The 60,948-nt window shown below is 38.1% G+C and overlaps 2 protein-coding genes across 5 annotated transcripts; one reads left to right on the top strand and one right to left on the bottom strand.

Moving 5' to 3' along the window:
* The first annotated feature begins 1,196 nt into the window (after nt 1–1,196).
* On the top strand, nt 1,197–35,247 carry LOC106089986 (probable cytochrome P450 28d1). Of its 3 annotated transcripts, none has more exons than XM_013256009.2 (8): nt 1,197–1,615; nt 25,432–25,570; nt 25,654–25,761; nt 25,819–25,923; nt 25,983–26,390; nt 34,500–34,617; nt 34,679–34,882; nt 35,006–35,247. In XM_013256009.2, exons 1-8 carry the CDS (start codon nt 1,413–1,415, stop codon nt 35,167–35,169), a joined length of 1,449 nt encoding a protein of 482 aa, XP_013111463.2. In that variant the 5' UTR covers nt 1,197–1,412; the 3' UTR covers nt 35,170–35,247. The 3 variants fall into 3 exon arrangements, with proteins under 3 accessions (XP_013111463.2, XP_013111462.2, XP_013111460.2); XM_013256008.2 differs by having other exon boundaries at nt 1,198–1,615; nt 34,679–34,942; XM_013256006.2 differs by having other exon boundaries at nt 1,199–1,615; nt 34,679–34,948.
* A 4,582-nt stretch (nt 35,248–39,829) lies between these two features.
* Nucleotides 39,830–56,567, bottom strand: LOC106089985 (probable cytochrome P450 28d2). 2 transcript variants are annotated; one of them, XM_059367834.1, is made up of 8 exons: nt 56,201–56,567; nt 55,994–56,132; nt 52,239–52,346; nt 52,077–52,181; nt 51,590–52,006; nt 51,407–51,524; nt 40,089–40,352; nt 39,830–40,022 (listed from the first exon to the last, which is right to left on the bottom strand). In XM_059367834.1, the coding sequence occupies exons 1-8, from the start codon at nt 56,386–56,388 to the stop codon at nt 39,856–39,858; spliced, it is 1,506 nt and encodes a 501-aa protein (XP_059223817.1). In that variant the 5' UTR covers nt 56,389–56,567; the 3' UTR covers nt 39,830–39,855. The 2 variants fall into 2 exon arrangements, with proteins under 2 accessions (XP_059223817.1, XP_059223818.1); XM_059367835.1 differs by having other exon boundaries at nt 56,197–56,286.
* Nucleotides 56,568–60,948: the final 4,381 nt, after the last annotated feature.

Below are 60,948 nucleotides of genomic sequence, written 5' to 3'. Positions count from 1 at the left end.
AGGGTATAAAATTGGGTCATTCATGTGGTCAATGGTAATATATCGATTTAGACCCCATTTGGCGTCGATGTTTGGAGTCTAATACCACTCTATATACCAAATTTTTGCAAATAAAAGGATAAGTACATGTCAAATGAACTCAAGAAATCTAAAGATCGATTTTCATGGCAGCTAAGTCCAAATACTTCACAATTGGACTATATGTAGGGAGTATATATAGGCTCAAATAGGCTTTAAAAGAGAAGAGGACATTTCATCAGGAGACCTGAATTTATGGAAAATACTTACAAATGGTCCCTTATAATTCTTTGTACCAAATTTTAGTCGAATCTTGTAAAAAAAGCCTTTTTAGAAATAACGAATTTAAATCTGAAGGTCAGTTCATATCAAGATATGGTCTATCTTCGAACTTTATCCGCACAAAACAAAAATACCACATCAAAAAATTCATTTTTCATATTTTTTAAAAAATCCCCAATTTGCTATTATTGAAGCTAAAAATTGGCAAAATGCCGAAAAATCAGCAAATCTGGCATTCCTGGTCTAGGGTAGTTTATCATATAGGCTACACCAGGGATGGAAAAGTCTCATATAACCCGCGTAGCCTATCTAAGAATATACCAAAGAGTGACCAGATGCGAGATTCCGAAGTGTACGAATAACTTGCAAAATGTCTGTAGTATACGGAGAGGTTTTTTTTATTTAAAGGGAATTTTTCTTAAAACTTACACCGGGACATTTTTAAAATTGTTGTCCCTTTGAAACTTTGTATTTTCCGTGCCTAGGCGAAACTGGCATGCTTTTACCTTTTCTAACATTTAATGTATTTAATATTGTGGTGGAATTATTTCTCTCAAATTGTAAAATGATATTTTAAATCAAAATAAATTTCTTTATACATATGTATATATCCGCAAGAGTGTGTTTGCTATTTCGCTTTTACATTTTCTCATTCATTCACAACCAAAAGGGCTGTTGTAAAAAATACGTTTGTAAATCAGACAAGATAAGAGCGTGTCAGATCGTACCAAATTTAGTACAGATGCACTTTAAAGCTTACATCAAAATTGTGCATTCGATTCGGGCGTTTGCTATACTGCTTTGGGCATGAACTTACATAACTATTGATATGTGGACTTCAAGCATTTACAAATATCTGAACGTTAAGTAGCAATCTGAAACACAATGACAAAACAAAGCTAGACAAACATCCGGGTGAAAGATATTTTCATGCGCAAGAGTAATATTACCATCTCTACTACAATACGATATGGTTGCAATGGAATCATATCATTTTAATCATCAACCGACTATCAACGCGTAAACACACAACAACAGAGTGCAGAGAGAGATAACATACTTTAATAAAATCGACTAATAAAGAAACAGTGTTCCCTTATTGAAATTATAACATGTCTCCGGAAACGGTAGTCTTAATAAGCCTCTGGCTCATTGCAACATTATTTGGTTTGATTTATTTGTTTTTGCGATGGAATTTCAACTATTGGTCGTATTTTAAAGTAAATGGACCTAAGCCAGATATCTATTTTGGAAATTTGCCCAGTGCTGTAACCAAGAAACGTCATGTTATCTACGATATATGGAATATTTATGAGTACGTATGTATATTGGTCTTAATTGTCTTTGTTTGCTGTTGATTGAATGGTTGAGGTTCTCAATTGGTTGTACGAGGGCTGCTATGTAAATTTCAAAATGCAAATGTTTATCATTAAATGCGCTCAAATCAATTGTCGAAGCACTTTTTCCACTTCGATTGAGACACCTTCAAAACATGGTTATCGAAAGCATTTTCTGGCGACAAAAATCATTGACCACGCATTTTTATCTCCATGTGCTGTAATAAACAAAAGTTATTGGGTGCCAAGTCAGGGCTGTACCGCGGATGACCGATCAATTCCATGTTTTGTTAGGTCAAAAAGGAGATGGTTTGAAACGATGTGTGAGAGTTCGCATTGTGATGATGAACAATGATTAGTCTTCTCTTCTTCGTTTTCTGAATTTCTCCCAAGACTTTAGGCAATAACATTGTGGTTTACCCCTCAGAATTAACATTTCTTCGCGCCTTTTTTGAACGATTGTCAAATAGTGCGGAATCCAACGAGAACAAACCTTTTTTACGATTTTACGACGAGGCGTTCATGCAATATCAAATATATGCTGGTGGAAGAAACTCTTAAGGATGCATCTATCTCATTCATTCACCAGCTTTTCACAGTGCTATGGGGTTGTGCGTTATGCAACGCACAAAGATGAAAAATCGAAAAAAAGTAAAAATAGGCCGTGTGAATTTCTTTGAAATTTGGAAAGGTGAAATTTTAGCGAGATCGTGTGCAAAATTTCAAGGCCATATGTTGTCCGGACGCCTTTCGGTATGATCCTTAAGTCGGTTAATCCATGGGAATTGAAAGTTGGTGACCTCGAGCATGTAAAATTTTGAATTCCTTGCCAAACAGCCATTTATGATTATTTTTTAAAAGATCTTAAAGAGCTCTTAAAAACACTACAATCAAGCCGATCGGCCCATAAATGACTGTTTGGTAAGGAATTGTAAATTTAACATGCTCGAGTTGACCAATTTTCAAGCCCCATGGAATAGGCTCTGGACCCACTGGAGTCCCCATATTTTACGTACTCATTGGAAGACATATCAATAGCGACCATGCTATGCTTCCAGTAAAGATCTCTATCCGATCTATTTCAAAGATTTTTCAATTTGGCAACATTGTGCATCGGCCAAAATTGAATTCATTCAGCTTTTCACAATGCTATGGGGTTGTGCTTCATCGCCATATAAAGATTAAAGTTCATCAAAGCGGTAGCAGGTACCAGTATCATAAAAATGGAAGCAGGAAAATGTTCACGAGTTAATTCAATTCTTTGGTCAAGTTACTTTTTTCATGTCACTGTAAACCAGTTAATTGTTTTCCATGCCACGCCCCTAACTTGGTCCATGTCTGGCCCCACCTAAGTGCCGGTATCTGTTAGCCGCGAAAGCGGGTGTGACTGAAAATATACAAAGCGACTAAAATTTTTAAAAAGTAAATATAATAATAAGTAAATTAAATAACTTTTCCCTTCTTGTCTAGCGTTAAATTGGAATAAAACATAATTTTTTGATTGAAATTTGAAAAATAATGTGAACATCCACTCGTTGCTGTTTTAACAACGACTGAAAAAGAAAATAAGAGTACGTGTGAATTGAGTATCAACGCTTGCGAAAAGAAAATGGGTGCACATGGTTGAATTAAGAAAATTAAGTCACTTGCCCATCAACAACGAAATCAATAATACAATACTGTGGGGATTTTTCAAATAAAATGACACCAGTCATAGAAAAACACCACCTCCAAAATTTCAGGCAAATAGAGTAATAAATGTGCCATCCAGAGGCTCAAAAAGTCAAACTGGGAGATCGTTTTATTTGGCAGCTATATCAGGTTATATACCAATTTAGACCATACTTGGAATAGTTATTGAAAGTCATACCAAAACGACATATGCAAAATTTCAACCATATTGAATAAGTTATGGATATCAGGTTATGGATTGATTTAAACTATACTTAGCACAGTTATTGGGAGTCACACCAAAACAATTCATGCAAAATTTCAGCCAAATCGAATTGCGCCCTCTAGAAGCTCAAGAATTCAAAACCCAAGGTCTGTTTATATGGCAGCTATATCAAAACATGGACCGATTGGACGCATATTTCGAGATGTTACAAACGGAGTGACGAATATAGTACACCTCCAATATTATGGTGGAGAGTATAAACAAAGTTTAAAAATTTAAATAATGTAGTTTTCGTTAACACACTATATATTAGGTTGCCCAAAAAGTAATTGTCGGTAATATAGTAGTAATATAGTCGGCGTTGACAAATTTTTTCAACGGCTTGTGACTCTGTAATTGCATTCTTTCTTCTGTCAGTTATCAGCTGTTACTTTTAGCTTGCTTTAGAAAAAAAGTGCGCAAAATTTTGTTTACATTTGTTTGTTTGATGTCAATTTTAATATGGGTACCACATGTATTGAAAGAAATTCATTTAACAAACCGAATCAACGCTTGTGCACCTTATGCACCTATATGCACCTTAAACGCAATGAATTCGATCCGTTTTTAAAACGAATCATAACTGGAGATAAAAAATGGATTGTTTACAACAACGTTAGTCGAAAACGATCATGGTCCAAGCATGATGAACCAGCTCAAACCACTTCAAAGGCTGATATCCACCAAAAGAAGGTTATGCTGTCTGTTTGGTGGGATTGGAAGGGTGTGGTATATTTTGAGCTGCTTCCAAGGAACCAAACTATTAATTCTGATGTTTACTGTCAACAATTGGACAAATTGAATACAGCCATAAAGGAGAAGCGACCAGAATTGGTCAATCGTAAAGGTGTCATATTCCACCAGGACAACGCTAGACCCCACACATCTTTGGTCACTCGCCAAAAACTGAGTGAGCTTGGCTGGGAACTTTTGATGCATCCACCATATAGCCCTGACCTTGCACCATCAGACTACCATTTATTTCGATCTTTGCAGAACTCCTTAAATGGTAAAACTTTCGGCAATGATGAGGCTATAAAATCGCACTTGGTTCAGTTTTTTGCAGATAAAGGCCAGAAGTTCTATGAGCGTGGAATACTAAATTTGCCAGGAAGATGGCAAAAGGTTATCGAACAAAATGGAAATTATATATTTGATTAAAGTTCATTCTAAGTTTTATTAAAAATGGATTTACTTTCTTTTAAAAAATCCGCAATTACTTTTTAGGCAACCCAATAAATTTACTTGTGGTAATTCTCATTTTGTAGGAGAGAGGCAAGTGGATAAGAAGAGGAGCAATTTCCCTTAAGTAGTAGAGTGGAACGACGTTTTGTTATTTCGAATTTTCTGTAACTCATAAAAAAAATTTCTAGACTCTTGGTTCGAGCTTTACGGACAAGACCGAACCTGCTCCATCTCGCATGCCTATAACTTGCCTAGGCCATCGGCCGAAATAATACACGCTTAGATTCGGAAACGGCATTGCAGTCCGCCAAAAATCTGCGGTCAATTGGAGGGCATCCCATGCCTAAAAGAACTAAGGCGAACAATTGTAAGATGGATCCAAGATGCTAATATCGCTAGGGACAGTTTGGTGTTGGCAGTTGACGACAAGGGAGAAGAACAGGGCTGCATACGTAGGCACTATTGGAGTGGGATAGTCAATGGACCGTCTTCTGCGTACTCCGATGTCCTCCGGAATTTCCTAGGTCTCCTCCAGTTTGAGACGATGCAGGCTTGTATCGCTGCCCATACAAACTAATTGCTTTCGTTCAATTGAAATGTATCGTTGCGACCTAAAAACATTGTGGAGATCTGGCCAGGCGTAGCACTGGATTTAGTCAAGAAAAAACATATTTCTTCTCGACCAATGGTGCGTGTATACCAAGGATTCCCTCACATCTTGAATCCATACTTGAAAGACTAAGGAAATGTAATCCCAATCTTTCAACCACCTACTGGAAGATTGGATGAGGCTGATGGCGACCGGAGATATGCAGTATTCGCATTAAACTCCGGTCTGTCTCTCTGACCTCAAGAAGACTGATGGAGTTGTGTGCTACAAGTGGAAACTAAAGGTCTATAGAAGCGGCTTGGGTTGGGGAATCAGAAGACGACTCAGAAGTTGTTGTTGAACGCTGTCTGAGGATCTATCGACAACATCGCTAATGTCTGGGGAATTCCAGGAGACTAAAAATCCACCTGCAATGATCGAAACAGGAGGGGAAGGGATAGAAACGGGACCCGACAAGCCCTGTGTGGGTGAGTCATCTAGTTAGACTGGGCCCAAGGTGTGCTCCAGCGGCGAAGGACGGAACTCAGAAAGTATTACGACCGCAGCAGCTAGTGAAGCAATTAAGGAGGAATCGTCCACATCGCAAGTGCCCATTATCCTGAGATGGAGTGGTTCCACAGCTTTCTCTCCTGTCTCTATGTGCGTACGGAAGCTCATCATGACAAGACCTAAAGAATCTTGTGAGGATAAACACCTGGCGGAATCACAAAACGAGGTTAACGCAACAGTGGTGGAAGTTCTGAATCCTGACTATGGTCCGGTTTCTGTAGATAAATCTCCACCATTGTAAGGCCGCTTTGGCGGCACTAAAGGTCTTCCTGAAGGGAGGAGAATTTGAAGTGGTTCTTGTCCAGGAACCATGGATCTGCGGGTGAATGGTTCGTGGACTAAGAACTCCTAAGAACACAGAGCCTGTGTTCTTACAAAGAGAAGTCTTAATGTTTTTCTTCTACCGTCGCTATGCACTGTACATTCAGCAGATATGCACATTACCAGCTATGGGAATGTTCGTATGTCAACGAAAGGAGTGAGCTGCTTACAGAATATATTATAAAGTTGCTATCTGGCGATTTTTTATAAATGCAATAAATCGACTTGTATTACCAGGAACAGGCAGTAGGCACTACATATAAACTTTGTATCGGAAGATATAAGCGCAATAATAAACGACTGGGAAGTGTTGTATGACCACAGCTTCTCTTATCATCGTTATATTAGTTTCAGACTTAGCGAGAATAATGCAGAAGTGGTCCTTCGACTAAACAGAAGAAATCCGGATTGGGATAAATTTCGGCACACATTCCGCACGACTATCCCTTCTAGACCAGAAAAGAAAGGGAAAATTACGGAGGAGACAATGGCCAGGCGGATAACGAAGGCCCTGAATGACACGCTTGTCTCAGCATGTACTAATGCCAAGCAAAGGGGGAAACTGCGAATGCCATGGTTGACCTTAGAACTGATTGGGCAAAGGCACCGCACGATTGGAAAGTCTATAATGCTGAGCTAAGAAAATATATGGGTGAGATGGGAAAGGCTCAGAATAAATCCTGGGTGGAATTCTGCTGCTCCGCGGAAGATACATCTGAATCCTGTCCTCGATGCCTATTACTGTGGCATACATTCAAAAGTCAGAGCCCATCGATGGCGATGGATTTTCGTCCTATTAGTCGGTCATCTTTAATGCTGAAGACTCTTGGCTTGACTCTTGGTTGATAGAAACATATCTTAGGCAAAGTTTCAGGAGATCGCTTGTCTCGGTAACAGCATGCATATAGTAAGGACAAGTCCACTGAAACTGCGCTTCACAACCTTATAGCCTACATAAAGGGTTCTCTCGCTGTCAAGGAATGCACAATGGTAGCATTTCTTGACATTGAAGGTGCTTTTAATAATGTAACACCGACGTCAATCATGAGGAAGCTGAAGTTTCTAGGCATCCACACTGCCGTAAGAAAGCTTATTAATAACTTAGTTACTAAAAGATGCATTGCGGCAGGCTTGGGATCTGTACATATAAAAATATGGGTCAGCAGAGCCAATCCCTGCAAGACAGAAGTAGTTCTTTTCAGCAGGAGATACAAGTTACCTTCAGTGGCACCTGTCTCCTTGATAGGAGAGAATGTTTCATTTACTAATAGCGCAAATTACCTGGACGTTTTGCTAGACAGGAAATTGAACTTCAAATCCAATCCAAATCCATTTTGAAAAGGGCAAGTCTTACCCTATTCACCTGCAAAAGAGCCACTGGCAAAAGTTTGGAGTTAAAACCACATCTCATGCACAGGATTAATACTGCAGTTGTCAGACCTATAATGCTATATGGTATTCCGGTCTGGTAGACGGCGCTACTGTTCAACACCCAACCCGATCTAAAGGTTGGCTTCGCCGCACTGAGGATGACACCACCTGATGCACTGAATTCTGTGTTCTACTTAATGCCTCTAGACATTGTGGCTAGACAAATTGCTGCGACCACTACCATGCGGCTATGTGAACTTTCTCTTTGGTCATGTGGTGGCTACGACCACTGTGTTATCCTTGAAATAATGTCCGATCTTCCAGGCGGTGTGGATTACAAATTGCCTGAATCGTCTTTTGATAAAAAGTAATGTCCACTATTCCTGATGGAACCGATTGGAAGTACGATATTCCTTATAATAGAAGTTACGTAGACTTCTATGCGGACGGTTCCAAACTAGACAACCAGGTGGGCTTTGCGGTGTTAGGTTAGGTTAGGTTGAAAAGAGGGTGCAGATATTAATCCGCCCCATGCCACTATGGACATACACCTAAGCCAGTAATCGGCTTGTTGTGCGCTCTAAAAACTATAAAGTAACCTCTAAAAAGAAAATTTTAAGTTAGGAATTCCGTGCTACTTACAATATCCTTAATTGTTTTCAATGCCACTCCCCTAAATTGGTTCATCTCTGATATTGTGTCTCCACCTAAGTACCGGGAAATGCTCTAACGCCCATCATCTTTCCCGCATGCCCTACACATGCTATTACTTGCCGCACCGATTTTACATTAGAGAGCTCGTAGTCCTATGTGTCCCGTTATGATACCAATAGCTATACCAATTGCATGCGCATTCGTCGCCCACTCCCTTAATTCGGACTGCGTCGAACCGAAAGGCTTCGGGTTAACCCAGTTTATTGACGGCAGTCCTCTGGCCTTCACCGCCAAATCGTTTGCCCTCTCATTTCCCCTTACTCGTTTTTAGGGCCCGGCACCCTAACGATGCGGATTTTCCCATCCTCAGAGAAGGCGTTAATCTCCTTCTTACACTGCAAGACTGTTCGTGAACTTACCATCCTGGTTGTTATGGCCTTTATGGCAATTACTGTCGGTAAAGATGTTCAGACTCGACGTCCTCGCGTTAGCATCACACCACTTTACACATTCCGTGATCGCCCGGATCTCTGCCTGCAGGACCGTATTATGGTCAGGCTGTCTAAAACAGATGTCAGTCCCTCTCCACTTCCTTCCAGGTTTCCTATCGTCACCTCGATTATACCGCGATGGTATGAGCTGCTCCCATCCTCAACCCATTCTCCCATCGCCTTAAGTTTCATAGCTGTAGTGGCTGCCTCACACTTAATCTGTATGTCAATGGGTCGGATTTCTAGAATAGTCTCCAGTGCCCTAGTAGGCGTGGTCTTCATTGCTCCGCCTATGCCAAGACAACATGTTCTTTGACCTGTTGTATGGTCCTTATGTAGCACTTTTTCTCCATAGCAGTCCACCAAACTACTGAGGCGTACGTATTGGTCTAATCACGCTTCTGTAGAGCCAGTGGACTATCCTAGGATTCAGGCCCCATTTCGAGCCTACGGCCCGTCTACATAGTGCCCAATATCTATGAGCCTTCTCAGAACGCTCCTGAATGTGACACTTCCAATTCAGTTTCCTGTCCAAGATCACACCTAAGTATTTGACCTTATCAGATATCAAAATTGTCTTATTGAGGAAACGTGGTGCGTTAAATTGGCCCACCATCGTCTTCCTCGTGAAAAGGCATATTTCAGTCTTCTCTGGGTTAACATTGAGACCCCTGTGTCTAGCCCAGTCATACGTCATATGCAAGACCCTTTCGGCCCTTCTGCATAGCTCCTTCGGATCTTACCTCTTAGAAGTATTATAACATCGCCTGCGTAGCAGACGAGTTCAAATCCCTGCTCAGTCAGCATCCGTAATAGGTCATTTATGGTGGTCACCCATAGGAGTGGCGGTTTGGCATCGAACGATTCTTCTATTTTATGCACAACCTCATGCAGGGCAGTCTGCACAGACCATCCCTTTACATAGGCATGCTGTTTGTATTTGAACAGTTCACTGGATGTCATACTCTTTATCATGGTGTCCACAATACGTTCCTTGATTTTGAGTAGAAAGGACCTAAGGCTTATAGGTCTGTAAGCCTTTAAAGTGGCATAACTTGCATTGCCGGGCTTGGGTATAAATACCACCCTTGCCTCCTGCCAGGCTTTTGGAGTATATGAAAGTCCTAGGCACGCTGTGAAAATTTTGGTTAGACGAGGCGCCAGATGTAGTAACGCCGGCAATATCCCATCAGGTCCGGGTGACTTAAATGGTTTGAAGCTCCTCAAGGATTCCTTCAACATAAATTCCGTTATTATAAACCTTCGATCAACGTCATTATTCCACGATTCCGGTGTCTCTGTGAGTCCCGTCGTATCCTGTAGAAAATGGGTTTTCATCAAAAGCCTCAACATGTCCTCCGTTGTCTCTGCTCTCACTCCCATATCGTCTACTAAAGTTTCAGTTTGCACATGGGTTTTTGAGAGAAACTTATTTATCTTGGCGGCGTCATTAACGCTATCGACCTGTTCGCAGAAAAGCTTCCAAGAGGCACGTTTTGCCGCTCTGGTAATCTTATTGTATTCCTTGAGCCGTGTGTGATACACATCCCAATAAACTTCCGCTTTTTTACGACGTGCTCTGTTAAAAAGTCTGCGAACCTCTTTTCCAATATTGCGAATCTCCCCGGTCATCCAGGGTTTTTCTTGGGCTGATTTCCTTTCCCGAAGAGGACAACCATCTTCGATGGATCCCACCAGTGCAGTCCTGTTGACATTTTCGTCAATCTCTTCTATGCTTGGACAATCTAAATTATCTTACCCTAGTCTTCTTCTCAGTAGCCTTCCGAATTTTGTCCAGTTGGTCTTTAACTTATTCCGGAAGCTTATCGGATTCGGCGCTGGCCGTGCTATTCTAAATCTAATGTAGCGATGGTCAGAGAAAGAGTGTTCTACAGAGACCCTCCAATCCTGAACCTCATCGCTCAGATTTTCGGAACATATCGTCACACCTAATACCTCCTCCCTAATTCTACTACCAAAGGTAGCGGTGTTACCAATATTAAGTGGTATTAGGTCGTAAACTCTGCCAGAGCTTGGCCCCGCTTACTAGTGTTGGTGCTACCCCACGAAATGTGGTGAGAGTTCGCATCGCACCCTATGAGCACCTCGTTTCCTGTCTGTTTTGCTTTCCTCACCAGCTGTTGCAGCTCCGACGTTGGTGGCGGTGTCGGAGAGTCGAAAGGCAGTAAAGGTCCTCGGCCGAGTACCAGTGATAGCATAGAATAATTGGTAGTTGATATGGTTCAGCCCAGAAACTTTGTTCCGGGTCGTCCATGGGTCTTGAATTAAGGCAATAAGAATCTTGCCCTTGCTGATTTTCTCCATGTTTATCTGGATTACCTCAATCATTGGTCCTCCAGTAAATGGGCATCTTGGGAGTAGGTGATGATCTCATTGTCTGTTCCCTATTCTTTAGATTGCATTGACTTTCCTGTCACTGCACTGCCTGATGTCATCGTTTTAAGTTCATTGCCTAGTCTAGTCTTCTGACTTTTTATAAAGTCGGCAATAGTTCCATAGTCTGGTCCCTGTTCGTTCGTTACTGGGTTTCCATTCCTTGTTCTGCCTGGCGTTTCAATACTAGATCTTTGCCTATATAAGCCTTCATCGGCTCCCTGTTCGTTGGGTTGTATTGAGTCTCCTGTAGCTGCGCTGCCTAATGTTTCAATATTAGGATCTTTCCTATCCCAGTATTCCGAATCTTTAAGTCGGTGATAGGTCTGTCGTCGGGTTTCTTTTTGTTAGGCTATGTTGGGTCTCTCGCCACTGCACTGCCTGATATTTTAGTATTAGGATCATTGCTTCTCCTAGTCTTTCCAATATTGAGAGATGCCGTGATTGTCTCGTTCTCGGCCCCCAGTTTGTTGGGCGGTGTTGAGTCACCTGCCACTACACGGCCTGGTGTCGCAGAATGAAAATTTCTGCCTATCCTAATCTTCCCAATCTTGAAAAAGACAGCTTTGCTCCTCGTAGTGCGCCATGCCTTTAGTCATAGCCAAACTCGTCACGGAGACTTCATCAATGCCAACCACAAAGAGAGTTCCTTTCTCCTTCTCCTCCCTGTGGAAGACCTCCCACTTCTCTGTGACCAAACCTTGGTTTTGCTTGCCCAAGAATCCCAACATGCGTTCCGTCGTGAATTTACTGCCCCATCCCTTGATGTAGACCATAGCCTTTGTGAGCTGGGGGATATCCACCTTTCTCACAAGGTCGAGCTTTGCGCCCTCCCAGGGAGCGTGAATACCTCTGACGAGCTGTTGTACGGTATCAATACATTCCGCCGATGAAAAACGCAGCGTAAAGATGTCCGATCTAAACTCGCAGCTCATCAATTGTATGGGACCCTGGACCCTCTACAGAGTTCCACACATGTTCCAAAATCCGATCGTTAACCAGATCCTCCACTTGGGACCGATGATCTGGTGGAATCCTATCGGATGCACAGCTTTGGGGTGTATTCTGAAGAATTAAGACTGACCATATCGAGAAGGTAACTCGACCACTGTAGTGTTTATCAAGCGGAGAACTTTGCAATTCAAAAAGTGGTGGAATGGTAAAGATATAATGTCATAACGAGCATTGGCATAAATATCTTCTCAGACAGCCAGGCAGATCCCAAAATAATGTCACTAGAAGAGGTCTACTGCTTTGCTGTCACTGGCTAGAAAAGACGTCCCAGTCATTGTGTCCATCATGATAGGTCAGTGTCTGATTGGACAACATGGTGACGGAGTGAAGGTTGCTAATAATGACTTTTGACTAAGCTGTGAGGACGTCGAATAAGTGGAAGCTATAGAACATCTGCTGTGTGTGTGTCGCGCTTTGGCAGTCAGTCCCCTTTAGCGGATGTGATTTTTTCAAGTTGGTGACCTTTTAAAAGCGATCCGGATGGTTCAACGGTAGGAACTAGTAAGGCTGCCACTTTAACCTAACCTAAGTCTTCCTTATACAAGCTGAGAAGTAGATTTGTTTGGTGTGATTCGAGAATTAAATAATAGTCGCATTTTTTAATTAAAAGATTTACCTCACTCACATAATTGGTCCTGTCTCTTCGACCGTTTTTATACCCACCACCATTTGATGGGGGTATACTAATCTAGTCATTCCGTTTGTAACATCTCGAAATATTGATCAGCGACGCCATAAAGTATATATATTCTGGATCCTCCCGACATTCTGATTCGATCTAACCATGCCCGTTCGTCCGTCTGTCGAAATCACGATAGCGGTCGAACGCGTAAAGCTTGCCGCTTGAAATTTTGCACAGATACTTAATATTTATGTATGTCGTTGGGGATTGCAAATGGGCTTTATCGGTTCAGATTTGGATATAGCTCCCATATAAACCGATCTCCCGATTTGACTTCTTAAGCCCCTGAAAGCCGTAATTCCATCCGATTTGGCTGAAATTTCGCACGTGGTGTTCTCCGATGACCTCCAACATCTGTGTCAAGTACGGTCCAAATCGGTCTATAACCTGGTAAAGATCCCATGTCGCTAATTTATTCTTCGAACTTAATTAAAATTGATTAAAAATCCGTTTTTGACTGAAAAGATGTCCGGTAAAAATTGCATCCAACTATTGTCGTATATGCTTATAATTTCCATCATGTCATTATAAAACCTAAAGTTTTCCTCATTTATTGTAGATATTGGGTTGCCCAAAAAGTAATTGCTGATTTTTCATATAGTCGGCGTTGACAAATTTTAAGCAAATTTTAAGCATTAATCGAATTGGATCGTCATGTAACTGAGTGTGAGATAGGAGAGAAGTTAAATATACCAAAATCAACCGTTCATTATCACATAAAAAGTCTTGGACTGGTGAAAAAGCTTGATATTTGGTTACCATATGTATTGAAAGAAATTCATTTAACAAACCGAATCAACGCTTGTGCACCTTATGCACCTATATGCACCTTAAACGCAATGAATTCGACCCGTTTTTAAAACGAATCATAACTAGAGATGAAAAATGGATTGTTTACAACAACGTTAGTCGAAAACGATCATGGTCCAAGCATGATGAACCAGCTCAAACCACTTCAAAGGCTGATATCCACCAAAAGAAGGTTATGCTGTCTGTTTGGTGGGATTGGAAGGGTGTGGTATATTTTGAGCTGCTTCCAAGGAACCAAACGATTAATTCGGATGTTTACTGTCAACAATTGGACAAATTGAATACAGCCATCAAGGAGAAGCGACCAGAATTGGTCAATCGTAAAGGTGTCATATTCCACCAGGACAACGCTAGACCCCACACATTTTTGGTCACTCGCCAAAAACTGAGTGAGCTTGGCTGGGAACTTTTGATGCATCCACCATATAGCCCTGACCTTGCACCATCAGACTACCATTTATTTCGATCTTTGCAGAACTCCTTAAATGGTAAAACTTTCGGCAATGATGAGGCTATAAAATCGCACTTGGTTCAGTTTTTTGCAGATAAAGGCCAGAAGTTCTATGAGCGTGGAATACTAAATTTGCCAGGAAGATGGCAAAAGGTTATCGAACAAAATGGCAATTATATATTTGATTAAAGTTCATTCTAAGTTTTATTAAAAATGGATTTACTTTCTTTTAAAAAATCCGCAATTACTTTTTAGGCAACCCAATAAAATAAGAAAGGATGGTAGAACTAAAAATCAAAAACACGAAGACCCCTCTACGTTATTGTAGTTGAAAACTTTTTTCTTCTTTTTCCACTAATTAATATCAAATGACCTAGCGGAAAACGTAGGTGTAATATAAAACTTGATCTCATAGATAAAAATGGGATGACTATGTTATTTTTACGTATTTTCTCACTTAAAGTGGGTATTAAGACCGTAGTTTACAGCGAAAATTAATATATTTTTGATTCCTTATTGTAGATAATAGATTTTCAAGCAAAATCACTTTCTGATATATAATGGGCATTCCCATTATTTATGATAAAATTTTAATAAAAGTGTTATGTTATCAGTGATATTTTTGTAGTTTTTCAGTTCAAAAGTTATCGTGATAAACATGGGTATATCACTGTAAAACACGAACTAAATACCCACCTTTTGGTAAATATGCAATTATGCGCAAAATCATTTCATTGTAAAAAAATTTTCTTGGAAAAATCAAATATTCAAAGAGAAAAATTTTTAAATAATATTTCACTGGGCTCAAATCTATTGTGTTTCCAATAAACTTTTCGTTTAAAACAAACACAAAAATGTTATTTATATCAAAAACAAATTGCAATGCTATTCGGTCTTTAAAAAATCTGCATTAATCAATTAACGACGAAAACTACCCAGGAGCTGCCTTAGAAAATTCTAACTTGAACTAGAAAATAGGTATCGTAATAAATTTGGGTTGGCGTAAAGTGGACGACTGAAACCAGTTACAACAAATTTTCCCCTAATGTTTTGGTGGAAAATTGGCTTATCAAAAGTAGGAAATTTTTTATATCCCAATAATCAATCGAAAAAAAATTCTCAAAATTCTTTGCAGTGAGATTCTTTCCGTTTTAATGTCTTGTTGAATTTGATGGTTTCTATATTGAAAAAAATAAATTTATGGCAAAAATCCTACTTCTTTTGAAGGCTGGTGCGATTTTATGCCAAAATCATTAAATCCAGCTTTCTTCACTAAATGGTCAAAAAGTATTAAGAAAATAATTTTTTTGTTGTAGGGTCTTAGGAAATAAAAGACGTTGTTTTTTCAAAAATTTTTGAAATTCAAACTTTTAAAAAAAATGCTACATCGCTATAAATTATCTAAATAATGAATGTAAAAAATTTCATCAAAATTGGGAAACGGAGTCGAGGGTCATGTGTAATGGGTAAAAATCTTGTCTTTAAAAATATTTATTGAAATTTGTCTTAGAAAAAATTGTATGAAAATTTACCCCTCACTCGTCGGCGTTTGACTTCGAACTTGTTAACATCGAGCATTGATTAAAAGCATAAGGGTGCTATTTTCATAAAGCTCTAAATAACATTGGGGTGCAAAGCCTATGAGTCACTACTAATCTTCAGTGTTTTAAACCATAGACTTACAGTTTGAGAAACATTTGTTTTCATCTGTTGAAATGTGACGAATTAAGAGCAAATATATACAAAGATGGCAATAAAGTGTAAACAGCAATTTAAGAATGTTGTCTAAAAATTCTGGAATGATATTTTAAATAAATTATGTAGTTACTTTCAGACACAAATTGAAGAATTGAATCCAGCCGATACCGGTAGAGGCGACATTGAAGAATTATTTGTCGGTGCGAAATCAGCAATATTAAAGAGGCTAAAACTAACTCGTTGTTCAAGCGAAATTTACCTAAGCTTTTTGAACACAACTTCGTAAACCAGTTTCCACCACAATTAGAGAGGCTTAAAACCACTCGTCGTTCGAGCGAAATTGACCTAAGCTTTTTGAACACAACTTCGCAAACCAGTTTTTATCACAAAAGGCTGCCTAAGTTTAAGCTCCCACCATTCGATGGCAAGTATTCGGAATATTGTCTTTCATTAACACATTTAATACGCTCGTGCATAGCGATGGGAACATTCCGTTCATCGACAAGTTTAATTATATACTTTATTGTTTGTCAGGACAGGCACTTTCTGTTGTTGACCCTTTCGAAGTAGTGGAAGAAAATTATAAGCGCGATTTTCACCGTATTAAAGAGAGATACGATAACAAACCTTTGATTTTTATAGAGACTGTATATTAGGCCGGGTTGATTTTTATGGATGAAAAAAAAAGCAAAACATCGTATATCAAAAACGTAAACTACATACAATTCTAACAGGTTTCTCCTAAGAAACCATGTATCTAAAACAAAATCCCAATCTGCGCCTCTCGATTTCAAAATTGTTTTTCCTATTCCTTCGATGTTTTTGTAATCAAGGTACAGGTCGCATTTGTTGTCTGCCATATCTTATAAAAAAGTTGGCAGGTTGGGTTGTTAGTGGTAAGGTAAATTCACCAAGGCCAAATGATGATGCAATGTCGGAAGAAGAACATTTATGTGAACAGTACTTCGTTAAAAATAATAAAAATTATGTAAATGGAAGAGTAAAAAACACGTTTACCATTTGAACAAAATGCAGCCAAGATTGGTTTATCGCTCGTCACAGCCCAACATAGATTTCAATTACTAGAAAAGTATTTTCAAAATACAACCAAATGAAAAGTCTAAATGTTGACTTTACGAATGAATATATAAATCTTGGGCATATGTCTCCTATTAATGAGTCAACGTTAAGGCAACCACATAATGTGCTACCACATCATCCAGTTTTTCGTTCTCAAAGTTCATCTACAAAGCTTACAAATACAAATATTGCCCATGAACATTCCACTAAGGAACAGGGGCAAAAGCTTAGGATTGTTTTTAATGGCTCATCACGGACATTATCCAACATACCCCTTAAAGAAACGTTGATGGGTGGCCCTACCTCATCTCTCATTCTTACACCTCTTGTTTTATGCACAAATATACTCTAAAAATGTATCGCTGCAATATGTATATCGTCAGTTTGTGGTTGCTAAATATAATCGGAATTTTGAAATAGTCTCTACCAGCTTAACTCAGTAACGTACGATACGTCTGCTGCACCTTTTCTCGCCGTTAGAAGTTTGCATTTTATTCCTGATGCATACAAGAATAAGCTTCCAATTGATATCTATGTAGATGATATCCTATCGGTGGCAGACCATGTGTTTAGTTAATCAAAAGGAAAGTTGAAACCATTTAAAATTCTTGAAAACGTCAAAACGGAACTCAAATTGTCCTGAACTAGCTCACAGCGACAACGAGATAACTTTAAGACTTCTAATGACCACGTCGCAAGAGCTTTTGGATTGTCGTGGAAGCCGGGAGCTGGTATGTTTTGTTTCAAATATGGTTTGCTCCTTATTAATAATCCAACCAAAAGAATGATAGAATTTTTCATGTTTTTGGATTATTGGGTCCGATCATAGTAACATGCAAAATATTGCCTCAAAAAAATGTGGAAGAGACAGATTGACAGGGACTTTGCTGCAAATGAAGAATTGATAAATCGCTGGTTTCAAATGCAAAAAAGTTTACCGCATATAAATCAAATAAAAGTTCAACGTTATTTGCAATTGACTGCTAATGTTTCATTTGACATACATTGATTTTCAGATGCATCGCAATTAGCATATGGATGCTGCTTATATATTCGCGTTCCCAATAAACACAAAGTCTCGGTAAACCTATTTATTGTTAAATTGAAGATGGCTCCTGCCAAACAGCAATCTCTTCCTCGTCTGGAGCTTGTGGCTGCACTACTGCTTAGTAAAACTTGGGACAAAATTAATCACAAATTCGAACCTTATCGTATATTCTTCCGGTCTAATTTGAAAATTGTTCTAAATTGACTCAAAAATAACTCTTCATCGTACGTTTGTTTTAGTATACGAAGATTGCGGACTTATGATTTATTGTATTCAAGACTCCATTTGCAGTACCATTCTTCTCATGTCTTCCTTTAGAACTTCAATCGAAATGCCTAATTTTTTATGCCAGTCAAAGTATGGATGGCAAGGGAACTCGAACGAAAAGTCATTCGATGTTTTGTACATTGCTTCAAATTTAAGGATAGGTTAGGTTGAAATGAGGGTGCCACTATGGACATACACCTAAGCCAGTAATCGGCTTGTTGTGCGCTCTAAAAACTATAAAGTAACCTCTAAAAAGAAAATTTTAAGTTAGGAATTCCTTGCTACTTACAAAATCCTTAATTGATTTCAATACCACTCCCCTAAGTTGGTTCATGCCTGGTATTGTTTCAAATTTAAACGTCAATTATTGCAGCAAGTCATAATCTCCCAGCCGATCGTATATATGCTCAACGGCACTTTCTCGTGTCTTGTGTAGATCTAAAGCAGCAATGGGTGCGAGATTACGTTTTAACATTGCAACAAAAATGTAAGTGGCACAAGATGATTGACAACATCGAAGAAGGAAGACTTGTTATTGTTATGATGATAATATTCCTCCACAAAAATGGCTCCTCGCTAGAATCGTAACGGCTATTGAAAGTTGCCTTTCATCGGGGGCAGGATGTTTGGGGAGAATTATTCTTTGAAACTTAATATGTTCCATTTGTTGTTTTCAGTATATTAAAGGAACCAGAAATATATTTAATAACCATCAAACATAAATGATATGAAATATAACATCACTAATACTATGTTACTACCTAAGTACATTGTTGGAAATTGCTTCTTGTTACTATTTATATTTATTATATTTATTTTTACACCCTCCATCATAGGGTGAGGGGTATACTAACTTCGTCATTCCGTTTGTAAAACATCGAAATATTGATCTGAGACCCAACAAAGTATTCTTTATCGTCTTGACATTTTAAGTCGATTAAGCCCTGTACATGTTCGGCAGGGCCGAATCTTATATACCCTCCACCATGGATTGCATTTGTCGAGTTCTTTCCCGGTATCTCTTTTTACACAAACAAAAGATAAAAGAAAAGAATTGCTTTGCTAACTGAATTTTGGAGACCACAGTAGAAGTATATATATGAAATTTCAGACAAATCAAAGAAGAATTGGGCCTTTTAGGGGCTCAATAAGTGAAATAGGGAGATCGGTTTATAGGCTAAAGACCGATTAAGACCATATTTGAGACGTATGTTGGAGGTCATGGAAGAAGCCGTTGTACAAAATTTTAGCCAAATCGGATAATAATTAGGCCCTCTTGAGGCTCAAAAAGTCAAGTTGTTGAAAGTCATAACAAAACACCTCATGCTAAATTTCAGCCAAATCGGATAGGAATTGCGCCCTTTAGTGGGTAAAGAAGTCCAGATTCAAGATCGGTTTATATAGTTGGTATATCAGGTTATGGACCGATTTAAACCATACTTAGCACAGTTGTTGGAAGTGATACAAAAACACTACGTGCAAAATTTCAGTCAAATCGGACGAAATTGCGCTCTCTAGAGGCTCAAGAAGTCAAGACCCAAGATCGGTTTATATGGCAGCTATATCAAAACATGGACCGATTTGGCCCATTTACAATTCCAACCGACCTACACTAATAAGAAGTATTTGTGCAAAATTTCAAGCGGCTAGCTTTATCGATTCATAACTTGGTATAGCTCTAATAGCAAAGCCATTCCTATCCATTATCCTTTGTTTGCCTATAAAGAGTAAACGGGCAAAGAACTTGATAAATGCGATCCATGGTGGAGGGTATATAAGATTAGACTCCGCCGAACTTAGCACTCTTTTAGGTTAGGTTAAGAAGAGGGTGTGGACATTAATCCGCCCCATGCCACTATGGAGATACACCTGCGCCAGTAATTGGTTTCCTGTGCGCTCTAACTACTTAAATGTAACCCCGAAAAAGAAATCTAAGATGGGAATTCTGTGCTACTTGTTGTACACTAGAACCAGTTTGTAGAGAAATGAAGAAAATTTTAACCATCAAGTTTTCTTTTAAATCCACACACCAGGATTCACTGAATAAGGTTAAGCCAAGCGATCAGCCGATATACTTTTTTTTTAATATTTGGCAGTACTTGGCATTGAGGATGTCAACTTGTTCTCTTTTTACATTCATTCTTTGTTTACGTTTTCTCCTATATGATGACATTTTCAATCGTCAGATTTGACATCCTTAATGATGTTTATGGGGCCTATCCACTTTGTGTTTTTGCATGTGACCTAACCTTCTATTAGTGAATCCTGTCCACACACTATCTGTGCGTGTGCCTCCCAGTGGGCAACTAATGACATATGGTCACGAGTTAGAAGCCTTGAACGCTCGAAGTTTATGTTGCCCAATTTAAACCTATAGAGGTCTACCGCTGTGCTGTCTTTGGCTAGAACAGAACTCTCACTCATCTTGTCCGTCAGAAAGGTTACTGTGTATCTCATTATAAGCGAGGTATTTATCGAACGACAAACCGAACAAAAGCGTAAGCAATACCATACTAAAATAGGTTGATATATATAGTAATAGTTGTCAACAATGTTAAAACCAGTCACTTCAGAGTTTGCTTTCGAGCTAGACTTTTTTTTTTAGCAAAAAACAAGTGAAATTGTAATATTATACAATTTTAAGCGTTAAAGAATCTTAGGTGCCCACAACGGATTCAATGATGAAGATAATGGGCCAATTTACGGACATCTCTCTTAAGCGTACTTCAGCAAATTTGGACACAAATAAGAGTTTCAAGCATGTCTGTATAATAGAAGGTTAAGCCACTTTCCGAAATCAGAAAGTGGAAAGGCTTCATTAACATTAAGTATGTCAAAATTTGCCGATTAAAAATAACACAATTAGGAGAAAACGTAAACAAAGAATGTATTTAAAAAGAGAACAAGTTGACATCCTCAATGGCAAGTACTGTCAAAAATTCAAAAATGCATGTCGGCTGATCGCTTTACGTAGCCTTATTTAGTGAATCCTGAGTATATAGGAGCTCCAAAATTAAAATTGTTCCTTTGTGCATCGAGGATGTTGTTGTTGTTGCCACATGTCTATATGTGGAAGTGGCGATCCTCATCAAGCTCCATAGATGAGCAAGCACGTTCCGGGATCGCTGCGGGACAAAGATGGCCATTTGTTATTTTAAGGCGCCAATAACCTGCCTTGTCATATCGATCATCATAGGCACTCAGTATTTGTGCAAGAGTCAGTTCTGTCCGGCCTTTCACTAAGACTCTCCGCTCGATACCGCTGATTGTCCGTGACTGCCGTTGCAGGTACTCCGTATGGAGCACTCCACAATCCGCAAACTGTGGACGTGCACCGTAGCTCGCAGCAAAACTTCTCGTGACTAAGATGAACACAATTTGAAGGTCAAAGGTCTAGCCTGCGTGGAGCCTATAAATAGTTTTCCCGTGCCGGGATGCCTCGAGGTAGTTGAAGAATGTTGGGCTCCTCCTCAACCGCCAAAAAAGTAAACGCCAATGGATGATTTCATTTGTATTTTATTAGGTTAGGTTAGGTAAGAGTGGCAGTCCTTTACAGACTCACTTAGACAATTTTAGGTCCATTGTGATACCATTATGGTAGTAGCGACAGATCAAGGCTTCTGACGGGAATCGAACCTACGACCCCCGCACTGGTACTCCAAGCTCGCTACCAACTCAACTACCGAGCGCCCTATTGTATTTTATGTTTTGAATGTTTTGAACTTGTGTATGTTTTAAAAAAAAAAAAATCTCAGCATAGTTGCACAATCGTAGTATAAGCGCAATAACAAGGGACTTCCTTTTTATAGCAGAGTCCGAACGGCGTGCCGTAGTGCAACACCTGTTTGGAGAGAGGTTTTACATGGCATAGCCCCTTACAAATGTTGCCAGCATTAGGAGGGGAAAACCACCGCTGAACATTTTTTTCTGATGGTTTCGCCAGAACCCAGGACCACGTCATGGGCGGACATGCTAACCTCTGCGCTACGATGGCAAATTGGTAGTAGGTTAGGAGAAATCGAAAAACACTCCCGTGGCAATCCAAATATCGCAAGCATATGAAAATGAAAACCATGACTTACGTATGTGCAGGCGAAAATTTTGATTTTGATTTCGAGCGATTGTTATTTGTTCGTCTAGATTATTGCTCGACATCCACAAACAGGCTATACATGTTGCAAGGAACGATTGAAAGCTGTGAGGACGTCGAAAAAGAGGCATGTCTGACCTGTAATGGCAAGAAGAGTTTCCATTTTAGGTTCATATTCTTTGAGGGCTTGTCTGAATGAGCAAATATGAATATTCACAAGTCTTTAAGCTTTTTAAAGCGACCTGGTTGGTCGGTAGAAACTTCTCTTTTTCGTGTGGTATCACAATGCACTAAAAGTTAGTCTGATTGCAGACTGACACCAAAACCTAACCTAACTCGGGGAGATCGGTTTATATGGAAGCTATATCAGGTTATGGATCGATTCAGGACATATATGGCACGTTCCTTAGATATCATTTATACGGTGTGTCAAATATCAGCAACATCGGATAAGAATAACATCCATTAGAGGCTCAAGAAGTTAAATCGGGAGATCGGTTTATATGGGAGCTATATCAGGTTTGAGACAAATTCAAACCATTCTTGATACATTCATTAAATGTCATAGAAGACGTCACAGTACAAAATTTCAGCCAAATCCGATAAGAATTCAGATATGGAAGTTACATCGGGAGGAGGTTTATATGGGAGCTATATCAGATTTTGGGCCGATTTGAACCTTACTTACCACGTAAGTTGGAGGTCATCGGAGAAGTCATTCAGCAAAATAATTGCGCCCCTAGAGGTTTAAGAAGTAAAATCTGGAGATCGTTTTATATGATCCAATTACAATCCCAACCGATCACTTACTTCCTTTACCTTAATTGGCTATGACAGAACATTTGTTCCACTAGCCGAATGTAGAATAGCGTTCCAAACGCCTCGATCTTCTGCGGTCATTCTAAAATCTCTAACACCAAGTTTCGAGGTGTCTCCCACCACTTGATCTTTCCATCGGGCTTTTGGTCTTCCCGGTTTGCGTGCACCACCGTGGTTGCCTTCAAAAGACTTCTCTGCTGGAGCTTCTTCATCCATTCTGGCAGCATGACCTAGCCAACGCAGCCGTTGTATTTTGATACGTGTAACTATGCTATCGTCGTCATACAGTTCAAACAGCTCGTGGTACATACGTCGCCTATATTCTCCATTAACGCAAACTGATCCATATATTTTACGAAGAATCTTTCTCGCAAATACTCCAAGCACTACTTCATCTGATTTCACTAGTACCCATGCTTAAGAACCATATAACAACACGGGTAGAATTAGTGTGTTGTATAGTGTAATCTTCGTCTGTCGAGAGGTGGCCTTGTTTCTAAACTGCTTACTTAATCGAAAGTAGCCTATGTTTGCCAGTATTATTCTTCGCTTTATCTCAAAACTGGTGTCATTTGTTTCGATTACGGCGGTACATATAAAGAGATCACATGTCTGAAATCTCGTTTGGTATAATTCCAAGATATTCTTTCCTATTCTTACTGAGGAACGCGTATAAGCAAGTGTCATCCTGTAAAGTCTTATTAATTTTGCGGGGATACCAAACTCAGACATGGCTTGAAATACCTTTGAACGTAAAGGGGTATCGAAAGCGGCTTTGTAGTGATCAAAGAGATGGTATGTGTTGATTTGTCCATCTCTTGTCTTTTCCAGGATTTGTCGCGGGGTGTGAATATCAGGTCGAGGGTGAATTTACCAGGTCTAAAGGCGCATTGATAGGGCCCAATTGTCGCATTGACTTTTGGTTTTAACGTTCGAGAGTATCTTGTATGCGATGGGGAGGAGACTTATTACTCTGTAGTTGGCACATTCCATCTTGTCTTCTTTCTTGTGTACGGGACATAGGATGCTGAGGTTCCAATCATCGGGTATGCGCTCTTCTAGCCAGATTGCGCAGATAAGCTGATGCATACGCCTTATCAGCGTGTTGCCTCCGGTCTTAAATAGTTCAGCGGGTTACCCATCGACTGCTGCATTAACATTAAACATTCTATACCATCATCATTGATTGGTTCTGCGATATCCTTTTCGCCGCCAACGTCGCACAGTAGCAGTTGTGTAAAATATTCTTTCCATATCTTCAGCATGTTATCTGTATCAGTTACCAGATTTCCTTCTTTGTCTCTGCAGGAGGATGTGCCTGCACCAAAGCCATCGGTTTGATGTTTATTCTTTGGTAGAATTTCCGGACTTCATTCTGACTCCTGTACATCTCAATTCGCTCACCCTCACGTCTTTCCATTTCCTTTTTCTTTCTGCGGAATATATGTTTCTCCTCTCTCCTTTTCTCCCGATACCTCTCCTTCATCTGGCGCGTTGCTAATGATTGCTGGGTTGCTCTATATGCCGCATTCTTGGCTTCAGTAGCATCTCGACATTCTTGGTCATACCAGGGGTTGGGCTTCCGGTACCCAAGTACGGATTTCGCACCATTTTCCGTGGAGTGGACAATGATTTGCCACTGCGACATTATATCATCGGAACAAGGAGTGCATTCATCAAGCAGTTGGATCAGTCGAGTGGAGTATGCCTCAGCCATCTGTTGTGTTTGCAGCTTTTCAATGTCGAGCTTCCGTGCAGTGTCAGATCGCACTTTCCTCGCCATGTTCAAACGGGTGCGAACCTTTGCTGCAACAAGGTAATGATCCGAATCTATATTTGATCCACGGATCAATCCTACATCTAACCCGCTGGATGAATGCCCTCCATCTATCACAACGTGATCAATTTGGTTCCTCGTGTTTTTATCGTGTGGCAGCCATGTGGCTTTGTGTGTTATGTTGAAATCTGGTTCTACTACCATGTTTTTTGCAGCGGCGAAATCTATCAGCCTCAACCCATTACTGGACGTTAACTCGTGGAGGCTAAACTTTCCGACTGTTAGACCAAAGATATCTTCCTTCCTAGCAGAAAGTATTTGTTCATAATTTCAAGCGTCTAGCTCTACTCCTTTGCAAGTTAGAGTGCTTCCACAGACAGGCGGACGGACATGACTAGATCGACTTAAATTGTCAAGACGATCTAAGGTCAATATTTCGAGGTCTTACAAACGGAATAGAGAATTTAGTATACCCTCTTTCTATGGTGGAGGGTTTAATATATTGTACTTACTTTACTTAATTGTCTTTACATTGCGTTTCTTCCAGTGTTTACAAGCATACTGATTATTTTGTTGGAATTTTTAAAAATCGTACACCGCAGTTAATGATACTTAATCCACAGATGGCAAAACAAATTTATGTAAAGGACTTTAAACATTTTTCTGACAATGAAGCATCAACAATGGTAAGTCATCCTATCAATAGTTTAAAGTATAAAATAACTAAAAATTGCAGAGATTGAAATTGGAATGTTTATATCTCATGCAGGTGGATGAAAAAGTCGACTTTCTTTTTGGAAATAATCCCTTTTCGTCATCAGGAGAGAAGTGGAAGCAAAGAAGATCTGAAATTGTTCCCGGTTTAACATTAAACCGAGTAAGTTTTCAATTTTATTAATAATTCCGACTTAATTTGATTGATGATTATCTTCAGATCAAGGCCATGTTTCCGATTACGCTGGAAATATGCAAACGCATGAATGTATTTATTGAGGGTCAAATTAAAAATCCCAGCCTGGAGGGCACAAATGCGAAGGATGTAAGAAAGAAGATTTACGGGAAATTTATTAACGGCATTTAAACATTATGTCTTTTTAGCTAACTTCCCGCTTTATGGCTGACATTATAGCCGATTGCATCATGGGCATACAAAGTGATAGCTTTAGGGACTCAAATTCACCTCTATTGGTTTTGAGAGAGAAAATGTTCCAGTACTCACCTGTGTACAGTATCATTGTTGGCTTATTGCCAGTTATCCATAAGTTAAAGAAAATGCGTTTTATTACTAAGGAATACGAGACTTACTTTGTCGGGCTAATGGAAACTGCAATAAATATAAGAAAAGCAGGTACAGAAACAAAAGTAAGATGCGATTTTCTCAATTACATGCTGCAACTGCAGCAAAAGAAAAATCTTACAAACATGGAAGTATGTGCGCATTCGATGACCTTTTTGCTGGATGGTTTCGAAACAGTGTCATCAATATTGGCTCATACATTATTAATGGTAAGGTTTGATATGTATGTGTTAATACGAGTCATATAATCCATTTATTTTTATAACCTCCACGATAGGATATCGTCATTCCGTTTGTAACACCTCGAAATATTCGTTAAAGACCCTATAAATTATATATTCCTGACCGTCAGACTTTTTAAGTTGATATAGCTAGGTCCGTCCGTTCGACCGTCGAAAGCAATCCTATTTTCGAAGGCGTAAAGCCAGGTGCCTGAAATTTTTTTTAATGTTAATGGACCAAACCGGCCGATCCTTACATAACAGTTCTTGAACATTTATAGAGCGCAATTCTTATCCGTTTCGGCTGTAAATTCGCACGATGACTTTTCTTTCACCATCAACAGATGTGCTAAGTACAGTTTGAATGGGTTAGCTAATATAAATCTTTCTCCCGAATAAACAATACTTGTTGACCCTCCTGTGGGCCCAATTCCTATCAAAGCATATACATGCGGATTTCTTTTTATGACCTCCCAATTTTCTATTTTTAGAGAGATAAAGAGAAACCGAAGAATTTGACAAATGCGATCCATGGTGGAGGGAATATAAGATTCGGCCCAGCCGAACACAATTTCACTTGTTTCCATTTATTCTAAACTGGTTCAAGTATGGTAACCTATCCGCATCTAAGTGCCAGAGTCGCTTAGCTGTGGAAGCCGGACATAAACCTAGGATCTGTTCCATCTTATCAGCCTCCCCACATGCCCTACACATGTTCGTTGCCAACACAACGAACGTCACACTCGGCGTCCTGGCGTTAGCACCCTACAACTATACGCATACCGTGATCGCCCGGATCTCAACCTGCAGGATCGTATTAGTCAGGCAATCGGAAACTAATATCAGTCCCTGTGTCCTCACTATAGACCCCCAGGCCCACTCGTCGTCCTACAGTGTGGCATAAACTTCCAGATAGTAATAACAGATTTCCGTCAATCCACGACTGTGCCGTTTGGTCAGGTATTCGTTCCGAAACCTCTTCCATTCCATCCAGTACCCATTTTTTTGAGGTACTGGATGGAATGGAAAACAATAAAAAATTTACTTTTAAAGACAAAACGTTTAAAAAATATATTGTTCCATAATTGTATGGAGGGCATTTACCACAATTATGGTTTGACATTTCCGGCTTTTTTCGGCGAACATAAAAACTGTATGACAGTTGAAAATAATCGTGTTTACATATAAGTCAAAGATGTTGGCCTCAAACATCATACTAATTCAAAATACCCTTGAAATTTCTAGCGAGTTTTTGACGACTTTAAAAACAATAAACGACCACTTATTATACAAATATGCGTTTTTCACGTGTCAATACAGCAGCTTTAATCATTACGTACATTTTTCTGTTATAAAAAAGTAAACACTTAAAATTGTCAGAGTTATATGGCTAAAGGTTAAGCTGCTGAAAAGGTTAAAGGTTAATTATTTCCGTTTCAATACGCTGTTTAATTTTACAGCCGATACCAGCAGCAATACATGAAGATAAACTAACTTAATTACTCTGTTTATAACATTCGGCTGTTGAAAGGACGCATAAAACTATCCATTCCAAATTCAGCTCTAATATTACTTATTGATATTGGTCTGTCACATAAACCTACCACATTTCATCATTGGATAAACCAAAAAGACTTTGCCAACGATATCTTAATTAAGGTGTTATCAGACTATATGTTCTTGTCTTATGACATGTCACTTTTTGTATCATTGCAATTTCTTTATGTGTATCAAAATTGCCAATTTGCATACGACTAATCATTTTTGTATGACATAAACTAAATATGTGACCACAAGCTGTTGTTCTATGGCTACAAATTGTTACATTTGCGAGAAAGCTATTTAAATCATAAAGTTGTGAAAGCAATTTTATTTGGGGTTGCTTTCATTCAACTGAAAACAAAAACAGCTGATTTCTTTATGTTTTTGTCCAACAAAATAGAGCACAGCTCTTATTTCGAAAAAAATAACAGTGCTATTTTGAAACGTGATTTTCATGTGATAGTATCGTTCGTATCACACTATGTGTGCAACAATACCAACATTTGACATGTCATAAGACAAGAACATGTAGTGTGATGGCACCTTAAGTGTGGTTTTAACCAACACTTTCACTATATTGTTTGACTTTATGCGGTTGCCCTTATTAAAATAGTTTATTTGATTTATTTATATCATTACGACTTTCTGAACACATTCAAAAGATTTTTTTGAATATAATATGGATTTTGCCAGACTTCTTTAAATTACTATAGAATACATTTTTTAAAGAATACAAAATTTTCCAAATAATAAAAAAGAATAAAGATTGTCTTTTCCTACTAAAAGTGATACGCTTCGAAACTCAAAATTTCCAAAAAAGTAAATATCGAATTGTGATGAATATTTTATACATTATTTCCACAAATTTTGATTTTGATGAGCCATTACTAAGCACCTACAAAGCCTAGGTCCATTAGTGCAAGAACCCATTTAATAGGCTGAACACTTGACTATCATACCCCGTTTAAAACATTGAATTATTTTATTCGGCTTAAAAAAATATAAACGAAAAACTCAAACCGCGCTGTGTGTCCTCTACCCAATCCACCATCGTCTTATGTCTCGTAACCAGTTGCCTCATACATAATCTGTATAGGCAGGATATCTAGGACAGTCTCTAGTGTCCTGGTAGGTTTGGTTCTCCATCGCTTCCACCAAACTTCTGTAGAGCCAGTGGGTTATCATCGTATTCAATATCCATCTAGAGCTTTCAAACCGCCTACATAGTGGCCAACCCTCCTGGATGTGACACTTCCACTTTCAATTACAACCCAAGGTAACTCCCAAATATTTGACATTCGGATATCAATATCGTTCTGTTCAAAAAATGTGGAGCCTCATTTTGGCCCTCCTTTGCCTTCGTGGTAAACAGGCAAATTTCATTCTTCTCTGTGCTTGCGTTCAGACCCCTAGGTCTACCCCAGTCGTATGCCACACCCATGAAGCTTTCGGCTTTACTTCAAAGCAGGTTCGGATCTCTATCTCTTGGACTTAATATAACATTCTCTGCATGGCAGAACTGTTCAAGACCCTCCTCAGGCAGCATCCGTAGTGAACTATTTATGTTGAACTCATAGCAAAAAGTTGCTGAAAATAGAAAACACTGTCTGTTAACTTTGCTGCCATTGTAGCAGTAGTTCTGCTATTCAAAGTAGCAGGCTTACTGCTGAAAAGTCTGTTGTTTGCTGAAAATGACTGCTACTTAACTATGAAGGGGATGCTAGATGAAAAAATAAAACACATATGTGTGTCTCAGTGGATGCTTTTAATCAACGCTCAATGTTTACTTTCCATAACCTTTTTTCTTTAAATTTAGATACAAAAGGCCATGGCAGTCCTATGCACTTTAGTAGAGCAATAATAAAAAATGCGAACTAGCTCAGCCACATTTCCAAATGTATACCAATGGATGGTTCAGGTAGCTTCTTTACAGTAATATTCCACAAATTAAACTCATATCTACCAACAAGATTTCTAAAATAATTCTAAAAATGCCCAAAGTAATCAAAACAAGTACCACGCAACCACAAAAAGTAGCATAACAATTTTTTCAGCTGACTTGTATCCCCAAAACAGCAGACTTTGTTTATTGAAATAGCAGTAAGAAAAGTTTGCTAATACAACAGCCCTATGTTTGCTGAAACAGCAGTAATATCTGCTTTCCCATTTTTATCAAACAAAAACTGCTGTTTAAGCAACCCTAGGTTCTCATTTCATCAAAGAAATGAGAACCTAGGGTGGATCACCTTCTAACTGCTAGTGCGGGACACACACACAGAAGGTGTTCTATTCACGTGTCAATACAGCAGCTTTAATCATTACGTACATTTTTCTGTTATAAAAAAGTAAACACTTAAAATTGTCAGAGTTATATGGCTAAAGGTTAAGCTGCTGAAAAGGTTAAAGGTTAATTATTTCCGTTTCAATACGCTGTTTAATTTTACAGCCGATACCAGCAGCAATACATGAAGATAAACTAACTTAATTACTCTGTTTATAACATTCGGCTGTTGAAAGGACGCATAAAACTATCCATTCCAAATTCAGCTCTAATATTACTTATTGATATTGGTCTGTCACATAAACCTACCACATTTCATCATTGGATAAACCAAAAAGACTTTGCCAACGATATCTTAATTAAGGTGTTATCAGACTATATGTTCTTGTCTTATGACATGTCACTTTTTGTATCATTGCAATTTCTTTATGTGTATCAAAATTGCCAATTTGCATACGACTAATCATTTTTGTATGACATAAACTAAATATGTGACCACAAGCTGTTGTTCTATGGCTACAAATTGTTACATTTGCGAGAAAGCTATTTAAATCATAAAGTTGTGAAAGCAATTTTATTTGGGGTTGCTTTCATTCAACTGAAAACAAAAACAGCTGATTTCTTTATGTTTTTGTCCAACAAAATAGAGCACAGCTCTTATTTCGAAAAAAATAACAGTGCTATTTTGAAACGTGATTTTCATGTGATAGTATCGTTCGTATCACACTATGTGTGCAACAATACCAACATTTGACATGTCATAAGACAAGAACATGTAGTGTGATGGCACCTTAAGTGTGGTTTTAACCAACACTTTCACTATATTGTTTGACTTTATGCGGTTGCCCTTATTAAAATAGTTTATTTGATTTATTTATATCATTACGACTTTCTGAACACATTCAAAAGATTTTTTTGAATATAATATGGATTTTGCCAGACTTCTTTAAATTACTATAGAATACATTTTTTAAAGAATACAAAATTTTCCAAATAATAAAAAAGAATAAAGATTGTCTTTTCCTACTAAAAGTGATACGCTTCGAAACTCAAAATTTCCAAAAAAGTAAATATCGAATTGTGATGAATATTTTATACATTATTTCCACAAATTTTGATTTTGATGAGCCATTACTAAGCACCTACAAAGCCTAGGTCCATTAGTGCAAGAACCCATTTAATAGGCTGAACACTTGACTATCATACCCCGTTTAAAACATTGAATTATTTTATTCGGCTTAAAAAAATATAAACGAAAAACTCAAACCGCGCTGTGTGTCCTCTACCCAATCCACCATCGTCTTATGTCTCGTAACCAGTTGCCTCATACATAATCTGTATAGGCAGGATATCTAGGACAGTCTCTAGTGTCCTGGTAGGTTTGGTTCTCCATCGCTTCCACCAAACTTCTGTAGAGCCAGTGGGTTATCATCGTATTCAATATCCATCTAGAGCTTTCAAACCGCCTACATAGTGGCCAACCCTCCTGGATGTGACACTTCCACTTTCAATTACAACCCAAGGTAACTCCCAAATATTTGACATTCGGATATCAATATCGTTCTGTTCAAAAAATGTGGAGCCTCATTTTGGCCCTCCTTTGCCTTCGTGGTAAACAGGCAAATTTCATTCTTCTCTGTGCTTGCGTTCAGACCCCTAGGTCTACCCCAGTCGTATGCCACACCCATGAAGCTTTCGGCTTTACTTCAAAGCAGGTTCGGATCTCTATCTCTTGGACTTAATATAACATTCTCTGCATGGCAGAACTGTTCAAGACCCTCCTCAGGCAGCATCCGTAGTGGACTATTTATGTTGAACTCATAGCAAAAAGTTGCTGAAAATAGAAAACACTGTCTGTTAACTTTGCTGCCATTGTAGCAGTAGTTCTGCTATTCAAAGTAGCAGGCTTACTGCTGAAAAGTCTGTTGTTTGCTGAAAATGACTGCTACTTAACTATGAAGGGGATGCTAGATGAAAAAATAAAACACATATGTGTGTCTCAGTGGATGCTTTTAATCAACGCTCAATGTTTACTTTCCATAACCTTTTTTCTTTAAATTTAGATACAAAAGGCCATGGCAGTCCTATGCACTTTAGTAGAGCAATAATAAAAAATGCGAACTAGCTCAGCCACATTTCCAAATGTATACCAATGGATGGTTCAGGTAGCTTCTTTACAGTAATATTCCACAAATTAAACTCATATCTACCAACAAGATTTCTAAAATAATTCTAAAAATGCCCAAAGTAATCAAAACAAGTACCACGCAACCACAAAAAGTAGCATAACAATTTTTTCAGCTGACTTGTATCCCCAAAACAGCAGACTTTGTTTATTGAAATAGCAGTAAGAAAAGTTTGCTAATACAACAGCCCTATGTTTGCTGAAACAGCAGTAATATCTGCTTTCCCATTTTTATCAAACAAAAACTGCTGTTTAAGCAAACATTTTTGCTGTTTTGAATTATAAATTTGGTTGAGTGTATGCAAATGTGTGTCTCGGTTAGGTAACGGTTAAGTGGCAGTCTGCCATCAGACTCGCTTAGACGTTTTCGTCTATTGTGATACCACAGGAACAGAAGAAGGAAGATGCCTTCTAGTTCCTACCGTTGAATCATCCAGATCGCTTTAAAACGCCCAAAAACTTGCGAATGTTCACATCCGCTAAATCAGACAGGTTCTCAAAGAAATGAGAACCTAGGGTGGATCTCCTTCTAACTGCTAGTGCGGGACACACACACAGAAGGTGTTCTATAGTCTCTTCTTCTTCAATGTCCTCACAGCTTCTGCAGAAGTCGCTGCTGGTAACTTTCAGTCTGCCAGCATGTTTTCCGATTAGACAGTGACCTATCATGACGAACACAATGAATGAGACCTTTGATCTAGCCAATGACAGCAAAGCGCTAGACCTCTTCAAGTCTAGATTAGGCTACTTAGTTTTGGAATGCCCACAGCCCCCTCTTTGTGACCTTCTATCATTTGTTGTCTTTCGGACCTGGTTCTAAAAACTTAACTTACATGTCGCTAGAGACATACCCACATATTCCAGTATCACAGGAATGTGTAGGGTTGTTCCTAGTCTCGCAAGCTCGTCCGGTACCCACAAATAGTGAATTATGAACTGTTCAGCCATCTCGTTGAGAGATATGCGACAGTCGAGGGCGGTTTGAATAACAAATTTGGTTGAGTGTGGTCACAAGTGGCGATTAAGATAGAAGGTGCGTAGACTCCATAAACGATATAATGTCATAATGACGTTTGGCAGGCACCCAGGGAGACGTATTTCCGAATTCACAAACAGCCCTCGACTATCGCAGATCTCTCAACGAAATGCCAAATTTCCAAATCTAAATCGATTTTTATTAAATTTAGCAGAGACTTTTATGCAAATCGGATGATAATTCTAGCAACTACTATATAAGTGAAAATCGGTTGTTGTATATATAAGGGTGTTATATCTAAATCTGAACCGATTTATACCAGAATTCATGGCGTGCGTCACTGGGCTAAAAAAAGTGATATGTTGAGATTTTGATGATGATTGAGTAACAAATACTGTTTCCAACTTTATTACAAAAAACGAGAGGCAGACAATTGGTACAGATAGAATACGTGGATAGACGGATATGGCTGAGCCGAAACAGGAAGAATTTCTGAATCGAAACTTACATTTTACCACAGACACTAGAGTGGCGTAGGGTATATTTAATCATAATTGCCTTATAAATATGGCCTTGGTTTACGAATTTAATGCTAGAACCTAAAATCCTCAACTGGATCCCTTAGAAAGCACTCTATCCATCTCTGGACGTCGTGTCGGTACGGGTTAATGTTAACCGATAATATTTTTAATTTTACTTATTGCAATGTAGGCTATGCATTTCAAAAAAAATCCTTTTTGTTTTCGAGAAACTCTAATGTACTCGTACCGATCGAGTTTGAATCACTTTCGCGCACAATTTTAGTCCGATTTTTACACGAGCATGAGGTATTCTTTAACGGTCAGTAAATGTGATCAGATTAAGATATACATAGCTTCCATATATACAATCGTCAATTTGATATACCCATGCATTTCCATAAAAATAGTGCCAAAAGTATTGTTGGAGGTGTAGCGTATTGCATAGTCAGCCTAGGCATTTTGCCTTTCTATACGTGTCTGGTTTTTAATTTTAAATATATAAAGATATGTGTATAGTAAATAGAATATGATATACGCTTTGATTTTGAAAAAAAAAATTAAAAATCAGCTATTATTTTTACTTTTGTTTCAGCTGGCTCGATATCCGTTGATTCAACAAAAGTTGAGGCAAGAAATTACAGATAAATTGGGTAAAAGTAGGGACTTTGGTATAATTCATGAGTTGCCCTATTTAAATGCCTGCATACATGGTGAGTATGCAGTATAACACCTAATACTATTAAACATTTCGTAATACAAATTTATCCGTAGAATCACTTCGAATATTTCCCGTTGATTTTGCGTCCACCAAAATTTGTACCGAACCCATTGAGCTGATCAATAAAAATGGCACGACCTTTAAAGTGCCTCGTGGCATGATAGTCATTATTCCCAAATATCCCATAATGATGGACGATGAATATTACCCGGATGCTTGTGAATTTCAACCAGAACGTTTCTTGGAAGATAATGGTGGTATTAAACAATATTTCAATAAGGGTCTCTATTGGTGCTATGGCGATGGTCCTAGAATATGTTTGGGTTGAACCTCTGGCAAAACGGAGATGATCAATGATTAATAATTCTCCTTTCTTTTAGGCGTTACTTTTGGCTTTGTTCAAATTAAGGCTGCTCTGGTGGAAATTTTAACGAAATTTAAAGTTAAGCCGAATCCAAAAACTCGCAACGATTATACATTTGATCCTACATATTTCTTGGCTCGATTGAAAGGTGGAATCTTTTTGGATTTTGAAGCGATATGACTGGAGTATTGAAATTTATAGCAATGATTTCGCAAAAATAAAAACTAAAATTGTGATGAAGTGTGTAGTGTCAACCAAGGCAAAATGCGTTTGTTTAAGAAAATTTTAATTAGTGCACAATTACTATGCGGCAGAAGGATTGGTTTCATTTTCTCCCATGGAAAATGATTTGACTGCTTTATGGTTGATGGACTAAGATTCCGGGGGTTAAACTACTCAAGGGTGCGGGGAATGGGAGACACAGCGCCTGTATTCTTGCAAAGAGTAGTCTAAACGTTTTCTTCTTTCGTCGCTAGGCACTGAAGATACAGTAGTAGCCAGCCTTGAAGTAAATATGTGTCATTACGTCATTAAGCCAGCCAGGCTTCCCAATATATACTACACGATTCAGAGATGCCGCATTCAAACCTTAAGTTGCTGGTTGAAGCCGCTTCTGCAAGGACGAAGAGCCCCATTGATGCTAATGCACATCACATAAAGGGGATAAACCGACCTTTATTGCCAGGAGCAGGCAGGAGGTACTAGATATTACTTTTGAATCGGATGATATAAGCGCAAGAATATGCGACTGGGAAGTGTTGGATGACCACAGCTTCTCTAATCATCGTTATATTAGTTACAGCCTTGGAGAAAATACTGCTGAAGTAGTCCCTCGGCTAAAGAGAGGAAAGGTGGATTGGGACAAATTTCGGCACAAAATTCTGCACGTCTATCCCTTCTAGACCAGAAAAGGAATTGGAAACTGCGGAGGATATGGACACAAGGGTCAAGCGGATCACGTAGGCCTCGCTTGTGTCAGAATGCCCTAGTGCCAAGCCAAGAGGCAAACAGCGACCGCCACGGTGGTCGCTGTTTGCCTCTAAGGATAGAGTTTTCTACAATCCTCTAAGGATAGATTGTAGAAAACTCTTCAACAGGGCGAAATCCACAAAAGCACCTCACGATCGGGACATCTATAAGGCTGAGTTAAGAAAATATAAGGGCGAGCTGAGAAAGGCTCAGAACAAATTCTGAGTAGAATTCTGTAGCTCCGTGGAGGATACATCTAAGGTCTCTAGGCTAAGGAAGATTCTGTCCTAGAGACCTATTACGGTGGGGTATATTCAGAAGTCAGAGAATGTATTAGCATTGTCTAGTGGGGAAACACGAGAACTACTCGTTGATACACATTTCTCGGGAAATTCTCCAAAGGACAACGTGGCGCCAGAAGAGGTTGTCACTGGTATGCATTCGTCGGAGGTTATTAGGGAAATTGTGTCTGAGCCGAAAAACCGATGGGCGATAAGAAGTTTCGACTCCTTTAAATCGCCAGTCCCTGATGATGTATCACCTGTTGAATTACAAGCTGTGTCTGAAAGACTGGCTCCTTGGCTTAGGGAGACATACTATGCTTGTAACAGCATGTCATATATACCTGTGGGATGGAGGGACATGAAAGCAGGAAAACCTTACCACACGAAGGCGAAAGATTTTCTTCCTATTAATCCGTCATTCTTTATGCTGCAGACTCTTGAGAGGTTGATTGAAACATATCTTAGGGCAAAAATCCCTGGAGATCGCCTGTCTCGGCAGCAGCATGCATATAGTGAATCAAATCCACTGAAACATCCCTTCACGACCATGTCGTCTACATAGAAGTTTCAACACGAAGGTCATTTTCATTCCGAAAGCTGGAAAACGTTACCACATGAAGGCGTACGAGTTTCGTCCTATTAGTCTGCCATCTTTTATGCTGAAGACTCTTGAGAGGTTGATATAGACAAATCATAGGCCAAAGATCCCTGGAGATTGCCTTTCGTGGCAGCAGCATGCATATATTATACCTAGCCTCCTCTACGGTTGTGAACTATTTGCTAACTGCGATTCTCGGAACAGCCGGAAGACCGATACGTTCTACAACAGTGTAGTACGCTATGTATATGGTCTTCGTCGCCGTGACTCCACATTCCATTACTCCAGATCTTTATATGGTGTATCATTTAGTGACGTGTTGCTCATGAGGTCTTTGACCTTTTTATATAAGATAATATTGAGTTGCCCAAAAAGTAATTGCGGATTTTTTAAAAGAAAATAAATGCATTTTTAATAAAGCTTAGAATGAACTTTAATCAAATATACTTTTTTTACACTTTTTTTCTAAAGTAAGCAAAAAGTAACAGCTGATAACTGACAGAAGAAAGAATGCAATAACTGAGTCACAAGCTGTGAAAAAATTTGTCAACGCCGACTATATGAAAAATCCGCAATTACTTTTTGGGCAACCCAATATATACACAAGCACCATCTCATTTATTTGATAGAATTAGATTTGCAAGGTCGAACCGAGGAAATAATTTGAAACCAATGATACACCGAAGCTTAGTCTTTCAATGACATCTATTCATATTCGCCGTTCAGCTTTGGAACTCTCTCCCACATGACCTTCAAACTATCAGTAGCGTTGTATTTTCAAAGGAGAATTACTAGATCACTTCAGGGATTCTAGTTAAGGCTTGTTACAAAAAAAAAAACTGTTAAGTGTCTAATATTGATGTGTAAAAGGTTAAAAATGTATAACTATATTATTTATAGTTTTGTTTTATTACTCAAATTTAAATCCTATTTCCGTTTTCTTACTTTTAAGTTTCTCTTACTATATTTTAACTTTTTACTTTTATATTTATTTATTTATACTTTGCCTAAACATTGTAAACTTTAAAAGGATTAAACTCCCGTAAAATAATCTTAAGAACATAAGTTCTTGTTGTACGGGTATCAATAAATTACAAAATCCGCTGAAACAGCCTTTCACGACCTATTCGGATTTATAGAAGGTTCTCTCGCTCAAGGAATAAACAATGGCAGTATTTCTCCTCAAGGAGGTGTACTGTCTCCTCTACTTTGGAATATAGTCTTTAACAATATATTATAGTCTCTGGAAGAAAAATGTAGCGTATACTGATGACGTTGCAATTGCGGTTAAGGGAAAGTTTCCCAGCGCTCTGAGAGATATACTGCAGGAAGCTCTACGTGCAACAGCGGAGTGAGCTACCGAAATTGGTCTATACCCAGGCCCAGATCCGTGGAAGACAGAAGTAGTTCTTTTCAGCAAGAGATACAAGTTACTTACAGTGGCTCTGGAGGAGAGAATGTTCCTGTCTCTTTGGGAGGAGAGAATGTTCCATTTACAGAAAGCCCAAAATACCTGGGTGTTTTGCTGGACAGGAAATTGAGCAAGAAAGTAACTCTTGCCCCATACACCTGCATGAGAGCCATTGGCAAAAGTTGGGGGTTTAGACCGCGCGTCATGCACTGGGTAGTTACAGTTGTCAGACCTATAATGCTATATGGTGTTGTGGCCTGGTGGTGAACAGGACTTCAAAAGTCCTGTTCAATAGTCAACCAGATCCAAAGGATGGCTTGTTTGAGCATCACAGCCGCACTGAGGACGACACCATCTGATGCACTGAATTTAATGCTACATTTTATGCCTCTGGACTTTGTGGCTAGACAAATTTCAGCGACCACTGCCGTGAGGTTAAATGAGCTTTCTCATTGGTCATGTGGCAGATACGGGCATCGTGTTATCCTTGATACAATGTCCGATGTTCCAGGCAGTGTGGATTACACTCTACCTGAGCCGATTTTTGATAAAAAGTTCTGTACCACTGTTCCTGATAGAACCGATTAGAACTACGATATCCCTGGTAATAGAAATTACATAGACTTCCATATGGATGGTTCCAAACTAGGCGACCAGGTGGGCTTTGGGCTGTACTCTAAAGATCTGGAACTGATCATATCAAAAGGTTACCTGACCACTGCAGTGTGTATCAAACAGAGATCCTTGCAATTAGGGAATTGGTGGAATGGCTAAGATATAATGTCATTACGACGATTGGCATAAATATCTTCTCAGACAGCCAGGCAGCCTTTAAATTCCTGTAGAACGTATTTCTGGACACAAAAACCGCCCTCGACTATCGCAGATCTCTCAAAGAGATGGCTGAACAGATAAAAATTCACCTGTTCTGGGGGCCGGGCCATTGAGATATCCCAGGGAATTGCAAAGCGGACGAGCTTGCGAGACTAGGAACTACCTTACATATTTCAGGGAAACTGAAATATGTGGGCATGCCTCTAGCCACATGTAAACTAAGTTTTCAGGACCAGGCCCGAAGGACAACGAATGATAGATGGTCGCAAAGAGGGGGCTGTGAGCATTCCAAATCTAAGTAGCCTAATCTATACTTGAAGAGGTCTACCACGTTGCTGTCACTGGCTAGAACAGACGTCTCAGTCATTGTGTCTGTCATGACCGATCACTGCGTAATCGGAAATTATACTGTTATACGAAGGAGAAGAGCTTATAGAACACCTTTTGTGTGTGTGTCCCGCGCTGGCAATCAGAAGGAGTTCCACTTTAATTTCTCATTTCTTTGAAAACCTGCCTGATATAGCAGATGTGAACATTCGCAAGATGTTGGGTTTTTTAAAGCGTTCTGGATGGTTCAGCGGTAGGAACTAGAAGGCGCCCTCTTTCTTCTGTTCCTGTGGTATCACAATGGACGAAAACGTCAAAGTGAGTCTGATGGCAGACTGCCACTTCAACCTAACCTAACTGCTTTGTTATTGGTTTACACAAATATAGGAACAGCAATTTTTTTATTATTTTTTTTTTTATTATAAAAGGACTGGTTCATGTGCCTAAGATTGTTTTTTAAAGTTCAACCAAATTCCCCCATTAAGTTGTGACAACATAGTCATTGGGTTGAAAATATTATCAGAGCGGGTTTTGGGATTGATGCTAACTTCATAGCTCCGAATAACTTCAATAAGGGCTCTTTTTATTTGAATTAACGCAAAGTGTTCTCCTGAAAAGGGAAACATTTTAATGATCTGCTTGCCTCTAAAGGCTGTCAAAATCGTGTAGTACTTACCGAAACAAGCTCTTGGCCCATCACCAAATGCTAAATAAAGTCCCGTTTCTCTGAATTTTTGTAGTTTTCCTTGCAAGAAGCGCTCAGGTTGAAACTTCGTTGGATTTTCATAATATTGACCATCATTGAGAACAGCATGAATGGGTAAAATAACAGGTGTACCTACAGCAATTTTGAGTATTTGTCCGTTTTTATTAGTCAATTCCGTAGATTTTGTACAGACTTTAGTCATAAAACTTGTTGGTGGAAAGACACGAATGGTTTCTGAAAGCAAATATTAAAGAAGCTCAGAATTACTGGATTTTACACAGGCAAAATATGAACCTAAATGTGACCGATTTAATATGGTATTGACTTATAAAAAAACTTTTCAAGCAATGTGTTACCCGCTCAGATAATTTTTGATATAGGATTCGATTTTCTTTTGCATAACGGCAAGTAATTAGCAAACATAATTTTAATTGCCCGATTTAAGTTGTTATTTAATAGTATATTTTATGCATTGATCAAGATTATATTGTGTTCCCTTTCGCACATATGTAATGCTTAAAGAAGTGTGAATGAGTCAAACATATATATCTCTCTTCTATCATATACAGGCACAAAGTGGCGTAACTAGACAAAAAAAATATTAAGAAAAATAGAAAGCGTGTTTTTTTATCTCACCATAAAATACAATTTATTTATATATAATTTCAGAGTAAAAACAAAAATATTTTGAGAAACGTTTCGTTGAAATAGAAAGAAGTAAAACGGCGTTATGTTCGGCCTAGCCAGTCTTTGGATACCCACCACCTCCGTATATATGTAAACCACCTTTCGTCATAAAATGGTAAAAAATGATTTATAGCAGCTATATCGAAATATGGTCCGATTTGGGCCAAATTCGACAAGGACATTGAGTGAGTGGTCTAATAAGTAAAAGTCATTGTTCCATTTTGTAGAACAAAATATTGGTCCTTTTGATAGCCATATCCAAATATAGACCGATCTGAACCTTATAAGTTTAAATAAGTCAATGTGTCGAATTTTAGCGAAATCAGATTATAAATGTCGGTCTATATGGCAGCTTTATCAAAATCTGAACCGATCTGGCCCAAATTGAAGAGGGATATCGAAGGGTCTAACACAACTCACTGTCCCAAATTTCGGCGAAATTGAAATGCGCCTTTTATGGGACCAAAACCTTAAATCAGGAGATCGGTCTATATGGCAAAGTTTGGTAAAATCGGACAATAAATGCGGCTTTTATGGGCCAAAGACCTTAAATCGATAGATCGGTCTATATGGAAGCTATATCCAAATCTGGACCGATCGTGGCAAAATTGAAGAAGAAAGTTGACTGGCCTAACACAACTCACTGTCCCAAATTTCAGCAAAATCGGACAATAAATGTGGCTTTCATAGGCCTAAGACCTTAAATCGGCGGATCGGTCAATATGAGGGCTTATGGAGCCCTCATCTGCTTATGGAGAAAAAAAAAGAAAAGACAGATAGAAGGATGGACATGACTAGATCGTCTTATATTTTTACGACGATCTAGAATATATACACTTTATAGGGTCGGAAATGGATATTTCGATGTGTTGTAAACGGAATGACAAAATCAATATACCCCCATACTTCGGTAGGTATGAAAAACGGAAAAATTAGGATGTGAATGGATAAATTCCAAACGCAACAAATTGCGTTATTCGCTGGTTGAAACCGCTTCTGCAGGGAAAGAGCCTTATTGTAGGAAGTCGTGCTAATGCACATCACCAGATATGGGGAAGTTCGGATATAAACGAGAGGGGTGAGCTGCTTATCGAATATTATATATAACCGATCTTTATTACCAGGAACAGACAGGAGGTAGAAAATGTTAACTTTGTATCGGAAAATCTAAACGGAAGGATATGCGACTGGGAACTGCTGGATGACCACAGCTTCTCTGATCATCGAAATATTAGTTTCAGCCTTGGCGAAAGTACTGCAGAAGTGGTCCCTCGGTTAAACAGAAGAAAGAGGGATTGGAATAGACTTCGGCTCACAATCTGCACGACCATCCCTTCAAGATCAGAAAATGTGGTGAAAACTGCGGAGGTGCTTACAGCAATCCCCGGCACGGGACAGACTGAAGGTTCCCAGTTATGACTTTCGGCGAAGCTGTGAGGACGTCAAGGAAGAAGGGACTATACAACATCTGATGTGTGTGTGTCTCGCACCAGCAGTCAGAAGGAGTTCCACTCAAGGTTCCTCTTTCTTTGGGAGCCTTTCTGATTTGTTGTTGGGATTTTTAAAACGATCTGGATAGTTCAGCGGTAGCAACTAACAGACATCTTCCTTCTTCTGTTCCTGTGATATCACAATGAACGAAAACATATAAGTGAGTCTTATGGCAGTCTGCCACCTTAACCTAACTTAATACCCTTTACAGACCATGTCCCCGACAATAAAAACAGGCTCATAATGGAAACTACCATTTCTCTTTTTGATATATATATGTATATTTATTAAGCTATATATTTCATGTTTTATATGCAATTTAAGCCAATGAAAGAAATTTTTTTTTCATGTGAAAAATATCAATTAACTATATCTATTAAAAGTTGCTTTAAAGTAAGGACTACTTTCAAATAATTGGTTCACGGAGTGATTAACCATTTTAATTGAATTTTTGAGTTTATCATAAATCGAAATTCCAAAATTTTTGAATCAATAATACAAATTCATTTATAAGACCGATTTCAGCAAATTTCTTAATTGAATGTACAAATTTCTAAATTGTGACAAGTTTTTAATTTTTTCTGTGTAAAGGATGGTTTTAACGTCAGTTTTCACAGTGAAACTACACATAAAAAAATAGTGAAAAAAATTTGTGAAAACAATTTTATTTGTGGTACTAAGTTCTTTATTGAGGGGACACTTGGCATTTATTAAAAGCGTGGGCGAAACGTTTTCCAAATTGAACCAACACGATAAAAACTGATTTTTCGTTGTTTTCGCGTAGCATTTTCATTAATTTTCTTTGATATAAATAAAAATTATCAATAAATATATCTCTTTCACTTTTATTTTTCGTGATAACACTACGCAAACAACACCATTCACCAAAATAATGCTGGTGGTTAAACATATGGTGGGTGTGTTGCCTTTATGTCTTTTTATTGGAAAAAACGCTTTTTGGAGGATTTCTACAATAAAGAAACAAAGTTTTGTAAAAACTTTCCACAGTGAAGTATCCTAATACCTATCTTAAGAAAAAAAAGTCTCAAAATGATTGTATTGTTAGTCGCTTATTGTATAATATACTAGCTAAACCGTGCCCGCTCTGCTGCGTCTTCTTTTACTTTATATGGAACAAAAGTTTCCTTGGAATATTTATTTTCGACAATTAAAGAGCTTTTTGTGATAGTATAACTCTTGACTAACAATTTAACAATATAAGTGCCTTTTTTCGAATCCCATATGATCTTCATTGGTCTACGAATATAAGTTTGGATGTAAGGTGTACTCCATTCTTAAAATACTTTATTTCAGCCCGCTACTCTCATAATATCTGATTTAGGGCTGTTTTCGGGGGTGAGGTGGTCCCCCAGTCACTTGGCCGTGAAAAAATATCAGCATGGTGCTCTTCTTTCAAAACCATTTATTTAAACCCCATATTGTCATTGGATTAGGGGAGTTTACACGATGAGGGTCCCCCAAACACATGGCCCAAAATAGGTTATCAAATTAGTTTTCTAATCTTAAATACCACATATTGGCATGGTCGAAATTTTTTTATCCTTTGCGGGGTGTTTTGGGGAAGGGATGATTCCCTAAATACATGGTCCTAAATTTGGATATCAAATTCGTATGAGCCCCATTTTGCGATGGTCACTTAAAAATTGCTGCTTGTGGGGTATTTTGGGAAAGCGGTTGACCCCCAGAAAATTGGTCCCGAAAGTAGGTATGAATTCTTGCTCTACCCCCCAATACCTTTCATTAAATCTCGACATTGACATGGTCGGTAAATATGATTTAGGGGTGTTTTGGGGATTGGGGTGGTCCCCCAAACACTAAGCCCGGAAAATATGTCAGCAACGTGCTCTATTCTCATATATCTACAAAATATATCATTTATTTGAACCCCATATTGCCATTGGCCTCAAAATTGGATATCAAATTCGTTTTAAAATTTCATTTAAACTCTTTATTGCAAGTCAGCAAAGTCAGGTTTGGGGTATTGGCCCTAAAAACTATAAATATTTAGTTCCACTCTCCTTACGACCCAAATTGTCTTGGTGAGCAAATACGTCCTATTTGAGGGTTGTTATGGTGGTGGGACGTCCCCTAGACAGTTGGTCCCTAATGTTGATCTACTCCCAAATACCTTTAATTTGAGCCCCATATTTCCATAGTCGGCAAACGTGACCGGCTTGGGGGGTGTTTTGGAGGATGGGCGGCCACTCAGTGAGTTGGTCTTGAAAATATATATCGGATTCGTTTTCCACTCAAAAAACCCTTTTATTTGCGCCTCAACTGCAAAAGTCAGCAAATACTTACTATTTGGGTGGTGTTGTGAGGGTGGGGTGGCCCCATAGACACTTTTCCTGAATATTGATATGAGATTTATGCTTTACTCCCAAAGACCTTTCATTTGAGTCCCATGTAGCTATGGTCGTAAATTTGTCCCCTTTGGGGGAGGTTTTTGGGGAGAGGGAGAGACCAATCATGACAATATGGGATTCAAATGAAAGATATTTGGGATAAGAAAACGTATCTGATATCCAATTGTCGGACCAAGTGTTAGGGGGACCACCCCAACCCCCAAAACACCCCTAAATCGGAAATATTTACCGACTATGGCAATATGGGACTCAAATGAAAGATATTTGCGAGTAGAATATGAATCTGATATCCAAATGTGGGACCACGTTTCTGGGGTCCACCCCTTCCCCAAAACACCCCCCAAACAGGACTTATTTACTGACCATGGGAATATGGGGCTTAAATAAAAGGTATTTAAGTGTAGAATTAGAATCTGATATCCAAATATGGGACCAAATGTTTGGGGGCCGCCTCTCCCCAAAAACCTCCCCCAAAGGGGACAAATTTACGACCATAGCCACATGGGACTCAAATGAAAGGTCTTTGGGAGTAAAGCACAAATCTGATATCAATATTCAGGAAAAGTGTCTATGGGACCACCCCACCCTCACAACACCACCCAACCCCCAAAACACCCCTAAATCGGACATACTTACCGATCATGGCAATATGGAACTCAAATGAAAGGTATTTGCGAGTAGAACACGAATCTGATATTCAAATGTGGGACCCCGTTTCTGGGGGTCCACCCCTTCCCCAAAACACCCCCCAAACAGGGCTTATTTACTGACCATGGGAATATGGGGCTTAAATAAAAGGTATTTGAGTGTAGAATTAGAATCTGATATCCAAATATGGGACCAAGTGTTTGGGGGCCTCCTCTCCCCAAAAACTTCCCCCAAAGGGGACAAATTTACGATCATAGGCATATGGGGCTCAAATAAAAGGTCTTTTGGAGTAAAGCACGAATCTGATATCAATATTTGGGAAAAGTGTCTATGGGGCCACCCCACCCCCACAACACCACCCAAATAGTAAGTATTTGCTGACTTTTGCAATATGAGGCTCAAATAAAAGGGTTTTTTGAGTGGAACACGAATCTGATATATATTTTCAAGGCCAACTCACTGAGTAGCCGCCCATCCCCCAAAACACCCCCCCCAAGCCGGTCACGTTTGCCGACTATGGAAATATGGGGCTCAAATCAAAGGTAATTTGGAGTAGACCACGTATCTGATATCAACATTAGGGACCAACTGTCTAGGGGACGTCCCACCATCATAACAACCCCCAAATAGGACGTATTTGCTCACCAAGACAATTTGGGTCGTTAGGAGAGTGGAACTAAATATTTATAGTTTTTAGGGCCAATACTGACTTGCAATTAGGAGTTTAAAATAAATTTGAAAACGAATTTGATATCCAATTTTGAGGCCAATGGCAATATGGGGTTCAAATAAATGATATATTTTGTAGATATATGAGAATAGAGCACGTTGCTGATATATTCTCCGGGCTTAGTGTTTGGGGGACCACCCCAATTCTCAAACCACCGCTAAATCGGCCATATTTACCGACCATGTCAATGTGGAGCTTAAATGAAAAGTATTGGGGGGTAGAGCAAGAATTGATACCCATATTCGGGATCAATTTTCTGGGGATCAACCCCTTTCCCAAAATACCCCACAAGCAGCAATTTTTTAGTGACTATCGCAAAATTGGGCTCAAATAAAGGTATTTGGGAGTAGAATACGAATTTAATATCTAAATTTAGGACCATGTATTTGGGGAATCACCCCTTCCCCAAAACACCCCACAAAGGGTAACAATTTTTCGACCATACCAATATGTGGTATTTAAGATTAGAAAACGAATTTGATAACTAATTTTGGGCCATGTGTTTGGGGGACGCCTCATCGTGTAAACTCCCCTAAACCAATGGCAATATGGGATTTAAATAAATGGTTTTTGAAAGAAGAGCTCGATGCTGATATTTTTGCAGGGCCAAGTGCCTGGGGGACCACCTCACCCCCGAAAACACCCCTAAATCAGATATTACGAGAGTAGCGGGCTGAAATAAAGTTTTTTAAGAATGGAGTACACCTTACACACAAACTTAAATTCGTAGACCAATAAAGATCATATTGGATTCGGACAAAAGCACTTATATTGTTAAACAATTAGTCAAGCGATATACTATTTTCGTAGCATGGTATTTCCCTAAAAACTCTTTAATTGTCGAAAATAAATGTTCCAAGGAATCTTTTGTTCCATAAAAGGTAAAAGAAGGAGCAGCGGAGCGGGCCCGGGTCAGCTAGTATAACATATAATAAAAGGTTACATTAACACTTTATCGGTTTTGTGTGATCGTTTAACGTTAGTCAGCTTTAATTCAAGAAAGCTAAAAATGGATAAAGTACCTATTACGGTTTTTGTTGCAAAATATTTTGTTTAGGCTTAAAATGGGCAAATTGAGATTAATTTATTCAAAATAGTATATTAATAGAATGGAATTTTAATGATCTTTAAAGCTTTGTATTCATTTTCAAGACATTTTAGAAAATAATGACATAATGCATGTTTTTTAAAGAAATTTTTATCACTAATTAATTTGATCAGATTAAGTTTTTTGGAGACGAGTTTTAATGAAAAATATGAAAAAGTTGGACCTTTCCGTTGCCATAATATTTAAAACAAATAGTTAAATGTAAATTGATAGAAAGAATAAAATGCCTTATGCGACAGTCTACAAACTGCCAAATATAAAATTGTTTATTTTCAATTGTTTCCATTAAATCATTTAAATGTTTATACCAGTGGAAACCTTTATTTAACAAGAAAGGAAGAGAAATATATTAAAAAAATCAAATTATGTTAGTTTCAAGAAACTAAAAAAAATTAAAATAAACATTATTCTATTAGCCAAATATTATTCTGCTGCAGCTCCAAAATAAATGTATTTCAGTTTTGATCGCGGAAGTGAACGGACGTAAATATTTTTAGTGCAAGTACATAGTGAATAGTTAAAACAATTTTAATCACTTTTTCAATTCGAATAAATAATAGTAAACAGGATATATATTAAATGTTGTGTTTTGTTCCGTAAGTGATGACATTTCCTATTCAAATATTTTTTTCTTCTATCCAAGAATAGAAATAGTAGTAACTGGATATAATGACTATTACTATTTCTCAGTTTATTGACATGGTCCAGTAAGTACTAGAACTTACAATATTTATACAATTTTATTTGTTTTTATTTGACTGTGTTTTCAGAAATTTAAAAATAGAGCTGAAAAAATATTTTTAATGTACTGATAGAATACTTATGCTTTCCTAATGGATTTTCTACTAGCAACCAAAGTCAAATATATATGTACCTATTTTGTCGGTAAGTATATATTAAACTAAGAATAAATTGTAAATATAAAATTTTGCATCTTGTAAATAGTGTGGACCTAGAAAATCTAAATGAAATTGATACTGTGAGAAGCAGCGAATTTATGGAACTTCTTAATATGCTAATGGTTGTAATCCTTTAATACTTATCTAAAAATTGCAATATACAAATAAAGTGATAGTTGAACATAAGAAATTTAATGCTTTTTTTAACCACAGCTTTTGCAAAATGTTTGTTGAGATTTGTTTACAGTAAAAATTTTAAAAAAATCATTTCAACAATAACTTTAGAATGTGTAAAAATTACCTTATGTGATTGTTTGTTATATGCTCCGAATAAGGAATTATTTGTTGGGATTTAGTTAAAATTGGCCCAAATAGAAAACCAGATTTTAAAAAATATTTATATAGGGATACAATACCAGTGCCATGAACCAACTTAGGAGCGTGGCATAGAAACCAACTAAGGATTTTGTAAGTAGCACGTAATTCCTAACTTCAGATTTTTATTTCGAGCTTAGTTCTTCAGTTTTTTTAGCGCACAACAAGCCGGTTACTGGGTTAGGTGTAAATCCATAGTGGAATGGGGCGAATTTATATCCGCACCCTCTTTTCAACCTTACCTAATCTAAACAACATACAGGGTGGGCCACAGAAACTTATTTGAAAAATCTCCCGAGCGGTGAGTTGGGAGGGGAAGGGGTCAAGAGGGAGTGCATCTTGAGGGGGAAGTCCCCAATTTTGTTTCTCTCTCCATTTAGTTGCCATCATGCTCTCTAGGGAGCAGCGGGCGTTGGCCGTCTAGAGCTCGCTCGCTTTTAAATTTCAAAGAGACGTTCCTGGTTTGTGTCGCTAAGCCCAGAAATGGACTTCAACGGACCACCAGAACTGCAGAAAATATCGAAAGATTGAGGCAGTCAGTAAACACCTCGGTATTTAAAAAGAAAATTGTTGGGGCTGCTTAATCTTAATTTGTGGTCCGATGTTCAAAATTCTTTTGCTGGCTAGTGCTCAAAAGACCGCTTGAGGTCTACAATATCTCCACAGGTTTAGGGGATATAACAGTTTTGATTTTTTTATCTGTTTAAATTTTGGCCGCGATTGGCTTCGTATTTTGCAATTTACGAATCCATTTGTGGTTCGATTTTCATTTTTATACATGATTTTGATTTGTGACAAAATTTACAACTTTGCCGCAACCAGTGTCCACACCTAATTATTCAATTTAAAGTTTTACAGTTTGGAAGTCAAAACAAATAAAAAAAAGATTTTTTTGCATTTTTTGGTTAAAAAAATATTTTCATTAATTAGTCTTTATTAAAAAAAAATTGATTTAATACCTTCATTTTTTAATTTTTTTATGTGAAATTTGAATAAGATGTGTCATTTGGAACGTGTGCTATATGTACTTCAAAAAAAGCATTTTTTTATTAAAAAATTGGAAAACCCATTGGAGTTCATAAATTTTTGCGCTAATTAAATTTATTTTTTGAATTTATTTTAAAACATATTACGAAAAATAAACTATTGCATAAAACTGCATTATTTGTTTACTTTAAATTTTCTTCAATTACCCAAAATAAGTGAATTTATTATCAATTTTGCTAATGATGAATACTTTTTTTGACCGCTGTATGTGTTTGTTACTCCATATGTCTCCTAAACCCATGCAAAAAATGTTTGCATCAAACAATATTTGTAACCTCCACAGCAAATTAACTAAAAAGTGCCGATTTTGAAACCATTTTTGGGGATTTTTGTAAAAAAATCGGACAGAATTTGTTTTAAGTTTTTAACGACACATTTATCTGCACAATTAAAAAAGAATTACTAAGATTTCTCTATTCGGTTTTTTTAAACGGGCCACAAATGAAGTTTTATCAGCTTCAATAATTTTTCGAAATACCGAGGTGACCAATTTCACAGAGATATCTCTACCAGTTCTCACACGACACATTTTTTACTAGTTTTTTTTTTTTCGATTTTCTCCCTCTCTGCGACGTTCGGCTCACAAACTCGCAGCTGATATAGGATTCTGACACCACTGTTCGACGAATTCTCTATCAAGACCTAAAACTTCATCCCTATTAATTGGCTGTTGTGCAAGAATTAAATGAACGCGATTAAGTTGCCCCTCAAAATGTATGTGAAATACTGATAGACAACCTGCCTGAAGACGCGGTAGTTTTTTCCAGTGACGAGACTCACTTCAACATTTCCGGCTGCTTCAACAAGCAAAACATATTGGAGTGGTGTAAATTCGAGACGACATTGTCAACATACCGATATAAAAAGAATGGATAGGAATTTCAAAAATCGACTTAATCTGTGTATTGCCAATTCACCCGATGTCACTTTCAGGACGACTCTAAGCGCTGCAAAACGTGGCCGAATTTCAGGTGTCTCGAAAGGGGATTTGTTTAGACCAGCTTCAGGTCACTGATCTTAACAATAAAGATAATTTCAAAGACGTCAGTTTTATGTCTTCTTACAATCACACGTATTAATACACTCAAAAGGAAGATTCAGATCTATGCCTGCTACTTTGGAACAGCATAAAGCCAGCAGTTTCATAAACAAACTATTTCAGAATAAGTAAAACGGCAATTAGTTCGATGGGCGAACTTGGGTGCCAACCACATCTAGTATATGATCTGTTCTGACTAGCCAAATTTCAGTGAAATCGGGTAATAAATGTGTTGGAGTATCAATCGACTTTGAATAATTTATTTTATAATTTCTTTTACTATATGTACATAGATAGCATTGATTTCCATTTTATTATAAATGCTGTCAATGTAAAGAATATTTTTTCATTCTCAAATAAACCTTCGTATCATTAAATTCAAGTGTGTTCTTAATAACACACTCGACATATAGAAGCATTTCCAATAAAATAGATCTTATATTGGTTCAAGACCGTAAATCTTTAAATCGACATATATGGCAGTTACATCCAAATATAATCCAATTTGCGCGATATTGGGCGAGAATCTGTAGCTTTACTCGAAACGGATGTCGAAGAACAAAACAAAGCTCACTGTGTCAAATTTCGGCAAAATCGGGAAATAAATTGGGCTTTTATGGGTCTAAGACCTTAAATAGGGAGATCGGTCCAAATTACACCTATATTCAATATCTTCATTTTTAAAACCTGTAGCGTGATTTCAACAGACAGACAAACATAGCTAGATCGTCTTAGAATTTTACGACGACCAAGAATATATTTACTTTATAGGATCGGAAATGAATATTTCGATGAATGCAAACGGAATGACCAAATAAATATACCCCAATCCTTGGGTGGTGGGTATTAAAATAGTTTCTAAACGATATACACTTACCATAAATGCAAGCATCAAGATAATCCATTTTTGCAATAACATCAATATCAATCACTTCTCCCAACTTTTTAGTGATTTCACTTCTCAACGCATGTTGCCGCAAAGAGTCGCGACCCAGCTGCAAATCAATGAAATTTATACATATATTTCTGCCTATGCATTATTAGTAAGGACAATACAGACCATTAGTAGACAATGAGCTAGAACAGCTGGAATACTCATATAACTATCCAATAACACGGTCGTAGCATGAGTTAGCACCTCATCCTCTCTTAGTCCCTTTTTCTTTTGCAACTGGCGAAGATAACTCAAAAAGTCGTTGCAATTCCCAATGGGTCCATTTCCTGTTTTTTCTTTAAAGGCATTTCGGATTTGGCCTATGAAAAATTTTTCCAACGAACGTGATAGAAAACGAAATTTTTTAATCTTTTTCAATGACGGCGCCAGACCCACCAGAATCATATAGATGACAAAAATAAATGATTGTTTGGAGAGTTGTTTAGCATTCTTCACAGCTGGATGTGTCTTTTGAGTAAATATTTCGACTCTTTGACCCAAAATACAATCCCCAACAACTTCACTGATGAAACGTAAACTTAGCTGTAATTGATTCAATTTCATTTGCAATTGTAAATAAAAGGATGTCCATTGAGAGGATGTCTAGACTTACATCTAATGCATCGATGCCTTCCTGATCACCATATGTTTGTTGTTTTTCAATATATTCTACTAAATTATGACTGATTTTTGATATCACCGAGAAGCTTAATTTCATCTGAATTTGTAGGAGGAAAAATGTATTTGGAAATATGCTTTGAAATAATTATATTACCCTGGGTAAGGCTAAGCCGGGCTTAATATCACTTCTCCGCTCGTACCAATCATCTCCAGTTAATGCCAATGGGTGGTTACCGTAAATATAATCTGATTTTTCATCGGCCTGAAACAATAAAAATATGTCGGAGTTTCTGTAAACATGAAATGTTAAAATGATGCTTATGAAACATAAGCAATGCTCACAATACTACTCTTCACTAACTTTGTCATTCCGTTTGTAACACCTCGATATATTGGTCTATAACCCTAAGATTATATATAAGGGTGTCCCAAATTTTTTTTTTCTTTTTATAACGAATACCCTTATTTATCTTACTTTTGATTATTTATATTCTTTGATTTTATTGAAATATTATAGCGATCGCTTAACGATTACTCGAACCTCCGTGGAGTCAAAAATTTGATATGGTACTTTCTAAGACGTAGAATGTGATACATGTATAAAGAACAGACAGTTTGGATTACACACTGAGTGAGCCGCTTTTTCATAAAAAGTAATGTGCCATTCTTCCTGAAAGAACCTATTGCAACTACGATATCCTTGGTAATAGAAGATACATAGACTTCTATACGGATGGTTCCAAACTAGACGGCCAGGTGGGTTTTGGTGTGCTCTTTGAAGAACTAGGAATGGTCATATCGAGAAGATTACCCGACCACTGCAGTGTGTATAAAGTTGGGATCCTTGCAATTGAAGAAGTGATGAATTGGCTAAGATAATATAATGTCATAACGACGACTGGCAAAAATATCTTCTTAGGCACCCACTAAGGCTGCCTGGCTATCTCTCTGGGAAACATATTTCTGAATTCAAAAACCGCCCCGCACTGTCGCAAGTCTCTGAACGAGATGCTGAACAGTTCAAAGTTTACCTGTTCTGGGTGCCAGGCCACAAAGATATACCATGGAATTTTAGAGCAGACGAGCATGGAAGACTATAAACTACCATACACATTCCAGGGGAACTGATATCTGATGGTATGCAACTTCAGGACCATGCCTGAACCAGAAGTCTTAGTCATTGTGTCAGACATGACCGGTCATTAACTGATCGGAAAACTTGCTAACAGGCTGAAGGATGCAAGTTACGACTTTTGAGGAATCTGTGAGGACGTCGAGGAAAAGTAGACTATAGAACATCTGTTGTGCGTGTTTGGTGCACACTTTTGGTTCTCATTTCTTTGAGAACATGTCATATTTAGCGGATGTGAACTTTGGATGGTTTAATGGTAGGAACTAAAGGGTGATTTTTTAGCTATTATCTCTTTGGCAACACTAGTAAAAAAGCTCACACAGTTTTCGTGTTTGGTTTCACTGTCAAATATCTTCTGTTTTGTCTATAATTTAACGTGAATCGTCTTACAAATGTCGCCTATGCCGACGATATCGATATCATTGGTCGGTCACAGGAAGTAGTAACTGCAGCCTGTGAAAGAATCGAAAGAGAGTAAGTGAAAATGGGTCTGACAGTAAATGGAGATAAGACGAAATGGATGTTTTCCACTCCCAAAAAGCCTTGTACAAACCGAGCAGATAAAGAACATGGAGAAAGTTGGGAACCACAACTTTGAGATAGTCAGTAACTTTATCTACCTCGGCACCGCCGTAACCAAAACGAATGACACCAGTTTTGAGATAAAGCGAAGAATAATACTGGCAAACAGATGCTACTTTGGACTAAGTAAGCAGTTTAGAAACAAGGCCACCTCTCGACAGACGAAGATTACACTTTACAAGACACTGATACTACCCGTGCTGTTATATGGTTCTGAAGCATGGGTACTTGTGAAAGCAGATGAGGCAGTGCTTGGAGTATTTGAGAGAAAGATTCTTCGTAAAATATATGGACCAGTTTGCGTTAACGGAGAATATAGGCGACGTATGAACCACGAGCTGTATGAGCTGTATGACGACGATAGCATAGTTACACGCATCAATATACAACGGCTGCGTTGGCTAGGTCATGTTGTCAGAATGGATGAAGAAGCTCCAGCAAAGAAGTCTTTTGAAACACGGTGGTACACGCAAACCGGGAAGACCGAAAGCCCGATGGAAAGACCAAGTTGTGGGAGACACCTCGAAACTTGGTGTCAGAGATTTTAGAATGAGCGCAGAAGATCGAGGCGCTTGGAACGCTATTATACGTTTGGCTAGTGGAAGAAATATTCTGTCATAGGCGATTAAAGTAAAGTAAGTCTTACAAACGAACCATGCTTGCAAATTATTGAATTTTATTATCAAAATGCGTGCTCTGTTATAAAGGTTCATCGCGCATTTCTTCCGTCTTACGACGAAGCTCATTTTTGGCTCAATGGGTAATTAAGCAGAATTTCCGATTTTGGAGTGAAGATCAGCCAGAAGCATTGCCAGAGCTACCAATGCAACCAGAAGATGCCACAGTTTGGTGCGGTTTATGGGCTGGTGGTATCATTGGACCGTATTTCTTTAAAGATGATGCGAATCGTAACATAACTGTGAATGTTGAGCGCTATTGTGAGATGATATCCAACTTTTTTTGCCCAAAATGCAAGAGCTTGTTTGCATGACATGTGGTTTCAACAAGAAGGTACCACATGCCATACCGCACGCGTATCCATGGACTTATTAGAGCCGGATTCGGTGAACATTTTATTTCACTTTCGGGACCAGTCAAAGAGTACGCCAAAATTGAACTAAGCGGATGGACCATTGAAGAGACGCACTCACGGTCAACGTTTGCATGAAATATTCTTCAAACATAAAATTATATGGACCGTTCTATCGTTTCAAATAAAGATTTCGTGCATTTTTCTGAATTTAATATGAAAATAATCTTTTTGCTTGAAATAATCTTCAAACATTAAATTATATGGACCGTGCTATCGATTCTAATAAAGAGTTCATGCACTTTGCACTTTCATGCACACTTTCCTATAGCTCTTAGATAATAATCCTTTAGAAGACACCTTCTTTCTCCTGACCCTGTTGTACCACAATGGACGAAAACGTCTAAGTGAGTCTGATGGCAGACTTCCACCCAAACCAACACTAATCTAACATACTAACTGGCGTGGGTTACGTTAGAAGTAGGTCGGTCCATGTATAGATATACCTCTTATATAAAATGGTTCCCGTTCCAACTTGTCTTGAGGACGCCATTAATTGGTTCAAATTTTTCAAGATAACTCTTTTGTTATTACTTTTGACAGCAATTCCATCTACGAACTAAATCGCTCTATTACCTGATATGGGGCCCTTACAAACCGATTTCCCGAATTGATTTCTTGAGATTCTATAGGGCTCAAATCTTGTACGATTTGGCTGAAATTTTGCACATTTTGTTTTTACCTAACATGCCTATAAAAAATCGTTCAAATACTTTACAACTACGATCCATGGTGTACACTCTTATTTGTCATACATTATTTGGTAGGCTTCTAACGTTTGTGCCAGCAGGTTTTATGCGTTTATTCTTGTTTATTTATGAATGTGTATATGATAAATGAAAACAAGCTTGTTTTATTCAACCTATTGAAAACATTTCATTAAGATTTTGTCTTATTAGAAGGTTTGTTCTCATAAAAAATTTTATAAAAATTTCTCATTGTAAAAAAAAATAATTAAAATTTTATCTCTATAAAAATTTCATTTTAAATTTTCTTCAGGAAAATTTATAAACTTGAAATTGTATTCTAAAAAAACATATGAGATTTTTATCATAAGAGACTTCAACTTAACTGGCACTACTTTCATTCATTTGCATTCACTTACCATTGTTGATATCTCATTATCATGGAAATGTTTAAAATCCTTTACCAAAATATGATGAATCAATTCGGCATCTGTTATCATCAATAGGGGTGTACGACAGTTGTAAATTCCTACATAGTTATCCGTGCATTTATAAGCTCTAGGAAAATTCATATTTTTAGTTGATATTTTGTATTTTAGTTAGAAAATTATTTCAAAAATACCAACTCATAAATTTCTTGTATATCCATAGCAATGTGGCGTTTCTGCGTAAAAACACTGGGAAAACTACCTAAAAATGGTCTTGGTTTGGGGCCATTAACTCGACGTTTCTTCCAATAACCAAAATTCCAAATTGAGAACATGTAAAGTAGCGTCATATTACAGCAAATCAACCACAGAATAGTTGTGATCATTATTCACGCTTTAAATATATTCACACGCTCAAAAATAAATACTTCCCGTCAGCTTGTGCGTTGCTATAACTCTGATGAAGCATGCAGCATAGCCTTTCTAAATGATGGGGATGGTAGTCAGTATTATTGGAAGCTTGTAAAGTGCTTTGCACTACGCCGCACAATTGTGTTAATTAAAAATATAAGTGAATGTCTAAATTAAACAAAGTACTATATTTTTCACTACGTAACTATTCACAAGTCGAAAAAGTTTTAAAAAAAAATTGTTAAAATGTTCTGTTAACCTTAGAGTCTTCAAAAGATAATTTTCTAAATGCGGGTTCCACCGTGTTCTTTGTAGTCTGTTGCTTGCATGACTAAATGGGGGTTGTCTTTTTGCAGTCTACAAATGCAAGCGGTATATTTACAAATTTACCCGTTATAATCTTATATATAAAAATCAATTTGTGTTTGTTTGTAGGTTTGTTTGTTTGTATGTTTGTTTGTTCCCTATAGACACAGAAACGGCTGAACCGCTTTTCTTGAAATTTTCACAGATGGTGCATAATGATCCCGTGGTGAAAATAGGGTACTAATTTTTTTGATATCTGAAGAGGGGGGGGGGGGGGCGGACCCTCCCACTTACCCTAATTTTCAGAAACGCCAGATCTCGGAGATGGGTGGTGCGATTTAAGAGAAATTTTGTGTGCTCTCATATAGTACCCTAAAAATAAAAATATGGTATCCAAATTTCGGATGGGGTACCTAGGGGGGCCGCCCCACCCTAAAACCTACCAAACATATATTTAGACCAATCACGACAATATGGGACTCAAATGAAAGGTATTTAGGATAAGAAAATGTATTTGATATCCATTTGTCGAACCAAGTGCTAGGGGGACCACCCCAAGCCCCAAAACACTCCTAAATCGGACATATTTACCGACCATGGCAATATGGGACTCAAATGAAAGGTATTCGCGAGTAGAATACGAATCTGATATCCAAATTTGGGACCATGTGGGGGTCCATCCCTTCCCCAAACAGGACTTATTTACTGACCATTGGAATATGGGGCTTAAATAGAAGGTATTTGAGTGTAGAATTAGAATCTGATATCTAAATATGGGACCAAGTGTTTGGGGGCCGCCTCTTCCCAAAAACATCCCCCAAAGGGGACAAATTCACGACCATAGCCATATGGGGTTCAAATGAAAGGTCTTTGGGAGTAAAGAACGAATCTGATATTAATATTTGGGAAAGGTGTCTATGGGGCCACCCCACCCCCACAACACCACCCAAATAGTAAGTATTTGCTGACTTTTGCAATATGAGGCTCAAATAAGAGGGTTTTTTTAGTGGAACACGAATCCGATATATATTTTCAAGGCCTACTCACTGATTGGCCGCCCAAGCCGGTCACGTTTGCCGACTATGGAAATATGAGGCTCAAATTAAAGGTATTTGGGAGTAGACCACGTATCTGATATCAACATTAGGGACCAATTGTCTAGGGAACGTCCCACCATCATAACAACCCCCAAATAGGACGTATTTGCTCACCAAGACAATTTGGGTCGTAAGAAGAGTGGAACTAAATATTTATAGTTTTTGGGGCCAATACCCCAAACCGGACATATTTTCTGACTTTTTCAACAAGGAGTTTAAATGAGATTAGAAAATGAATTTGATATCCAATTTTGAGGGCTATGGCAATATGGGATTCAAATAAATGATATATAGATATATGAAAATAGAGCACGTTGCTGATATATTTTCCGGGCTTAGTGTTTGGGCGACCATTCTAATCCTCAAAACACCCCTAAATCATATTTACCGACCATGTCAATGTCGAGATTTAATGAAAGGTATTGGGGGGTAGAGCAAGAATTGATATCCACTTTCGGGACCAATTTTTCTGGGGTCACCCCTTTCCCAAAATACCCCACAAGCAGCAATTTTTTAGTGACCATCGCAAAATGGGGCTCATACGAATTTGATATCCAAATTTAGGACCATGTATTTGGGGAATCACCCCTTCCCCAAAACACCCCGCAAAGGATAAAAAAATTTCGACCATGCCAATATGTGGTATTTAAGATTAGAAAACTAATTTGATAACCTATTTTGGGCCATGTGTTTGGGGGACTCTCATCGTGTAAACTCCCCTAATCCAATGACAATATGGGGTTTAAATAAATGGTTTTGAAAGAAGAGCACCATGCTGATATTTTTTCACGGCCAAGTGACTGGGGGACCACCTCACCCCCGAAAACACCCCTAAATCAGATATTACATCCAAACTTAAATTCGTAGACCAATAAAGATCATATGGGATTCGAACAAAGGCACTTATATTGTTAAATTGTTAGTCAAGAGTTATACTATTTTCGTAGTATGGTATTTCACTAAAAACTCTTTAATTGCCGAAAATACAATAAATATTCCAAGGAAACTTTTGTTCCATATAAAGTAAAAGAAGGCGCAGCAAACACAAATTCAATTTGTGTTTGTTTGTTTGTTCCGTATAGACTCAAAAGCGGCTGAACCGATTACCTTGAAATTTTCCTAGATTGTGTAGGTTGGTCTGGAAGGAAACATAGGCTATATAATTTTTTGATATCGGGAGGGTGACGGACGATCCCCCTTACCACAAGAGTACTACCAAAAAATAAAAGTAGACCTAACGGGTCAATATGGAATTCAAATTAAAGGTATTTAAGAGTAGAATACGAATTCGTAATAAAAATAGGGTCCAAGTACCCGGGTGGCCGCTACAGCTCCAAAATCGCGTAAAATAGGTTTATTTGACGATCATGACAACATAGGACTCAAATGAAAGGTATTCGGGAGTAGATTACGAATATGGTCAGGAAGTAGCAATAGGCTTTATAAATTATTGATAACGGAAGGAGGCGGACCCTCCACCGTTACCCCAAAAACACCACCTAAAATCAAAAGTAGACCGATGAGGACAACATGGGTATCAAATGAAAAGTATGCGGGAGTAGATAACGAATCTGGCATACAAATTCATGTCGAAGTATAGGGGGTCACCCCAACCCTACAAAAATGACCAAAATGGGCACATTATCCAATCACGGATATATGGGACTCGGTTTGTTGGTTACGAATAGACTGAGAAACGGCAGAAGCGATTTTCCCGAAATTTTCGCATATTGTTTAGGTTGATCTTGAAGGAAACATACGCTATATAACTTTTCGGTTTCGGAAAGTGGACGGACCCTCCCTCTTATGCCAAAAACACAACCCAAAATCAAAAGAGGACCAATCGGGACAATATAGGTATAAAATGAAAGGTATTGGAGAGTAGAATGCGAATATGGTATTAAAATTTTAATCTAAGTACCCATCGGGCTGCCCCAATCGCTAAACTACCCTAAACAGACATATTGGACTTTCATTTCAATATGGGGCTCAAATGAAATGTATTCGGGAGTAGATTTCGAATCTGGCATACAAAATCAGATCGAAGTTTAGGGGGTCATGCAAACCCTCAAAAACGCCATTAGACCCATTATGACTATATGATACTTGGCTGCTTGGCTACTTTTCATAGATTGTGTACGTTTATCTGGAAGGAAACATAGACTATATAATTTGTTGATATCGGGTGGAGGCGGACCCTCCCCCTTACCCCAAAAACGCCACCCGTATCCTAAAGTGGTCCAATGGGCACAAAAGGGTATGAAATAAAAGGTATAGGAGACTAGAAAACGAATATGGTATTAAAATTTGGGTCCAAGAACACAGCGGGCCCCGCCAACCACAAAACTCCTCTAAACAGATATATTCGAAATTCATGTCGGTTTGGGACTCAAATGAAAAGTATTTGGCAGTGGATTACAAATATGGCATAATACATTAGGTCCAAGTAATGGGAGGTCGCCCACCCCCAAATACCCCAAATATTAAGGAGTAGATTCCGAATTTAAATTATTTATTTATGGATTTATTGTCTACACAACAAGATAATAATCTTATAATTAGAGTGTAGATTTATTGTCATATTATACATCCGACTAAAGTAGGTTCTTAATAAAAAACTAGGTTACAGTAAATAAAAAGTGGAACAAAACATTGTTAACAAATAAAAATTTTACAAAAACAGCCGTATGTAATTGGAAATTTAACAAAAAGCACAAATAAAAAAAAAAAAATAATTACAAAAACAAAATAATTTAAAAAATAATTTAACAAAATAGTTTAAAGCAAAATTTAAAAAAATTAAATATCAGTTAACTATGAGAAAAATTGAATAACCCGTTTTCTAAATATTGGTTTGCCCAAAAAGTAATTGGTATTTAGAAGACTGTTGAAACTAAGTCCAAATAGAGAAACTACATATTGTGAAACATATATCAAACCTGGTACTAGGAATGTTTTGGCCAGAAAAATTCGGATATTTATGCGTGTAAAGAAGTTTGTGATCCATAAAGCATGAAACTTTGCATAAGTCTGCCCGGCTGCAAAGTTAGCATGATCGGACCAGCTCAAAGAACTGTTAAAAATCAGTGCGAATATGTCATTAAAATTTGCGTTCAAGTCTCGGTGGCGCTT

This window comes from Stomoxys calcitrans, chromosome 4, assembly GCF_963082655.1.
Source record: "Stomoxys calcitrans chromosome 4, idStoCalc2.1, whole genome shotgun sequence".
Classification (NCBI taxonomy): domain Eukaryota; kingdom Metazoa; phylum Arthropoda; class Insecta; order Diptera; family Muscidae; genus Stomoxys; species Stomoxys calcitrans.
This window is presented reverse-complemented; position numbering and strand designations above follow the sequence as displayed.

Bases quoted from the DNA above. Each gene is read 5' to 3' on its own strand.
- LOC106089986 (XM_013256006.2), top strand. From the start codon at position 1,413: ATGTCTCCGGAAACGGTAGTCTTAATAAGCCTCTGGCTCATTGCAACA. The intron at 1,616-25,431 runs GTACGTATGTAT...CGTTTCTTCCAG, and splicing joins GATATATGGAATATTTATGA to TGTTTACAAGCATACTGATT. The intron at 25,571-25,653 runs GTAAGTCATCCT...TATCTCATGCAG, and splicing joins ACAATGAAGCATCAACAATG to GTGGATGAAAAAGTCGACTT.
- LOC106089985 (XM_059367834.1), bottom strand. From the start codon at position 56,388: ATGATCACAACTATTCTGTGGTTGATTTGCTGTAATATGACGCTACTT. The intron at 52,347-55,993 runs GTAAGTGAATGC...TTATTGTTTCAG, and splicing joins ATAATGAGATATCAACAATG to GCCGATGAAAAATCAGATTA. The intron at 52,182-52,238 runs GTAATATAATTA...CTACAAATTCAG, and splicing joins CCGGCTTAGCCTTACCCAGG to ATGAAATTAAGCTTCTCGGT.